Genomic DNA, 72,089 nt, shown 5'->3' with positions numbered 1-72,089 from the left:
AAATAAAGGGCGGTGCCGAACCGAGCCGTTCTGTGATTCTCCAGAACACACAGATGGCCAGTCCGCCCCTGTGTAGCATATTATTTTCGATGACAGATGAGCAGATCGCCACTGGGCATTCAACTAAAGACACAGCCATGCAGAAAATGCGGCATGTGTACACCTCCTTATGGGTAGCCTACTGCAATTTGTGAAGTTCTGGTGCGCTCCGGCAGCACTACACCCCTGATCGCTTCACCACGGAGGAAAGCAGCAGAAAGTCGACTGGAGTCAAAGAGAGCGGGGCCTAGAAGTTATCCTCCTGCGCTGCGTTGTGTGGATGGCTTCCTTCTGCAGGTAACGGGGAGACGTGCTCTGGTCTCGTTCAGGATCCGAAATTCTTTTTTTATATTTTGCACACTTATTCCACTTATTCCTAGTGTGCCACTGGTTACGGTACCGCATGCCAATGGTGGCAGGCGTGCTTAGGGTTGGAAAATAACAGCTGACCATTTACCAAACACGTTAAAAGCTGAATTTATGTAGCCTCACATGACCTGCCATTTATCTTAACAAGCTGAACTCTCTCTACAGCCTCCCTGCATATGGACAATAATCTCCTACACTGGATGGGACTTTTGGAAACATTTCTAAATTGGTTTGAATCCTACTTAAAAGGACTATAGGTAAATACACATCTGAGTTGACAAATATGACATGTGGGGTACCTCAAGGCTGCATCTTGCATCTGCATCTGCATCATCTACATGCTACCACTGGCTCAGATAATGAAAAACAACAAAATAAGTTACCATAGCTATGCGGATGACAGAAATGTACGTAACAATTTCACCAGGAGACTAATTTCCAATTCAAACACTGAGTAAGGGCATTGAACAAATCAATGACTGGACGTGTCAGAACTTTCTCCAATAAAACAAAGATAAAACTGAGGTAACGGTTTTTGGAGCCAAGGCGGAACGTATAAAAGTTAGCGCTGTGCTTCAGTCTGCAATGTTCAAAACAACAGATAAAGCCAGAAATCTAGGTGTAGTCATGGACTCTCACCTGAGTTTCAACAGTCACATTAAAACAGTTACTAAATCAGCCTACTATCACCTAAAGAATATATCTAGGATTTGGAAAAACGTGTCCATGCTTTTATCTTCAGTAGACTGGACTACTGCAATGGTGTCTTTACAGGTCTCACAAAAGATCTATTAGAAAGCTGCAGCTGATTCAGAAAGCCGCTGCTTGAGTCCTCACTAACACTAAGAAAGTGGATCACATCACTCCTGTTCTGAAGTCTTTACACTGGCTTCCTGTGTGTGTCAAAGAATATATTTCAAAATACTAATGCTGGTTTATAAAGCTTTGAATGGTTTAGGACCAAAATACATTTCTGACCTCCTGCTAAATGATGAACCATCCGGATCTCTCAGGTCTTCAGGGACTGGTCAGCTTTCTGTCCCCAGAGTCAGAACTAAACATGGTAAAACAGCGTTCAGTTATTATGCTCCAAATATCTGGAACAAACTCCCAGAAACCTGCAGGTCCACTGCAACTCTGACTACTTTTAAATCCAGACTAAAGACTTTTCTTTTTGCCGCTGCTTTTAATTGAACTATTCACATCTTAAACTGCACTGTAACTTTTATCCATGTATTTTTTTCTTTTAATGTTTATTTTATTATCTTTTCTTTTTAATTACTGATTTTAAATGCCATTTTCTTAATGTCTTTCATTTTTTGTAAAGCACTTTCAATTGGCTTGTATTGAAAGGTGCTATATAAATAAACTTGCCTTGCCTTGCCTTACCCTGGGAACACCGGGCAAAAGAGAAAAAGGCAAAGTGGTAATCCAGCCTGCAGGTGTGCCCCCCTTATCTCCCCTCTCTTTAGGGGGTTCAGACCGGTCCCGCCCTCTCCTGAACGCCCTAGCACCAACCCCAAAAATCCAATTAGACTCTTTCATTAACAAACCCTGCAGGGGGGGTACAAACAGTGCCCTGTGAACAGCCACATGCTCAAACGGACACAGCACTCTGCACCTGTGCGCTTTCCCACACTGGGAGGTGTAGACACGACCGAGGGCGCGACAAACGCTTTCGGGATACATGTTGACTCATTTCCGACAAGGCCGCTGAAAACTTCACGAAATGTCCAGCTCTGCACAGGCTGGGCTCTGTGCTCGGTTTTCCATGATGCCATGTCCCCAACGGACAGACACAACACTACGTCTCACTGTGACACCCTATTACAGCTTGTGCACTACCTCACTGCTCAGGAAGCCGCTGCTCAGACTCTCACCACCCCCTGACTGTCTGGACCAAGAGTACCCAGCAGAAGGTTAGTGAGATCTGTCAGTAGACAGAGACATTTTCTTACAAATGCAGTATATAATTGATAAAAAAATATATAGACTACTTTTTTAAACCATTTTATTCCTACTCAAGCATAATTATCCTGTATACACTTTGTTATGAGGTGGCTAGTGGACAATTACCCCTTAACGGGACAGTTCACCCCCAAATCAAAAATATATATTTTTCCTCTTACCTGTAGATAGTTTTGGTGTGAGTTGCCATGAGTTGGAGATTTTGTCAAGATATTGGCCTTCTCTCGAATAAAATGGAACTCAATGGCACTTGGCCTGTGCTGTTCAGGTATATTTTTGTTGCTCAAAGCAAAAAGAAAACTATCGAAATCCTCAATTGCCATGTCTTAGAAATAGAAGTGTGCATCTCCTTAAGGAAAATGGACGATGAAGGCTTGTGACAGTGTGAGTATTTTCGATTTAGTAGGAACTTGCTTGTTAAAAAGCTGAAGGGAGTTTGTCCGTTAAACATATTAACTGAAAAATAGATTGTTTTCTGTGGCTCTGCGTGTCAAAAAGCCCACCTGTAGCTGTACAATTTGAAAGAAGTGCCCGCTAACTAGGCGCTATCTGATACCTACCCTTGCTAGCAAGTCTGAACAAGGCTAACGGGACATTAGCTTAACTTACATTAAGAGCATTTTTTTGACAAAGATTGCTGCTTAATGTTCTATTTTTTTCCTGTTGCTTTTTTTATTTCATTCAATGTTTTTATTTCTAAAACGCTTGACAACCATGTTTTGTTTTTTCAGTGTACTAGAGAGCAATTGCAGGAAAAGGCAGAGGCGAGGAAAATCATGCCATTATTAAGTTCAACCAAAGCGTTTGCAACCTTCACTTTTAATTCCAGCCTCTACTCTCTGGTTCCTCTGGTCGGCACAAAAAATCACAAGCATAATTTATTCCAACACCACAAGGGGAAATTCTGTGTAATTATGAATTACTGTAACTGTCCTAATCACTTTCACCATGATGAACTGTATCTCTCAATTGGATTGTTTTTGATGTTTTATTTCTCCTTATGCTGAAAGGCAATCATTTCTCTTTTCTAGGGCAAATAAACCTGAACATTGAGGCCTGAATTCTCCTGATGTGGAGTACGCTTGGCCAGCATTTCCGCTGCTTGTCTGGTCCAAGTAATCCTGCAGACTACATCCAACTTTGGCTAAGGAAAGTGAGCAGGGTGGTGGAGGAACGTGGGGGTGGGAAGCTGCAGTTGGGTTGGCAGTCGGCTACAGGCAGGTATCCACAACTTGTGCTGGCCAGAGAAAACACTTCCTGGCAGCCCATCTCCGCACATACACCCTCCCCAGACACTCGCTCTCCCCTTGTGTGACACGTTTAGCTGACACTCCAAACAGAAATGGAAAACATGTGTCAAAGGGGAGAGAAGTGTACATAAGGCTCTGTTGTTCCCACATAATGCTTCTCGTCTTTTCTTTAGACTCAGCCCTGAAATCCAGACTGACGCATCCCTGCAAAAACATTGCGGAATATTTCTCTGACGTTCCCTGATTAATTGTGACATAACTGGTCAAGCTCGTGGAGTAACCTCTCTTCCCACGTATGGCTAAGAATACAGAACTGCTTTGTCTCAGGGGTTCTTTAAGGACACCCCAATTGTACTAATTAATTATTAAAATAATAATGCTTTACAAAAACAGTTGATACTTAAAATAACTGGATATTGAAATAAAAACAATTATTTTGAAGCTATTTAATTTCTTTCTGCACCTGTTATAACCACTTCTAACCAAAATAAGCCATTTAAGGGAATGATTAAGCCTTTTCCTCATGAAGAAGCATCAGCCTCTTATCCCTCTATCTCTCTGCGTCAGAGCACAGCGTTACGTTATTCCTCCGTCTGAGGAGCTCTCTCTCTCTCTGCTGCGAAACCCCTGCATTCCAGGAGAAATCGCAGAATCAACAGGCATGAAATTCATTTCTCACATGGCCGCATCTGCGCCTCCTAATCATAACCTGGACTGACAATTCAATCCTGCACTCCATCGCCTGCTCCCTCCTCCCATCCCGGCTTCCCCACTCACCGTCTGTCTCAACCAAAACTCCCTCGTCTCCCGCAGCCTCCTTCGGCCTCCCTAATTGCATTGCTCCAGCCCCCCTCCCCCCATCCCTGCCTCATTAGGCCCAACAAAAAACAATTAACAACGCCAACTATAATTACAGTAATGGCCATAAGGGAGCTAGTGACCTGGTTCCTCGCCACAGCTCCATCTAGCTAACCTCCCAGCAGCACACCCACCTTCTGGCCTGTGTGCTGGGAGCATGGTGTGGGGAGGCTGGGGGACCGGACATGGTGTTAGGGTGTCTGAACTGACTGACTAATGGCTGGTCGGAGCGAGTGATTAGGCTGAGGGGGGGGAGTTGCATTTGGTCCCCTGGCGAGACGTGTTTTCTGGGCTGTTACATCAGGGCGATCGAGGGGGGGGGGGGGGGGGGGGGTGGGGGGGTGGGGGGGATTGGACAAACAGTCCAATTCATCATCTGTGTGCCTAGAACTATATGAAAGTGATGGATGTGTAAAGTCAGCTAAATGAGTGAACTAGAGTAATGGCCGATTACAGCAATTTACCCTGAGCACTGCCAGGAATATACATTCCAGGCCGCAGCACACTGCTGGCTGATCCCAGATGCCTGGGCCTGCATATGAGGGGAATGGGAGTGGAGCAGGTTCTGGTCAATGTGAGTCCTTCACGGAGTATGAGTGCACAACAAACCATAAACCCTTGGATTGACGTGCCAGAATAGAGCTGTGGTGATTAAGAAAAGATGATCCATGAAAGGAAACGGCAAGTGCACCTGTAAAGAGAAGAGGTGTTGACTGAATAATGCCTAATTTTTTTAGAACTAAAGTGAACAAATTATACAGTAAGGATGAATAGTATATGTTCACAGGGGCATTCTTGGATTCAAAACGCCCCTGTTCAAGCCCATCATGTTTTCCAACAAGACCAACATAGCAGCCTATTTGGAAAAAAAATGTCCTTACATTTTAGATAAACAATGGCTAGTTCAAACAAACCTGCAAGTCGCGCTAGACACAAACGATTTTAATGAAGTAGCCAAAATGTAACTTTATGAAAATAAGTCACTCAACGGAAAACACACCATCTCTGAAAACACATCTGCAATTGCGAACAATGACAATAAATATCAAGCAGGTGGACGCATACCACCAGTTCGAATCATTACACTGAACTGCACAAAATGAGAGCAACCAGCAAAACCATTGGTCATTTACATCTTTGCATATCGACTTTTTTCCTCAATGGAGGTTTGTGATGGTGTATGATGGTCATGCTAAGACAAAGTCTGCTGTGCCATTCTTCACGCTACCGACTCTGATTAAAGGCTGCATGAGTCTATTATGTCTGTACAGCGAGTGTAGCGTGCGTCAGTATCGGCCAGGGTGAGGGTGCTCTGGCAGTCTGGCAGCGCAGTGCAATGGGCCCCTCGCTCTCTGGATTAATGCCGATTGTTTGGGAATGACTTGGCGTTCTGGACCACACAAGGAGAGCTGGGGGAACGCTGGCCTGCATGGGGCTGCAGGAGAGGGAAGCAGAGGGGAGTCCACACAGAGTTTCTAGGAAGGTCCCTACTACCTCTCGCCGTTTCCTTCCTTCTTCTTCCTCCACCGCACACACAAATACTCTTTCCTTCTTTGTAAATCTCAATCTTTCTACTTCCTTTTTCATTCACCCTTTGAAAACCAATGAGCTGCACTCGTGCCTCTGCTTTCCTGGGGTCAAGATGAAACGCCATTTCCCCGGCACAGCCCCTACCTGCACCGCTGAGTGTGTGAATTTGTGCATGTGGATGTATGTTTGTGGTGTTCTGTGGGAGGTCTAAAGCACAGTGTGAGAGGACGCTTATGGGAGGGATACGAAGAGGACAACAATTCATAAAAAAAAAAACTCTGGCTTCAATTAGCTGAACTTCGCTGGTTTTTGGTGTGAGTCATTAGAGATGGCCGGCGTTTCGAGACAATGTACTTTACTGGCGTGAATCGCTCTGTAAACACGAGGGAGTATATTGTTGAGTATATATTTCTTTGCTGAGTAATCAGTTCAGTCAGCAAGTAAGCAAAACTCTCCCGCTACAGAGAAAGATGCTGACAGGGAGCGCTCTGCCTGCTCAGCCCTAAAGCTCACATGATGTGGAAGAGGAGAGAATAAAACGCCAGAGCTGGTAATGACAGGAGACACGAGACTGACAGCTGTGTTTATAAAGCAGGGTGTGGGAGGCTGGAGCCCGGCGGATTCACTTCATCCAGAAAATGGCTCCCATGACCTGCACAGATGCTCTCTGAGACTCGATAGCGTTCATGTGGGAGCGCCTTATAAATCAAGCAGGAGCTTCATATCAAATGCTTTTTATTCACTGTCTGGAATGACTAAAACTCACCGGCTGGGATGCTCGGTTTTGGGTTCCCAAAGGATGGAGTACCCAGTGTGTGTGTGTGTGTGTGTGTGTGTGTGTGTGTGTGTGTGTGTGTGTGTGTGTGTGTGTGTGTGTGTGTGTGTGTGTGTGTGTGTGTGTGTGTGTGTGTGTGTGTGTGTGTGTGTGTGTGTGTGTGTGTGTGTGTGTGTGTGTGTGTGTGTGTGTGTGTGTGTGTGTGTGTGTGTGTGTGTGTGTGTGTGTGTGTGTGTGTGTGTTGGGGGGTTAATCTGGGGTTGAGCCATTGATCTGATTTGAACTGTCAACAGAGGAAACTTTTAAGGGTGAGAGACAGCAATGTTTGGGAAGTGCGGTGGGAGGGGGGGGGCTCCTGACAGCTACGCAACGTCCACACGGCAGCATGCGTTGAAGCTTGCCGACGGGCGTGTCTGAAGCTCGACCAACAACCAATTACATGAATCTCCCGCCCCGGACACACAAGCACGCGGTTTGATTGGCTAGAGCTTGTACTGGTATATGATTTGATTGGCTGACGCTTCTGTCGAAGCTTGAAAAGTTGAACATTTCTCAACTTTTGAAGCGAGCAACGGAGGCAAAGCGAAGCGACGAAACTACAATGCAGTTCCGCAAAGCGTGACGTCACCCCATTCAAACTGAATGGGAAGCTACGTTGAAGCTTCAACGCACGCCGCTCTGTGGAAGGACCACTGTAGTGTGTGTCTGTGCATGTGTGTGTGTACATTTACTAAAGTACTCAAGTACAATATTGACAGATTTGTACTGTACCTGAGTATTTCAATGTTTAGCTACTTTTTTAAATTGTACTCCCCTACACTTATTTAAGACCTTTAGTTACTTTGCAGATTTTGATTAATGATGTGAAATGTAATCAACACTTAAATCAGACTTTAGTTACACCTGGAGTAAAATTCATAATCTACCCTGCAGTATACAAAGTCATTACAATTAGCTACATCTTCATCAGCTGTGATTAACACATGAATACATCAATTATCATCTGAACAGGGCCAATTTGCATAATGAGTACTTTAAGTATATTTTTATGCTAAGAATGTTCAAACTTTTACTTGAGTAACATTTTGAATACAGTACTTTTTCTTCTAACAGAGTATTTGTACACTTCTCCTTTTACTTAAGTACAAGATACAAAAATAATCTCTCCGGGAAAATGACCCATGGCATAAAAAATTGAAAGACTTTTTATTCGTTTTTTATTTTATTTATTTATTTTTAGTAGCTTGAAAACGAAGTCTGCCTAAGTTTTAGGTTTTGCAGGTTAGAGCTTATTTACATCCATGATTTTTTCTTTATTTGTTCACCTCTTTTTTTGTGTTTTGATCTGTTTTTGTACTTATTTTTTATAACTATATCAGTCCAAGTGTTTGTCTTCACCTACAAAGTTAAATGTACTTGTAAGAGAAGAGCAATTCATTATTATACTTCTTTCACATTCAATTGGTTAAAAAAAATTTTTATAAGATAGATAGGTACTTTATTGATCCCTAATTGGGACATTTAAATAATTTCCCAATTTGGGATCAATAGATTACCTAAGAATTGAAGGCACAAATCTGCTCAGCATCTATTAATGTAATTATCAGACACATCCCAAAAATATGAAATATCTTCTCTACATCACATATGAGAAGCAATTCGAGATTATGTGTTCCTGGCAGGACGCTTTTTCATAGTTTGACTGACTGACACCGACACACTGCCGCACGTTCCCAGATACCAACAACTCTCCACAAAACCGCAAGAAAAATTAGCCAGCGACGACACACATGACACTACGATTTCTGCTGCTGCTGGTAATTTTCATCCTACAGCTGCGCGGCAACAAACACCAGCTCCCAGTTTTCTTTTACTCACATCCCCCTTTCTTCACTCAGTCCAGCTTTCCCTCCCATCCACCCCCAAACTCCCCACATCTTTAGGTGACTCCCCCTTCTACCCCGTACACACCCCATCCACCCCATAGGCTGCCTCTCTCCACTGCAGCTGCCAAGAATAAGACTGGCTGATGTGGGGGCCTCACGAGGGGGGGCGGGGGCTGAAGCAGTGCCTCTCCAGCCTCTGAGCACTGTCTCCACTGAAGTTGTCCACTTGGCTCTGTTTATTTAATATTCAGTCAGCTGTGGGGAGTTGGGTTAGCCACAGCTTATAAAACTCAGTCAGCATGACCAAGATATAACCCCCCCCCCCCCCCCCATTTCTCCTACATCCACACATCGCATACACAGATACATACATGAACACACAAACTGTAGCATGCTCTGTCCCATGGGCTTTACCTTTAAGAGCACAAAGCATGGTGATGATACAAGAACCAGGGTACTGTATCAGTAGCACATTAACGTTAAAAAACGGAGAAAAGTTGCTGGTAGTCTTATCATTTCTTCCTTATGTAAACTATCACACGTTTCCCCTCCAGGCACATCAAAGCTGAACTCTGGGATGTAATGAGCTTAACTGTTTGACTGGTATTAAGACGACTGAGCAGAAACAAAGCCGGAAGCGAACAGCACATGAGCTGCAGCGTAACTTCAGAGGGGCATGAAGCGGACCAATATGGATTTGTGTATGAGCGAGTACGGAGGGGGGGGTTGGGGGTCTTAATCATTCTCACAGCGGCCCAGCATGCTCCATCTTCGCTCTCGACTCGGAGGCTCCATGGCAACCTCCGGGGCCAGGGGTCACAGGGAAAGGTTGCTTTTATCTGCTAATGAGGTCGATACCTGGGGTCTGTGTGTCTCTGTCTCCCCGCGTCTCCTCTGCATGGTCATATGCGGGGGGGGGGGCATGAATGTCTGCCAATTGACACCAATGCCATCTTCACTCATCTCCACCCCTGGCCTCCAAGCTGCACTCTTTTGAGGGTGGGACAGGGGAGCGAGGTTGCCCAGAGGGAAGGGGTTACTCGTATTAGTTTCTTCCCTGTTGGGACGATAACAAACGGCCCCGAAATTGCTGTCCCCCAGTCTGGCTACTCATTGTCAAATAAGTGTTCACATGCAAATCGCCCCATGGACGTCGCTCCCCTCAAATTTCACTTTAGGGGTTGATGGATTGCATGTACGCAGCAACACGGTTTGTGTAGCGTTGTGCTTACTGTTTAAGTGGCCGGTGATTGATGTCATGTTGTTTTGCTTCTTACACGCGAATCAGCTGTGCAGAGAGAGTGGTGACAGAACAGTCAAACAAACCGCATGATTAACAGTCACCTTTTTTTTCTTTAAAATTTTAGAGAAAGCACCAAGCCATTAAATCCTGTGAATTATGGCCTGCTCAAAACAAATAAGTGTTGAATGGGACACGAGGCTTTCCGTTTGGCCGGGCTGTTTAATGCCCCCTGGAAAACACACTTCCCCTCGCCAATCTGCTCTCACTATATCACACAAGGCTCATTGGCCCATGTGCCCCCTTCAATGGGGCAAACAGGCACCCTCACCAGCCCCCGTCCCACTCCCACACCCCCTCGCTCTCACACACACGCCCCCTGTCATGTTCGCGGGACTGAGAAAGGAGTCCATTAACTCTGATTTAGTGGCAGTGTCATGCGGTCCCCTTTGTGAGGTGGTGACATTCAGTGAATGGGAATCAGAATTCGCTCCCCCTCCTCCTCCTCTATCTTTCCTTCTCTTGGCTCCATGCTCAGGGTATGTGTGGCTCTGGTAGCAGTGTGAGGGGTTCAGAGTTGTGGCTTGCAGGGGGGGGAGACGGGGACGTGGATTGAGAGGGTTTTGCTGCCACATGTCTCTGAGTGGCGGACTCTTTGTGCCTGGGCCAGCCTGTTTGTTTAGCCTTTCCTCAGAGAGCTGCTTCACACATCGGTGCCTCGTACGGAGGACTGAGGAAACATGCTCGGGCTTTGAGAGGAGAAAAATAAACTAACCTTGTAGAAAAGACATCTCCGCCAATTTGACAAACAATAAACAAACAATTGAAGTGACTCCGAACTCTTTTTAACCAGTATTTATTTCAACCACAGAGTGAGGATAAGTGCAGGCCCATTATCAAAACACTTTTTCAACAACTAAAAGAAAGAAATTAAGAGTTCAGAGCCACAGTATCTAGGGTCGAGATGCCTCAGAATATGTATAATACAAAATTATGTCTTAGAGAAGAATACTGACAAATCCAACTGAGAAAAAAAAGGAAGAATCAAAAGCAGTTGAGGAAGAATTTTAAGCAGTTCGAAACGCTTCGAAACAAACTGAGCTTGAATGATTTATCATGTTATATTTCAAAGTTGCAGACAGCCAGATCTGGAAATGCTTTGTGTGATTATTTCTTTCAAACTTGGTACAACTCTTTGAAATATATTTGCCAAGTAAATCTTATCAATCCATGGAATAATGGGAAATAAGTTAACGATCAAAATACATCTGACAATATGAGTTATGTGTTTTTGTCTTTGTGTGAAGTTTAAAAAGTTGGTCATGCTGGGTTTGAACTCGCCCCACAGCTGTTCTGCATTGGTATCAATGGCTGCTGCTCATGACCTTTGGAGAATCCATCCATTCCTGACTAACCTCTCCCACCAGCGAGAGACGGGTCACAACAGGCTGCTACCTCTGGGCTCAGACCCGTCCACGCAGAAGGTGACACGCGTGCACGTGACCGTCAGGAAACAGGAGGGCAGAGAGGTCAGACTTGATTATTCTACCCTGCTCTCTTGGAAAACAAAATAAGAAAAATATTTACACAAACAGGAAGCTTAGGATTTCCTAATGATTGGAAACACGCTGGGCGCTACATGTACCACACTCATACACTGATTTGGAATGAAATGTATCACAATAGAAAACTGGCATTAAAGGATTGTTGAGAAGCCTACTTTGACATTAAACGGTGGAATGTTTCAGCCCCAACTAAAAGCCCTTTAATGGTGCTGAGTTTAGACTTCCCTCCAGCAATGTTAGATCAACCATAATAACTTGCGAGTTTATGGACCTTTGCTCCCCAAATGTCTACCATGTTGCTAATTGCGTACATCTGTGGCTGGTGTTTTGATGTTTTGTCTCAATGTGCAGCTGTCCGTTCCGTTTCCAACATCCTCTGGTTAAAAGTGGCATGGCCCTCTGTTATCTGTGTCCAGCCCTGAAATAGAAGCAGCGGACGTGCTTTGTGATTCACCAGGAGGACCTTGCCTTTTGTACCAAGTCTTAAAGTTGGCTAATTTATTGGCTAAAATCAAACAAGGAAATATGCACATTAAGCCTCCAGCCATTCAATGGTTTTATGTAAACTTTAATAACAAGCGGACACTCGCCAGCAGTAATGCCTGTTCAGGTTGGACACAAACAGAGGGACATACCACTTTAAACGATGGAAAATGGAGACAAATAAATATCAAGCATTGAAACCAACATGAATCATTTTAAGTAAAGAATGTGGTCAACATATTGTATTTCTGTATCCAGAGTTTTGTTCTTCATGCTGATGTTACATCAGTGTGTTATTTATTTATTTATTGTCACGAGTCAAACTGGAACCGGCAATGGCCCCAACTTGTGGTTCGTGGCTGCTACAAAGTCTCCAACAAGTCCATTATTGAGCCCTTAAATCCAACAACAGCCAACAGGGAAATGTACAGTATTCCTGACAGTTCCAAGTAAAAAGCAACCTTTTTTGTTTATTTACTTCAAAATAATGTCTGTAATTCGACATATTGTAAAAAACTGCTTTGTTGATGACTTAGCCTGGGAAATGCCATTAAGTTAAAAGGGAAACATGACCACCATCATCCACACACTTTTGAGGGAATGGTGTCAAATATGGTAATTTGACTAACAACTAATACACTTTATGTGTAAGCTGTTTAAAATGTCAAACATTGATGCCGTAAAATCTCCACACAAACAATATAAATTAACATATAAACATTTGTTAAAGTTAAATATGTACATTTGAAAACTTGCCTTTTCTCACTTGTTCTGGTATCTGTCTACATTAAGGTTTCTTGCAATTCAGGTTGTTTTTTCTGTAAATTCTTAAAATATGAATACGCTCTTCAAAAGACAGCCAAATTATGCAAATAGTCTTAATTTACAGCATACATATGACACAGAGAAGAGAAGCTGTGTTAACTTTTAGATTAAATTCAGTTCATTTTATAAAAGAAAACCCTTTTTCATCGCCAAGGGACATTAAGTTGCTTTGCATTAACTACATTTGTCTACATACTAACTTCCTGCTAACCATTTTGATTAATCTAATAATGCACATTGACAATGTGCAAAACCCTTAATGGGAGTTTAAGGTTGTTGTTTACTGCATGAAAGTTTTTTGACAAGCTTTCAAGTGTGTTTATATCAGACAGCAGGCGTCCACACGACTGCAGGGTGTCTCTCAGTGCCATCAGAGCAGGGATCAGCACAAATGTGTGCAATGTGTACACCAGGGAAACCCGATCTTGAGTAATTGTCAGGATAAGGCGAGGGATTGACCTCTGCCATGAACCATATTTTCTGAAACAACACACACTTGAGCTAGCTTTGAAATAGCCTCTCCTCCAGGACTGGAGGAAGCTAGTCATCAACTTTTTAGTGTAACTAAACAAAGCCTATGGTAATTTCATTAGCTCACTCTTACATTCTCAGCGAGCAGATAGCCGGTGCCCTCTGCTCCCCGAGACGCCATCTCTCTGCTGGCCGTGACATCACACACCAGCAATGTGAGGCATGGGTCCATCTGCACAGGGCTTGTTTTGCATTTGAAGCACTGTTTTTCAATCACACAGAATAAACTCTTCTAGTCATTCATCAAAGCACTTACTAAATCAGTTCAAAATCTTCTGTTGACATTTGACTGTTGGACCTCAAAGTAAATGTGGTGATTGTTATTGTGTGCGAGCATTTAAGAGTGCTGTGTTTTCATGACTGATTCGTGGAAAGTGTTTAGTTTTCATGTGGCGTGTCATAAAATGTTCCCTTTTTGTATTTACTCAAGACTTTTTCACTTATTTAAAGATGACCAAAAACACAACATCTCTCCTCCCTCACGTCTACTCACCCCTCCGTCTGTCCAGACATGGTGTGTTTGGTGTTGTGACAGCTCGGATCCTGCCGCGTTCAGCTTGCATTCCTTTCATCCCAGATCCCCCAGGGGTCCGCCTCACCTCTCCCAATCACTGCCCCAGTGTGAGGGAATCAGACAGACGCAGGATCCAGCAGATCCATGCAAGTTCATGCAAGTTCATGGTCCAATGACATCCAGCTCAGGCATGCTGTACATTAAATTACATTACATTACATTACATTTAGCTGACGCTTTTATCCAAAGCGACTTACAATAAGTACATTCGACCAGGAAGATACAACCTTGAAGAAAACAGAATCATATAAGTACATCAGGTTTCATAGAGCCAACACATTTCAAGTGCTACTCAACTGGCTTGAGCTGATCAGATTTTGGCCACTTTATGATGTCACAACAATCTTTTGGCTTGTGTAACCATTAGCCAATAACAAACCAAGGTAACACCCGCCCACTTTATCACCTGAATCTCCTCCGAGAGCGCCATTAGCCACTTTCACACCAAGTACTTTTCCGCACTTAGAGCCAGTACTTAGTACCCCCATGGAACTAAGTACAGATCGCGTTCACACCGGAACACATTTCCTGAGGGAAGATTACGCAAATGAAGCCGCTGACGCCACTTCTTATTCTTCTGCTTTGGGTTCACAGCGTATACTGCCACCCGAAGTTCCCGGCCGGTGTTGCAGTATAAATTGAGTCATGACAACTGGCGAAATTCTATTATTTTCGTCATAGGAATCCGGGGCGTGTACATTGAGGACCCATTGTTGACTTACCAGGAAAGAAACATCGTTTGTCGTTTACGTTAATCTTTTGCTATATATGCCTTCCTAAGATCACTTTGCTGCACATTCAGTACTCGTATGTGAGGTTGTGGGTGAGAGGCCGATATCGTGACGCTTACAGGGAGGTATCGAACATTACAAAGTAGGTGACTGTGTGGATGCCTGTTCAAAACATTGCAAACTTCAATAAATCATTTAAATTATATATTTGTGTCCGACTTTCATTTGTTCATCGTTCTTAATGTGATGTATAGTAGCTTTGATAGCTGTCCATACCTTCAGACAGCCTAAAAGTAGAACACAAGTTGTTTATTCACAGCCCGAACGCTCATCGAGATGACTGGATCAGTCATGACAACTTGTGATCAGCTCCGATTAAATTGTGATATCAATTCTGTAGCTAAACTCCAGGGAGCACGTTTATTTTATGAAATACCTGTATCCCTCTCATCACAACAAGACTCTACACTGTGCAGGAAAAACAATTACATACATGAAAATAACCTTGATGCATGGGAATTAAACACACAAACTAACAGATAAATCATCAGAAGAAGGCAGAGAGGAAGTAAATAACAACAGGAACACGGAAGGCAGACAGAATTGCTTAGAGACGGGTGTCACATGAAATGTAAATGTTCTGGAAAGTTCCTTATACAGCTTTAGCCTTTTTTATCTCATGAAGTCCCTAAGTGACACACACTGAACAGTCTGGGGTCATGGTCCTTGTCATTTGCTTTTGTCTTCCCATAACAACATGTCCAAGATGTCCATGTGTCAGGCTAAAACATGTGACAGAACTAGCTAGATTTGGAAAGGTTTTTTGTTGCTAAAGTTAATATTCAAGCCATTTAAGAATAAAAATGCTTACATGACATGTCATTTGTTAAACATTAAGCTGTCTTCGGCTCTTTTCTGCTGTAACAAATGTAAATGTCCCCTCTGTGGGACGAATAAAGGTATTCTGATTCTGATTACATTTAACCTGTTGTGGAAACATTTCTTGATGAAATTGATATGAAACAAATGCCATAAATATTGCTGTGACACATGGTGTCACATCGGGACTTTAACCCTAAACATTCACAGTAAACCCGGAGTGACATATATATGCACAATTAGAAATATGATTATGGTCTGGTCAGTTAATTTAGCTGATTCAATTATATTTAGTTAACATATGCTTTATTCTTCAATTCATAGTATGTTCAAACAAATGCAAACCAAAACATCATCCTTGTTAATTAAGTTATAAATAAGAGTTACTTTACCATTAAAGCCCAGATATTTGACACTAGGGGGGTTACTTGTCAGAAATGTGTCTATTTAGTCTAAATGACGTTCCCCTTAATTTCCCCAAAAGTAGAAATGGGTCCGGGTTCTTATGGGTTAAACGTATAGGCTTAAAGGTATAATAGAACTACCGTATTATATGTATTCAACGTGTGCCCCGCTGGACTTACTTTTCTGTGGTTTTCCGTTACTGTGACATATCAGTATAGCCACGGAAGATAGTTTGTGTGTTTAATTCCCATGCATCAAGGTTATTTTCATGTATGTAATTGTTTTTCCAGCACAGTGTAGAGTCTTGTTGTGATGAGAGGGATACAGGTAGTTCATAAAATAAACGTGCTCCCTGGAGGTTAGCTACAGAATTGATATCACAATTTAATCGGAGCTGATCACAAGTTGTCATGACTGATCCAGTCATCTCGATGAGCGTTCGGGCTCTGAATAAACCACTTGTGTTTTACTTTTAGGCTGTCTGAAGGTATGGACAGCTATCAAAGCTACTATACATCACATTAAGAACGATGAACAAATGAAAGTCGGACACAAATATATAATTTAAATGATTTATTGAAGTTTGCAATGTTTTGAACAGGCATCCACGCAGTCGATACCTCCCTGTAAGCGTCACGATATCGGCCTCTCACCCACAACCTCACATACGAGTACTGAATGTGCAACAAAGTGATCTTAGGAAGGCAGATATAGCAAAAGATGAACGTAAACGACAAACGATGTTTCTTTCCTGGTAAGTCAACAATGGGTCCTCAATGTACCCGCCCCGGATTCCTATGACGAAAATAATAGAATGTCGCCAGTTGTCATGACTGTATACTGCAACACCGGAAGTCCCCGGAGTTGGGGACTGGCTTCAGTCGGGAGTCCCAGCAGCTCCTTCCGAGTAAATCGCCAGAACGCCGACACCTCCTAATCTCCACCGCTCCCATGGTTTTTTTTTGTGTTGCCATAAATTATTCTCTCTCCGTTGGTGCGCGGGGCTAATGCTAATGCTAATAATGCTAATGCCCGCAAATACAATGGCGGCTTCACAAAACTTTTCAGAGTTTTACGGGGCGTGGTTTGCAATTCGCCCAGCCAATCGAAATTGGTACTTTTTCTCCCCAGGCTAGTACCACCTCTCTAGAAGGGACTACAAATGGGGGTAAAAGTTCTCTGAACTAAGTTCTCTTTTTGGTGTGAACGCAAAATTCCAGGCACTATCGGAACTAAACGGGGAAAGTACGGGTAAAAGTACTCCGGTGTGAACGCGCCTATAGTGTTCTTTTTAACCAAATATCTCGCAGAGGGGCGTTGGGAGTGGCTCCTTATTTTCATCTCAAGTAAAAGAGAGAGAATCAGCGCTTTTGAAACAGGCCTGGAACAGAGGGGATTATGGGATGCTACAATGCATGATCAGTTTGGTATTTCGAGCCAAACACTTCAGAGACATGTTTTGTATATATCTGAGACCTATAATATATTGATGAAAAACAGTATAATAAAGCGACCTTTAATGGCAAACATTAATGAATTAATACTCATCAAAAATCTTCCTTGGCTCGGTCAGAAAAGTCTGGAATCTGGTGGGGAAAACTGTGTCGACTTCTCTGCCATCAGTGGCGGAGCTGCAGGGTAATTGAATTTGGATCAAAGACATTCATGTCTTTCAAAAAGGTCTAGAGGGCTGCTCAGTTTTTAGTAATAACAGAAACGCTTCCGGCGTTGACCTCCACTGCCCCCTTCCACCTTCCTCTCCCCCCCTCTGCCCTCACCCCGAAATCCCTGCTTTGAAGGGCTCAAGGCATCGCGGCCACTCAGTCTGATGGAGAGAGGCAGTACAAAAAGAAAAGCTGGGATTTCTTAACCTGTAACCTATTCCTCCTGGACATAGAATAACATCAAATCATAGGAAATTATACACAAAATAAGACTTCACAGCCACAATGATGAAAAAATAAATCACCCATTTTACATGATTCTGTTTAAGTACAAATGCGTAATGAACTCAGTACGTGCAAATAATTTACTGTAAAAAACATATGGCTGATTCTCATTCTTCACATTATAAAATTCTTCAGACGCAAGTTGTGGTTGACTGCTCTGATCTTACAGAAACTCATTTATGGGCCACATGTTGGAGGAACATGTCAAACGATTTCCTCCTAAAGAGTCGATTGAAATAAAACGTCTGGGAAACATTCCCTCAATGCAGAGCTGACATGGCTGTATGGTATATGATAGGTCTGACAGTATAATGGAATAGGTGATGTGAGATGTCCTTTATGCTTGTAACAACCAAAGGTCATATCTGGTGACAGTGCGCCCCCTTGTGTTTGAACTATTCTGTAAATGAAAAGGCTGCTGTTGCCTACCAAGAGTATTTGAAATGCAAAAAAACAAAAGCAACAGAAGTAGTAAAACTCTTAAAGCCAGAGAATGTAAACACAGGAAGCAATAAATACGATTGTTTAGGCTACTAGCAAATGATCAACATTTGAAGATATTCTCACGTGGTAATTAAAACCGTTCTTTTTATAAAAGCTCTAGTGAGTGTTCCAAATCCGATTAAAAAGTCACTTCCTCTTCCCAGATTTACGCAGCCGTCTGATGGTGGAGGAGAACTTCAGCGCTGACCTCTCAAAAAGTGTCAGAGGACAGTCCATTTCTTTTTCCGTGTCCACATCCATAGAGGAGACAGAGATGGAGGCAGAGGTGGAGTTCCTGCGCTCTGTATCACTGTGGAGCTGTAGGGAAGTCTGTGGAGACACTGAGCGTGAATGGGCCCCGTCAGCGAGGGGCCCCGCATGTCCCTCCTGGCTCTCCTTACTGAGTCCCTCCAGGTGGGCCTGGAACGTAGTAGTCTGTTGTTCCAGGGAGAGGAAACCCTCCTGCACCTTGTCAAACTGCGAAGAAAAAGAGAGTTTTCAGTCCTGGGTCGTTATTTGAAACATCTGAACAGTGTTTGAGTTTCAGTGTACCTGCTCAATGTTTGTCTGAAGCAGCAGCTCCGGCCAGACTGACTCGCTGTGGCTGCTCACGTTGTTTCTTATATGAGTGTGACTCCAGGCTAACTCCTGGAGGAAAGGGCAGAGGACATTTCTGAGTGAAGACAGGAGGAAAAATTCAGAGGATTTCTTTTTTTATACATGAGGAGAAATTCACCTGCAGTAGCTCTGTTTTGTCCTTCAGGTGAGCCTGGCAGCATTGCAGTCTGTTCCTGTAGTGCCCCAAGATTGCAAACAGATTCTTTGCCAGAGACACAAGAGTATTACAAACAACAACAAAAGGTGAGGACAATTCATGGCTCTTAAAAAAAAATGGAAAACAAAAGACAGCTGTTTTTGTTGTAGAGAACAATTAAAGGTCAAGTAGGGGCAGGAATGTGTGTTGATTGTAGGCTTGTCACTATGTCACTGTTGGTAAATGTGGGCGTGTGTGTGCCGTGTGAAGTTGTGTGCACGCCTCTATAGAGGTGTGTATGTGTACGTCTAATGAGAAACAACAAAATAAGTTACCATAGCTATGCAGATGACACACAAATGTACGCAACAATTTCACCAGGAGACTATACTCCAATTCAAACACTGAGTAAGTGCATTGCACAAATCAATGACTGGATGTGTCAGAACTTTCTCCAATTGAACAAAGACAAAACTGGTAATGGTTTTTGGATCCAAGGCAGAACGTATAAAAGTTAGCGCTGAGCTTCAGTCTGCAATGTTCAAAACAACAGAGCCAGATATAGGTGTAGTCATGGACTCTGACCTGAGTTTCAACAGTCACATTAAAACAGTTACTAAATCAGCCTACTATCACCTAAAGAACATATCTAGGATTAAAAGACTAATGTCACAGCAGGATTTGGAAAAACTTGTCCATGCTTTTATCTTCAGTAGACTGGTACTGGTAATGGTGTCTTTACAGGTCTCACTAAAAAAATCTATTAGAAAGCTGCAGCTAATTCAGAAAGCCGCTGCTCGAGTCCTCACTAACACTAAGAAAGTGGATCACATCACTCCTGTTCTGAAGTCTTTACACTGGCTTCCAGTGTGTCAAAGAATAGATTTCAAAACTACTGCTGCTGGTTTATAAAGCTTTATGAACCATCCAGATCTCTCAGGTCTTCTGGAACACACTCCCAGAAACCTGCAGGTCCGCTGCAACTCTGCCTACTTTTAAATCCAGACTAAAGACTTTTCTTTTTGTCCCTGCTTTTAATTGAACTATTCACATCTTAAACTACACTGTAACTTTTATCCATGCATTTTTTCTTTTAATGTTTATTTTATTACCTTTGCTTTTTAATGACTGATTTTAAATGCCATTTTCTTAATGTCTTTCATTTTTGTTAAGCACTTTGAATTGCCTTGTGTTGAAAGGTGCTATATAAATAAACTTGCCCTGCCTTGCCTTGCCTTACGTCACTGGCTATTTAAAGTCATCTGTGAACCTACTGATTATCAGATTCTTTTGACATATTTGTATTTTGGGTTTCTACTGTATATGTTTACATGCTTTAATCAAGCACAATTTTTTTTTAACACAATGTCTGTTGGAAAAAACCCTGTAAAAGTCCCCATTTTTTTAATTTTATGCTCATATGGTTATAAGAAATGTTAGGGTGCTTTTATTTCACACATAGTCGGTTAGTAGGCCTTCCATATACTCAAATGTGTGTGCAGTGAAAAGTGAGTTTTTTTATAATACTTCCCCTTTAACTTTGGAAAACTACACCTTCACACCTGCTCACCTCTGCGTCTGTCTGGGCCGAGGCCAGGTCTCCGGGGCTCCCCTCTTTGGTGAGTGTGACCCCGGTGTGCAGCTCCTCCAGCTGAGCCCAGAGACCTCCAAGACCCTCCAGCATGTCTTTCACACTGGCTTCAAAATCCCCCTGCACCTGCACGAGTCTACGCAGTGACCTCATCCTAACAGAAGGGAGAGGAGATGTTAATCCAACTGAGCAAAGTTTCCAAGGAAGCAGAAAGCATGTATACTATATGTTGAACTCACCTCTGCTGCAGGTAGGTGCGGATAATCTTCACTTTGTCTGCCAGAATAGAGTCCTGGTGCAACTCAGACCTGATATCAGCCTTCTCAAGTGTGTGAGACACTGACTAGAGCCAAAAGGAGGATTCAGAGGGTCAGGGTTTAGTTTGTGGGTTTGTCTGGTTTGGCACTTAAAATGTATCCATCATGTGGCTTTGCAGCGATCGGGATAAATACATCAAGCTAAAGTCACTTTCATTTGTTTGCACATAATGCTTTCACATAACATCTCTTGGGGATGTGATCAAGGAATCTACTTGCATTTTATATCCGTTCACATCTGCTGTACACATGAAACTGTCTCAAGAAATATTTTCAGACAAAAATAATGTTTAGTTGAGATTTAATAAAAAAAAAGGTTCACCCAGAGAATAACCATAATATAAGACAATTTTGAAATAAATGACCTCAGAAAAGAATCATTGGAGGGGGGATTATGATCATCTTTAGAGGATGTAATTCTCCTGGCAAATTCAATGAGTCTGATGCTGGTGCCACAATGAGGGACCAATTATCCCAGTATGTAAGCACATTGTTAGAATTAAGATTACAAAAAACCTGATTTCTATCATTAGTTGTTGAAATATTCATATGTCATAAACGACAGCTGTACCACTGGACTTCTTGGGGGTTAGTAAACTAGGATTATGGCCAAATAGGCTAACTGCTATCATAGGAACACATTCTTAGTATGTGCAAATGTGCAGACAGGAAATACAGAAGGAGACATAGCATTAATATTTTTCTCCTCTGCCAACGTGTTTGAGTTCACACGACAGCAGCAGAGAGTTTTGCCCCGGGCTAGAATATCTGTGAATGCCTGAGTGCAAGCTCTGATCTAATATCACCAACAAAGGCTGAGAACACAGGAGATGACAGGTATTGCTGGAGGCTGCTCTGTATGTGAGAGGGTTTTTTGATTCTTCAGGGAGGTTTTCTCCCTCTTACCTCCAGCCTGAAGAGCAGAGCCTGTATGTGTGGCACGCCGGGGTCTGGCAGCGTCTCCTGGAGCACACACAGCAGCAGACTGTCAACCAGGGCGAGGGCCAGGGTGAGGGCCAGAGCTGTGTCAGGGCCCGGGCTCCCCGGTGGGGGCATGCTGGAGAAATGATGAGAGCACAGTGAGCATGTGTGTTGATTTGTTTTAAAAGATTATGATTTTTTTTTAATTCTGTTGGAAATAGCTTTTTAAATTACAGTTGTTTGATCTGATGAATATACGGGTTAAATTAAGAAATCTGGCCATGCCTCATCATGACTACTACTTTTTTGAGAAACAGGTAAATAAAGCATTTGATAGCAAATGACAGAGAGGTTTAGGACAGGTTTCCCAAAAATATGGATAAGGCAGATTTTTGAAAGGGAAATATCATGTGAATTCACTTTTTAAGTGCTTTTGCACATGCTCGAGTGGTATCTGGAGTGCTTAGTCGACAACATTTGGAATAACACAACCCAGTCAGTGTTTGTAGATTGTCTTGATGAGGGATTCAACAAGCTGTTCAGATTAAGTTCCCCTTCCTATGCAGGCTCATTGGAATATTCCACCTAACAACGTGAGAACTACCTTAACAAAGGTGCACTCTATTTTTCTCAAAGCCAATCAGAGCAGACTGGGCTTAAAGAGACAGGTGCTAAAACAGAGTGTTTCAGATCAAGGGTGAATACAGGTGTATTCAGACAGACATTATGAGAAGAATAATGTCGTTTTTTTTAACAATGAACTATGTGTTCCAGTAGAATCCCAAAATACAAATATGACCAAAAAAAATAGCATTGTATGTATCCTTTAAATTGACATAAGCTATTTAAAGGTACCATCTCATGCTTTTCCGGTTATTACCCGTCCCCTTGTGTCTTATTTAGCTTTTTATGCCCTCCTCACCTCATACCTCAAAGACCGCACCTACGGGGTTACTTGGAGAGGGTCGGAATCCGACCCTTCTCAATTAACTACAGGGGTCCCTCAGGGCTCTGTTCTTGGTACCCTCCTCTTCTCCTTGTACACAAACTCGCTCGGATCAGTCATTAGCCCGCATGGTTTTTCATACCAGGGAGCGCTGACGACACCCAATTAATTCTGTCCTTTCCCCGCTCAGAGACCCAGGTCGTCGCACGCATCTCAGCTTGTCTATCTGACATCTCTCAGTGGATGTCTGCTCACCACCTCAAGCTCAACCTTGACAAGACTGAACTGCTTTTCCTTCCGGGAAAAGATTGTCCCACTCTTGATCTAACAATCAACATCGGCACCTCTATTGTTTCCCCGACTCAGACTGCAAGGAATCTAGGTGTGACCCTAGATGTCAAGGGGTGAACACTGAGGCATGAACTCAATTGCACGACTCAAAACTCAGACTCAGATAGCGTTTCAAAATAAAGACTTTACTGGAATTTTGCACAGTAATAAAATAAGGAAAACAAAACACTCTTTCGAGGAAAACTAGAATCGTGATCTATAGCATAGCTCCGTGAAAGGTCCGTGAAAGGTCCGTGAGGTAAGCCGATACGTAGGTCTTCGAGAGACAACGAACTGACAATTAACAGGAGGGAGCTAACACAATATATACACAGGTAAAGGGGACACAGTTGGAAACAATCAGGGCGGGGAAAATAATCAAGGACGCAGGAGACAGAAAGGGGCGGGGAGCGTGGAGGCCTGAAATGAGAGGAAGAAATAATTAAGGGCATAGACATAAAGCACAAGACAAAGGGACATGACAACTCTAACATAAAGAATAAACTTTCACTATACGTTTCTTGGACATGACAGTACCCCCCCTTCTAGGGATGGCTCCTGACGGCCCAGGCTCCTCTGAGTTGAGGCGGTCAAAATCCTCAATGAGGTTTTTGTCTACGATGAAGCGGGAAGGAATCCATTGCCGCTCCTCAGGACCATAACCCTTCCAGTCAACCAGTACCTGTCACCCTCTACCCTTTTTCCGAGTCAATAGTGACTTGACCGTGTAAACCGGACCTCCATCGATCATCCGGGGGGGCGGGGGGGGGGGGGGGGGTTTGACGGTGGGAACCATAGCGCTCTCCTTCAACGGTTTTAATTTCCCTACATGGAAGGTGGGATGTACCTTCATGGCCCTGGGAAGCCGTAGTCTCACTGAGACTGGGTTTATGACCTTGGTGATGGGAAAAGGACCCACAAACCGGGGAGCCAGTTTTCGGGAGAGTACGTGGAGGGGAAGGTCTCATGTAGAGGGCCAGACTTTTTGGCCTGGCTGGTATACAGGGGCTGGTCGGCGTTTTCGGTCTGCTGCTCTTTTAACCAGTTGCGCATTCCTGCAGAGTATCTTCCTAGCCGCAGCCCACACGCGCCGACAACGCCTGACCAGAGCGTGGGCAGACGGGACCGTGACCTCCCTCTCCGTGGCTGGGAACAGTGGCGGCTGGTAGCCATAAACACAGTGAAACGGGGACAGGCCCGTGGCAGAAGTAGGGAGGATGTTTTGTGCATACTCAACCCAGGTGAGGTGCTCGCTCCAGGAGGATGGATTCTGGGACACCAGGCAGCGCAGGCAGGTCTCCAGTTCTTGATTAAGACGCTCTGTCTGGCCGTTAGACTCCGGATGGTATCCAGACGAGAGACTGACCGTGGCACCGATGAGGCTGCAGAACTCCTTCCAGAAGCGTGACACAAACTGGGGGCCCCGGTCGGAGACAATATCCTTAGGGAAACCATGAAGCCGAAACACATTCTGCATCATGACCTCCGCCGTTTCCTTAGCTGAGGGCATCTTGGGCAGAGCAATGAAATGTGTCATCTTGGAAAATCTGTCCACTACCGTGAGAACTGTGGTTTTACCTCTAGAGAGGGGCAGGCCAGTGACGAAGTCCATGGAGATCTCTGACCAGGGCCTGTTGGGAATAGGGAGTGGTTGTAATAGTCCTATTCGCGACCTGGAAGAGGTTTTGTTTCGAGCGCAGATAGGGCACGCCTCCACATACTCCTTCACCTCCTTCTCCATGGATGTCCACCAGAAACGTTGTTTAATAATGAACATAGTTCTCTTGACTCCGGGGTGACAGGTGAGCAGCGAAGTGTGAGCCCAGTGGATCACCTGTGGTCGCTCGGCCTCCTGAACAAAAATCCGGTTAGGCGGGCAACCCCTTGGTGCAGGAGATCCAGCAGTGGCACGTATTACCTCCTTCTCTACTGGCCAAGTCAGCGCTCCTACCACCCGGTTCAATGGGATGATGGGTTCCGGCTCCTTGGCTGCAGGCACAGGGTCAAACAGACGGGACAGAGCGTCAGGCTTGACATTCTGAGACCCCGGCCTGTAGGAAAGAACAAAGTCAAAACGGTTGAAAAACAAGGTCCACCTAGCCTGGCGGGAGTTCAGTCTTTTTGCCTTTCTTATGTACTACAGGTTCTTGTGATCGGTCCAGACCACAAAAGGATGCTCGGCTCCCTCCAACCAATGCCTCCACTCTTCCAACGCTAACTTCACGGCCAGCAACTCACGGTTTCCCACGTCATAATTTCTCTCTGCCGGGGAGAGCTTCCTGGACAGGAAAGCGCAGGGGTGAAGTTTGTTGTCCTTCTGTTGTTGCTGGGAGAGGACCGCTCCCACCCCCTCGTTGGAGGCATCCACTTCCACCGCGAACTGGCGAGTGGGATCCGGCATGGTAAGTATGGGGGCAGTGGTGAACATCTTTTTCAGCCGAGAAAAAGCCTCCTCAGCCTGAGGAGACCACACAAAAGGCACCTGAGGGGACGTGAGGACATGAAGAGGGGCTGCAATAGCGCTGAAGCTCCGCACAAAACGTCTGTAAAAATTAGCAAAGCCTAAAAACTGCTGCACTTTCTTGCGAGAGTCAGGGGTAGGCCAACAGGCTACTGCGCTAACTTTTTCTGGGTCCATCCTAACCTGACCTGGGGAAATGATGAAGCCCAAAAAAGTGACTGTTTCTACATGAAACTCACACTTTTCAGCTTTGACAAACAACTTATTTTGGAGCAGTTTCTGTAGAACCAGGCGGACATGTTGTTTGTGGGTGTGAAGGTCAGGGGAGTAGATCAGAATGTCGTCCAGATAAACAAAAACGAAACGGTTCAGAAACTCCCTCAACACGTCGTTGATCATAGCCTGGAAGACTGCAGGAGCGTTTGACAATCCAAACGGCATGACCAGGTATTCATAATGTCCTGAAGGGGTGTTAAAACCCGTCTTCCATTCATCGCCCTCCCTGATCCTGACCAAATGATAGGCGTTACGCAGGTCTAACTTGGTGAAAACCTTGGCTTCCTGAAGCTGCTCGAAAGCGGACGAGATGAGAGGGAGGGGGTACCGGTTTTTAACCGTAATGTCATTGAGAGGTGAGTAGTCGATACAGGGCCTAAGAGACCCATCCTTTTTGCCCACGAAAAAAAAACCTGCACCTGCTGGGGATGAGGAATGACGAATAAGCCCTGTTTTGAGGGAGGCATCAATATAGTCCTTCATGGCCTCTTTCTCAGGTCCTAAAATTGCATAAAGTCGACCCTTAGGAATGGGAGACCCGGCAATCAAGTCAATAGCACAGTCATAGGAGCGGTGAGGAGGAAGAGCCAGAGCTTTGGACTTACTAAAGACTTCACTAAGGTCGTGGTAGCAGGAAGGAACTGAAAGTACATCCGGAAGATATATTTTTGGGACTGTATCCTACCTAACACTCCCAGTGTTACATCTCCTGTCAATCTCTGCTACCTGCTGAAAACAGTGATCAATGCAATTCTTTCCTCACCCCTCCACCCTCCCAGATTGCCAATCTATGTGAGGGTTATGAAGTTTCAACCAGGGAAACCCCAAAATGAGTGGATGTTGGGTTAAGTTGAGTTAAATAAGTGAAAAGACATTGTCTCGTGGTGGTTATCATTACATCTTACTTCCAAAGGCTCTGTTTGGTGAGTCACTTTAAACAACAGCCGCCCATCGAGAGCATTCGCTTCTAGAGGCTGGGGTAGAGGTTTAGTTTTGATGTCCCATTTTTTAACTAAACCCCAATCCATAAGACTGTCGTCCGCCCCTGAGTCAATGAGAACACCATGAGTAACTACATTGTCTCTGATTTTTACCTGGATCCGGGTCAGGGTGCGAGGAGGAAAGTCAGAGGAAGAGATCCGGCTCACCAACGTACTCCTCTTTATTGGTGAGCCTCCTCTTTTACCGTACAAGCCGCATGTGGGTGTCCGCGCTGCCCGCAGTAGAAACACAGACCCTCCTTGAATCGATGCTGACGTTCATTTTGATGGTCAGTTCGTACTGTCAAGTGGTGAACACTGAGGCATGAACTCAATTGCACGACTCAAAACTCAGACTCAGATAGCGTTTCAAAATAAAGACTTTACTGGAATTTTGCACAGTAATAAAATAAGGAAAACAAAACACTCTTTCGAGGAAAACTAGAATCGTGATCTATAGCATAGCTCCGTGAAAGGTCCGTGAAAGGTCCGTGAGGTAAGCCGATACGTAGGTCTTCGAGAGACAACGAACTGACAATTAACAGGAGGGAGCTAACACAATATATACACAGGTAAAGGGGACACAGTTGGAAACAATCAGGGCGGGGAAAATAATCAAGGACGCAGGAGACAGAAAGGGGCGGGGAGCGTGGAGGCCTGAAATGAGAGGAAGAAATAATTAAGGGCATAGACATAAAGCACAAGACAAAGGGACATGACAACTCTAACATAAAGAATAAACTTTCACTATAAGTTTCTTGGACATGACACTAGATAACAAACTGTCCTTCACTGCAAACATAGCTGCTACAACCCGCTGCTGCAGATACACTCTTTACAACATCAGGAGGATACGTCCCCAGCTGACCCAGAAAGCGACGCAGGTTCTGGTCCAGACTCTTGTCATCTCACGCCTAGACTACTGCAACTCCCTCCTGGCTGGTCTACCTGCATGTGCCATCCGACCTCTGCAGCTCATCCAGAATGCAGCTGCTCGCCTGGTCTTCAACCTTCCTACATTTTCCCACAGCACGCCGCTCCTCCGCTCCCTTCACTGGCTTCCGGTAACTGCTAGAATCCACTTCAAGACAATGGTACTTGCGTACCATGATGCGAATGGATCTGGCCCTTCCTACATCCAGGACATGGTTAAACCATACACCCCAGCACATGCACTCCGCTCTGCATCAGCCAAACAGCTCGCTGCACCCGCACTGCGAGGGGGACCCAAGTTCCCATCAGCAAAAACACGTGGGTTAGCTATCCTGTCTCCAAAATGGTGGAATGAGCTCCCCATTGACATCAGGACAGCAGAAAGCTTACACATCTTCCGGCACAGACTGAAAACTCATTTCTTTCGACTCCACTTTGAGCTATAGAACTATTAACAAAGCACTTATATACTAACAAAGGACTGACTTATCTAAAGCCAGTTGAGTAGCACTTGAAATGTTTTAGCTCTATGAAACCTGATGTACTTCAAGTTTGTATTTTGTTGGTCAAACGCACTTATTGTAAGTCGCTTTGGATAAAAGCATCAGATAAATGTAATGTAATGTAAAATGCAATATAATTATGCATGTAAACGGTCTGCAAAGTCACAAACCCTCAAAGTACACCCTGTAGCGAGTAAAACTCTAACACAGAAAATAACTGTCTATGCTGCCCCAGAACGCCTCGTTGGAGATTTGTTTTCTTTTCTTGCTGGGAACAGTGATGTGACCATACCCAAATGGACCCATTGGTCCAAATGGACACACACACACACACACACTCTCTCAGCGGCCAAACTGTGACGCTCTGGGGGGGTGCTAGTAGAGCCTCGCAGCGGCGAAACTGTGGCGCGCTTATGGCCCGTCCACACGGCGGCGTGCGTTGAAGCTTCAATGCCGCTTCCCATTCACTTTGAATGCGTTACACTGTAGGTGCGCCGCGTTTGGGGGGTGCGGGTGCTAGTGGAGCCTCGCAGATGGGGGTGCTGCCGCCCCCTCAGCACCCCCCCTTCCCGCGTCCATGGTGCTCAGGCTGAGTTCAGGCTGAGTTTTGCGCTGTCTCGCTGTCTCGCAGAACCCACGCAGCAACCAGGAAACAACACCAGTAATAGAACTCACACTGTCCCCTCCTCACAGCAGCGAGCGGCGCAACGTCCCGCCAACACGGCACCCAGACCCCACACAGCATTCTCATCGTCATTTTCTGGTTGCTAACAAACGCCATTGAAACACATAATCACTGATGTTCCGCTGTAACGGTGGTGGACTCATCAGAACAGAGTGGGCGAGCTGACCAATCAGAGCACAGTGGGCTCACAGGGAGGGGGGGGGGGGGGGTGCAGGAGCTCCAACAAGCCGTTTAGGACAGAGAGTGAATACAAATACTATACAGAGATGCTGTATGAGAAACCAATGTGAGTTTGGAAAATTGCACAATGTAAATCTATTCTAGTAGACCTCAACAATGGAATTATGATCAGTAGAAATGGCCATGACATGGGACCTTTAAAGCTGTGGGCAACTGTTTATGCACTTGGGGCATGGAATACCAGTGTTGAAATAGGCTCTAAGGTATTTTTTGTCCAAAATATCAAACCATAAAATTAATTCTCACCTTAAGTACTGGTCATTCCTGTGTTCCATAACAACCTCCTGCTGTATCCTCAGTCGAGGCTCCCCCTTGAATAAAAGCAAACACACTGAATAAGCATGACATGATTAAATCCAGCAGCACGGTCAGGAGAGATTCCCCTCAGGCCTCTGCGCTCACCCCTTGCCGCAGGCGGCCCTTCAGGGCATGGACACAGCCTCCCAGAAGCATCCACAGCAGAGACACCAGCAGGAGCCTGCCGCACACATCTAGCAGCAGCAGAGAGGGGTGCAGCGGCGCCTCCACCTGGCACACTGACCACACTACAACCACAGGAGCCACACTGGAGCAGCCTTTCCAGGGGCGCAGCGTCTTCAGAGTCTGTGACCAACCTGTGTGCTGGGGCTGATCAACAACTGGGGTTTGGTGTGAACTTCTGAATAAAGGGGAAACAGAACAGGTTTATTGATAATTAAATAATGGGCTTACTTGCTGTACCTATAGGCATCTTTGCTTTTTGTTGAGCTTACACACAGTTTCCCTCTTTCCCATGATGTGAACTATTCAAAATGATTATTCAGCAACCAACCAAGTCTTGTCAACATTAATTTGACCATGATTCAGCTGTTTTTTGTAATTGTTATGAGTTGTAATTTGAGAGTTGCCCTGGAGGATTTTTCTGGATTTATATGTTGGTATGTGCTTGTAGATTTGTCTCTATAATGTAGAGATAGTGACTATGTAATGGCATTGCATCTAAATGTATTGTTATAAGTGTCTGTTGATTGTTTTGTGTATCGAGGTACTGCAATGATGAGAATAATATGTTTTAACGGCTAGCCTCAAGTAAGTACTTTTCTTTTAGATTACTAAGACATAAGGTTCTGAACTTAAATATGAAATGACTAAAATCTTTAAGGTTTTCTTATTTTTATTTATGTTTCAATTACTTTTTATGTAAATGCACTTGATAAAAAATATTCTGACAATGCAACTGTGTGTACTTCAAACATAGCCTACTAAAAAAAAAATCTAATGATAAAACTCTATCAAGAATAAATATATAGAAGTCATATTGTTACTTAAAAAAAATCCTGAAATGTCCCCTTAATTTCTCACAAATCTATGAATATATTAGGGAACAACAGATGCCATGAGTAGGAAAGTTATAGATTTGTTTTGCACTCTTCACACCATTTGGTCAATCTTTTACAATGATGGATCAGCTGAGCAACAGATGGTTCTCCCTACAGTACACCATCACTGTATGATAGACACTTCAGGTCTTTTAGCTCATGTCTGGTAAACAGTAGGACCCTGAGGTGTAACGTTGAGAGACATCTTCCTAATAGAGTAGAAAAACACACACTGTCAACAGAGATGTTCTCTTCCCCGTAGCAGAAGGTAATCAGAGACCTGCCACTCAGACGCTGATTCAAAGGAAAGGCCAGAAACACACAGGAACCTACCTCTGCTGAGTTTTCCTCCTCTCCTCGTCCTCTTTGACCTCCATCCATTTACAGACCCGATCTGCTCTCCCTCCCTGTCCTGTACCACATTTACCTTCAGAGTGGACCACTGTCAGCAGAGGCATGGCACCACAGACACACACATGCTGACTGAAAGTGCACCAGAGCCATCAGATCAAACATACACACCTCCTGGTATGTTATTAGGTCTGGGACATGACAAGCTTGATAAACTGGTTCTACTAGACTCTAGAGGATTGTTTTTTAAGTAGGTAGTGGCTCTCTCCTTTTCCCACCTTCCTTCCATGAAGGAATGTTTAGACATACTGATGACAATTGTGTTCAGGACAAGCCCTGCTGCACCCAATCCCTCCAAAAAAAATCTAGTTTCTGTTCTGTGAATCACTGGCACACACTAACACTGAGCTATTTTTAGGTCAGGTTATCAAAAACCTGGGATCTGAAGAGTTACATTTACAATTGAAATTACATTTATTAAAAATACATGTTAACAAATGGAAGAGAGACAATTAAAATCATGTACACCCTAATTAATTTTGTCTGTTCAATTGTTATGTTCTAAATTAATTGTAAGATGCTGTAGAACTTGTTTCTGTGTTTTGAGGCCACACCACCATCTAGCAGTGAGAGCAGGAATAACATCCAGATAAATCAAGCCGGACCTAAAGAGGACATATTATGCTAATGTTCAGGTTCATATTTGTACTTACCTCTACTGTTACATGTTTCCATGCTGTGATGTTCAAAAAGCTGTTTGCCTGTGCTGCAGCACCTCTTTTCACCCTCTGTCTGAAACCAGAGCCCAGTCTGCTCTGATTGGTTAGCTGGCCGGCTCTGTTGTGATTGGTCAACAAATTAGAGAAGTCCAGCATCACGTACAATGTGTTGGAGCGCAAGTCAATATAAGCTTGAATGTAGTGATGTCACTTGTTACAGAAGTAAACAAAGGAGTCCAATGGAGGCGTTTTAAGCAGGTGGGGGGGAAGAAACTCCCTCTTGAGGAACTTTGGGATTTTAGCCTTAGCAGAACATTTACCATTTACATTCAAAAATGGATATAACACTTCAGGAAAGGGAAAACTCCAAAAAGCATAATAGTGACTCTTTAAACTGAGTTTGAACCTGAAAACACCTTGGAATAGTTTGGGTTATTGAGGCAAACACATTCATATTGAAGTCATCTGAAAACACATTGTACAGATATAAAATAATTTAATTTCTCAACACATGGTCAAAATCGTCGCTCTACCTGATCAAACCGATTACATTCCTGCAATATTTTTTTATTTATTTATTTTTAAATTGTACACAGCATGGCCTATTGTCATAGACGGATATAAATAACTTTTACAATGGCCGTTCATTTAGCCTGTGTTCTCCAATACTTATTCCCTCACATATTTGTGTGTGAACGGCTTACAATATTTTGTAGGTGAATAGATTAATAGAGTGGAATAGGCCTTTACTATCCTTAAATAATGCAACTTATTGAGTTGTCCCTATTTTTTTACAACTGCAACACAAATATTTTTCACTTGTCTGTCTAAAAGCTTCTACAAAAAGTTGTGTTCACCCGTTAGGACAGATGACCAAGTTCGCTGGCAGCTGTGTGGCTCTGATTATCCTCAATGCAAAGAAACGATGGAGAACTGTAAGGAAAAAGAAAGTAAACTAAATATCTGAAAATCTGTTTCTGTCCTCCAGTGTTCCAACTTTTCTTACTGCAGTGGTGTGTTTGTGTTCTCCAGGACGTACTTACATTATTTTTGCCATATTTCTGTGATGATTATCTTCTCTTTATCCTGTGAGCTTTGTAAAACTAAATGTACTTATTCTTGGAAAAGCAATAATAATATCTTCTTGAATATTTACTATAAGTAGTTGTGACCATGACCAATGAAAAGATATTTGGGGGAAAAGGACAATCCAGCATTTAAATAAAACAGATATCTGAGTCATTTACCAAAAACAAATTAATAGACAAATCACAGATAACAGCATTATGTTGTACACTCAATACAACAGATGGTGTGTTGGGCAAAATGACAATGACCTGTTATGTAAGGCCAAACGCAGGACTGTTTCAGTTCTGTATATCCTTCCATAATTGTCATCTACAAATACTTGACATTTTTTAAATGGTACAAATATGTTTAATGGGCACTCAAATCTGTGCAAGGACCGAACAACAAACCTATTTCACCACTTCATACTCCAGTAGGTCACACAGAAGGACTTCGTGTTGCGTTTATTATCCTCGCGCACAGGAACACTGAATTTTATTTAGGTTCCTGTTTTCAGCAGTTTCATTTTAAAATCTTCTCCAGGGCTGTGTATTTAAAACAAGTTCAGTTTCTGTCCTTTATATCATCTGTTCAAATCGAACCTTTTCATTTCTCAGTTTATTTCCTCCCAAAGTTCTGGCAGCTTGCATCTCCACAGCTCATTAAACACTTCACAGACACATAAAACTGTGCTGCTCATCAGTCCATCCTCCTCTGTATAAAAGTCTCCATCTGACTGTGTGTTCAGGTATGAGCATACAAGCTGCTGAGGTATACATGCAGGACTCATCAAGTTCGCAGAGTTTATCCCTGTGCAGCTCAAGGTTTTGTGATGTGAACTTCACTAGTACCGCTGCCGTTGGTTGTCGTGGTGATGATGTACTGTGTTGTGGCTTGCTGATGGGCCGGCTGCTGCTCCAGATGTTCAGCGTGGGCCTGGGTTGTGTTCTGAGGAACGTTCTGCTTTGTCTCCAGCTCTGTCTGACCCTCAGAGATGACGTAGTGTGTCTGAAGGACAGGGAGGACAAGTGATAATGTTCAATACAGATTTTGTGTTATTTCCTATTTATTTAGAAGTACTTGAAGAGCAAACACATTTCTTATACCTTCATCTGGCTAGCTCAAAAGGAGACCAATGCTACAGCTAAATCATGTGTTTAAAAGCTACACACATACCCTATTTTGACTTTAGTTACAGTAAGTATAGTTTTAAGATGAATCCAAAAAGCTGAAATAAATGTAAAGAAGATTCTAGGGTGCAGCAAAGTTGTTGTATTCAGTATACATTCTTCCATATGAGATATATGTGTTGTATCAAGGGTGTTTAAATATATGTCCTGTTTATATGTCAAGCTTCAAGAAGATTTTTGAACTATAACCAATGTGGCACAGAGCAATTTTCAGTATTAGTTGTAATAATATCCTTTCATAAAAAAATGTTTTAAAACCATGGAGAACCTTCAGGCAGACCCTGAGTTCTGTGGAAATACAGGGTTGACCAATTAAATCATTTTTTGCCACTGATCTCCAGGTCAAACCTAGCTTGCTGCCAAAATGGAGCAACACTCCATTCAACAAAAGAAAGGACAATATATGGATTAGAATCCCTCGGCAGCTGGGATACGATAAAGATGGAATTGTGTCTGATATGCACTAGTTTACGTTAAAGGTTGGTTACAGAACTGGACCATCACCAACAGCTACCATTAGCATCATATTCTGATTTGATGCTAATGGGAAAAAAAGGGTCTGATCGGTTGATGTATAGTCTAGTTAGCTTCGTTAGACGTTGTCTTTTTTAATGTTCACCAACCAACACAAATCATTATGTAAATTAGGTCAAATGAGTTTCCTCCTAGAGAGTGGCTGTGTGGAATGGACATGCATGGTAATTCTTGCAGGACTCAATGTGCACAGTTCTTTAAGTAAGAACAAGAGTGTACAAAAATGAAAGTGTAATAGTCATTACTTACATAACAGCAGGTTGTACTAGTCACTTTCAGGAATCAGGCACCATCACTCACCGTTTTCACCTGGTTGCTGTTGCCTCCGGATACAGGTGTGCTGGCCTCAGCTATCACATACTGGGCGTGAGGTAGAGCCATCATCTGGATCTCAGAGGCTGCCAGAGTAAGAAATGAATACATTAACAGGAGAGAAAATCACCGCAACTCTACACAGCTATCAAAAAGGTATAGGATTGATCATATGGGATCATGTGTGACTCACAGTAGCCTCTGTAGTTCCAGTTCCCGGGGATGTATGCGTGCTGCACCGCCCCCCCCTGCTGCTGCTGGCTGCTGCTGCTCTGCAGGGTGTGGCTCTGAGCCAAGGTCACAGGGGTCAGCTGGGTGGGGCTCAGCTCCTGACTGGGCTGCTGGGAGGTGGGGCTGAGAGGCTGACCGCTGACCTGAAGAGGAGGTTAGAGACAGAGGCCTTCTCTTATCTAGCCTGAAAGGACGGTTTTATACCAACATCTAGATACTTTTCTTTAAACTGTAAGTGCTATGTTTCAATCTAGATTTTTTCGAAATTGGGTTGCCATGTGGTGGTTGGTATCAGCCGTAGAGAAGCCTGCCTTTTGTTGGATGTAGTAGCACTAGATGGTACTCGATTTGTGGTTCTCAAAAAAAAAACGGTCTAGTGCACACTTCCTTCTGCACAGTGATACGTTCTAAAGAAAATAGTTCCTACTTGACAAAAATATCATAACATAGTCTGTGGATTATCTTGAGTAACACATTTTCCACCAAAAAAATGTGTTCCATATGTATATCCGATAGAGCTCTATATAGTCGATACTTCTTAAACTTCAAAACAGTGTAAATTGATCAATATCACTACACGTAAGTAGAAAAATCTTTGTTTTTATTAATATTTTTGGGGTGAACTGTTCCATGGGACATACCTTTGTATAAATGACTCATCAACTTTACTCGAGTAGTATTAATATTTACCTGTCCGGCCCCTTGTCCAGCGCCTGAGGGCTCGTTGACCTGGATGTGTTGAACCTGGATGGCGTGCTGGCTGTAGCCGTGAGGGTCGTGCAGCTGGCTCACATCCACTGTCGGGTGCTGGGAATGTGGGGAGGAAGCCTGTGAAACAAGAGAGAAATATCTATTTGTTACGGTTTATTCATCTCAATACACCACGCAAGAAGCTACATTCATTATTTCATCTGAACACTAAATGTTTAGAATACGGCATGAAGTAGAGGGTACTTTACCTGCTGAAACGTATATGTAACAAAGATGTCATTATCTTTATTTTTAAAAGCAGCTGGTGGTTATTTTAAATGATTATATATATATACACCAATAAAACCTGAAGAACAATTGGATTATATTATATGTCTATTTTGAGCATCTCAAGTTGTGTTTATACCAGGCAACTCCCAGACGTCAAGGTTTATAACTGTGATTGTAGGTTTCTTTGAGTAGCCCAGTCAGATTTACAGGGAAAAAAATAAGTTACAAAAACAGATCTCAATCCGAAAACTGATCCTGGATCTTACCGGAGCCACCTGCACCACCTGTAGCTGGATGTGTTGCGGCTGCGACAGGTTCCCCCCCGCCTGAGACACTGGGATGTACTGGATCCTCTGGTAGTCTCCCTGCGCTGTGCGGTAGTCTGTGGTCAGAGTCTGAGAGAGCTCCGTCATGGCCTGGGTCAGCAAATCTGTGGTCTGTGGAGAAAATAAGTATCGTACCGTTATGACATCTGGTGTATATTAGGTGACACTTTCTTCTTTCTTTCGTCGTTAACTTCTTCTTACCACTACGGCCTCTGCTGTGGTTCCGTCCGCACTGATGACTGCAGGAGTGCTGCTGATGACAGCTGTAGTGAGAGGAGCCTGGATAGAGTTGGCGATTTGGGCGAACTCTGGATGCTTCTTCCTGATGTGCTGAACCATCTTAGTCTGAGAAATGTGCACACACGATATATTAGATGGTACGGTTCAGGACACAGGATAAAGTCAATCTCCGTATTAAAGTAATAAGACCTCTGAAGGATCTTCACACTGACCTTGCTGCTGTACTGTTTGGCACAGTGTGGGCAACACACCGGTGCCGTGGCGATGGTGCCGGTCAGCTGTGTGTGTGTGCTCAGCATGGGGTCCGGCTCTCCAGGAGCGGCGGGACGAAGCTTCCGGATGCTGGGAGGCAGCTCTGCCCCGGGGTGGTTCTTCAGGATGTGTGCTTTCCTCTTACTGGCACTCTTATACACCTGCAGGAGATCAATGTGTTATCATACCGAAAGTTATGGTTCAGATTTTGACACTAAATTGAAATATGTCACAGTAGAGGGACAAAATACACATTTGAATATGAAAGTCAACACGATAGGGCCCCTTTAATGAAAAAAACACCAACATGGTTATCAGGATTCCAGAGCCAAGCATCACTGACTGATCATTTATGTTCACGTCCATACAGCCCATACATGTTCCTGTTAGTGTTTACTTCCTGTCGAATTATCATACATCCATAGTCTGTCTTTTAACATCTTTCTCTTCCAAAATGTTGTGCTCACCACATATATAAAAATTAATATTCAAAAAGTATTCCTTGGCGTTTTCTGATGAAAAAAATGTATGTTTGCTGTTCACAGCTGACGCTAAATCGGCCTGACTTCTTACTGCTGATTGATATGACTGAAAATAGTCTAACCAACGGTCCGTTGACCTTAACAGCGGTCGGAATCGAGTAATCAAGTAAGCCCTGTAATAAACCAAAAAGACATCTTCTCCTAAAGTCACACAACTGGATGGGGGAAACAAACCTTGTCACAGTACTGGCAGAAGTAGTCCCTGTTGGGCTTGATAATTGGCAGTGTGAGCTCCGGTACGTCATCAATACGCATCTCTGGGTGACGCTTGGACAAATGATTGACCTGTAACCAGAACAAAAGTGAGTAAGAATAATGGAATATAATCTTTAAAAAAATACATTTCTCTGTGAGTTGTTGCTCACCAGCATTCCTCTGCGTCTGAATCCCATCATGCACACTCTGCATTTGAACATGAAGCTCTCGAAGTCGGTGGTGGGGACCTTGAGCTTCAGGGTTTTGGAGCGATGGATGCGGTCCGACTTCTTGGCCTCTCTGTCGGGGTTGTGCATGCGATGCATGTGCTCACGCAGCTTATCTTTCCTCTGGATGTCACAGGAAAATCATTGTCACATAACAGCTCACAAATATATATATATGAACTAACACCAAAAACTGTCCTCTTCCAATGCTCACCTTGAACTGTTTGCCGCATGTTGAGCACAGGAAGTCCTTGCGGTCAGAGTGGCGTAACATGTGCAAGCGCAGCTTGTCCGGCCGGCAGAAGATCTTCTCACAGTCTTGACACTGAAAGACCCGATCTGAGTGGAAGCAGCGGATATGCTTCTTCACCTAGAAGGAAGACAAAGTGTGTCTATTCACTTTTTGGCTAAATCCGCGCAAGAAACATTTATAACAAGCAGTAATAAATCAATTGTACCTGTTGATTATGAAATCTTTTTTTTTTAAAGATAATTATAGGATAAAGTATTTTTTTATGCCTCTTTGCACACTGCATTGACACATTTCAAATGTTTTTTTGGGTCAGGCTAACAGTTTTTCTTTGGTTTTTGCCTCTCTGGCAATGACTCGTTTAGTTCTTACCATTGTTAATTAAGGTTGTCACAATACCAGAATCTTGAGGTTGGATAATGATTGTAGGAGCCATGATGTGTATAGTAATGCGTTTCCTTTTAATATAGATAATTGTTTTATGATCACTATTGATTGGTTAGCTTTGGTCACATGGATATGGGCGGCACTCATTATAATCCTGTTCACCTGCGTGAGGTGTGTGTGGAAGAGAGGGTGACACAGGGTCGTTGTACCTTTTGTTGACCGCAAGTTTAATGATTGCTTTGATTAATATAACAATGGACACGTCCAAGGAAAATAAGTTGATCATCCCAGATTTCATTAAACCACATTATTTTTCAACACAGTTTTGGATCTCAGCAAGTACTCTTTTGTAGCGTGTCACAAAATATCAAACAGGCCCGGCCTCAGCCTCTCAGCGTTTGTTTCCTGCTGCCGCTATAATGATACTAGTTCAAAAAAATCTTCATCATTCCTCCTCACCAAACACTTCCTATAAGAAGTCACTAAACACATAGATTACATGTTTATCGTGCGTTTTTCATTAAACATTGATCAAATAATATGAACTACACCATGTTAAAAAGGACATTCTCAAACCCAAACACATTTAAAAATCAAAGTGCTCCAGGTCTTTTTTTGGTATTTGGTACTTTGTAACCTTGTTTATTAGAGTGCTATACACAGGGGTGCACATAACTGGTACGCAGGTACGCATGCGCGGCAAAAATCTGAATTGCGTAACGTCACTTGTGTCACTACGCGCCTTTGCGTACCTCAAAACATCTAAACAAAACACATATTTCGTCTACACGAGTTTCTTGTCAACAGTCAATGGAGTAAACTACGAGACATGTTAAAAAAAAACAAAGACATTAAGCAGCTACGTTGCCGTTTCGCTCCCTGCAAAAAATCTTCGGACTTTCTGTGGCTGACTGAACTGGGTGCTGGCCGAGCCGCGCAGGACATAACCGACGGACCTGTGAAGCTTACAGGAGGCAGAGGCTTAGATCACCGGACTACAGAGTTGGTCGCCGTGTGACAGAAAGGGTTAACGTCGGTATGAACAACAGAATTGTGCCAAAACTCAGCCAACTGGCTGCAGTGGGAGACTCCTCTGTGCACATTCTGTGCCCCGCGCACACACTGGAGAACTGCGCAAAATCAGCTGATCACAACGTTCACGCTCTGTGGTCAAGCTGCTGCAATTTTATTTCCAACAAAGTGGAGTAAAACACACAGTTGCAAACTTACTCAGGGTGTTATGGAAGAGTTTTAAATCAGACAGAGGTGTAAGAAGTACTCAGATATTGTACTTGAGTAAAAGTAGAGTGTTACTCTGTTACAATAGAAGTCCTGCATTCAAAATGTTACTCAAGTAAAATTAGAAAAGTATTATCATCAAAATATAGTTCCCAAAGTACCAAAAGTAAAAGTAGTCAATGTGCAGATTGGTCGATTTCAGAATAATATATATGATATGTGTTGTAATGATTGATCATTAAAGTGTTCTCAAAGCTGGTTAAATTAGATCAAAGTCAAGTAAAGTACAAATATCTCAAAATTGTACTTAAGTAGAGTACTTGAAGAAGTGTACTTAGTAACCTCCCACATCTGAAATCAGATATGACTTCAAGTCATGTGATCATTTCTTAGTATTTGATCCTTCCACTTGGCCTCAGGAAATGCTAGGACTTCACAGTTTTGGCAAGAAGTTTTGGAGAAAGCAAATCGGAGGCTTAAAAAGAGACAGGGAGGTGCATCTTCATCATCTAGCATGCAATAAGTGTAAATAGAGGACAGTGAAGGAGACACTGAGGAGGACCATGCTTCGTATGGGGTGAGTACCAAACGCTGTCTCCTGGTACTCATCTGAGTAACTCACAAAAAAAGTTATGTGCACCCCTGGCTATACAAATAGTTATGATGACTAACCTGGATGAAGTCGGGGAAGGTTTTCTTGCAGGACGGACAGGTGAAGCAGCCGTTTACTGCGTGCTCTTTCACGTGCTCTTTGAGCATTTCCAGCCTATCAAAGATTTCGGGACACAAGAGACAGGAGTAGGAGCGCTGTTCCGTGTGCAGCAGCATGTGGTCGTCCAGCGCCGAGTCGCTGATGAAGCTCTTGTTGCAATAGTGGCAGGAGAAGGCGAAGGCGTCCCGGCCGTGGACCCGCAGGTGCTGGTCCAGCTTGTCTTTGTCCCGGAAGGCCTTGCCACAGTGTGTGCATTTAAAGGGACGGAAACTCTTCCTGATGAAAAGGTGCTGCAGCGCTGCATTCTGGGAGGGAAGAGAGAGAATAACTACTATCAGACCACAGCAACATTGTTTACAGACACTGAGGTGGGAAGAGGCTGATGGAGTCAATGGGGTTTGCAAAGGGTAATATCCCCAAATGTCACAAAAGCATTAAAGGTCCCCTATGATACTGTTTTTCATCAATATATTACAGGTCTCAGTTATATACAAAACATGTCTCTGGCATGTCTTTGGTTCAAAATACCGAACAGATCATTGTAGCATCCCATAAACCCCTCTGTTTTAGCCCTGTTTCAAAAGTGCTGATTCTGTGTCTGTAGCTTTAAATGCTAATGAACTGTTGCTGGCCACGCCCCTCTGAGAGATATTTGGTTAAAAAAAACACAAAGGTGCTCTAGGAGGAGATTCAGGTGATAAGGTGGGGGTGGTGTTAGCTTGGTTGGTTATTGGCTAAAGGTAGCACAACCCAAATAAACATTATGACATCACAAAGAGGCCAACATCTGATCAGCTCATTTTCAGACAGGTTTTTATATTAATGGAGCAGGACAAAAAGTGAGCGGATCTTTTTTCCTGAAACTTTCAGAATCTCTTTACGCAGAGGGGACACATGTTTATGTATAAAAGACATGAAAAAGTGGATTTTGCATAATAGGAGACCTTTAACATCATCTAAAATGACAATGGGAATCATTGAAGTGAATGTCTCGGTGCCGTCCTCCAGCTGCTACATACCTGCACATCCATCTTGGAGGTGAAGCAAACATTGAGGAAGAGAGACAAACTGTTGTAAAGCAAATTGTGGCTAATAAAATAGCTTTATTGCATTTCAGTGAATGCAGCAGTCTTACCCGTATCTTCTTGGCACGGCGCATGTCCTGAGAAGTGAGGTGGGTGTCTGATTGGCTGCTCTGCGCCGGGTCTTCCTTCAGTTGAGCTGGCAGGTCGGTGCCGCTGGGGGGGCTGCTGGCCTCTGGGACCGCCCCCCCCACAGCAGGTGTCATCTGGCCCTCTGCCTCAGTCCCAGCCTCCGCCTCAGACTCCATCTCCACCACCTTCAGCCCGTTCTGCGCTCCGTCCACTTGCTCCTCCAGAGGCTTCTCCGTTAATTCCAGAATCTCCTGATTCAAAATGTGGATAGCAAATTTCTCAGAGGCAATCGACTAACCCATTAATCAACATGCTGTGGATTAATGTGTCCCTTACTGTTGTCTTGTCGCCGTCTACTGGTGGATCCAAACGTATGAATTTAGGCGGGCGTCCCGGCCTTCTTCCTGTCCCAAATCTCCTCCTGCCTCTTCCTCGACCCCGGCCTCTGGATCTAACAGAGGAAAGAATCCGTTAGCGGGTCATTTATTTCATTGTCATTTATTCTTATTTTGTTTATTTTCATTTTTTATGTGGTATTAAGTGTTCTTTTTAATCACAAATGTGTTAAGATCAGTGAAGTAAAGTAACTAAGCCCATTTACTCAAGTACTGTACTTAAGAACAACTTTGAGGTACTAGTACTTTAAATTGAGTATTTACATTTTTTGCTACTTTTTACTTCTACCCCAATATCTTCTATTTTTACTCGACTACATGTATTTAGTACCTTTAGTTACTTTACAGATATGGATGAATGATGTGAAATATAATCAAGTGTTAAATCAGACTTTAGTTCCACCTGGAGTAAATCCACAAGCTACCCTGCAGTATACAAAGTCATTCAAACTAGCTGCACCTTTACCAGCTTTGAGAACACTTTAATGATTAATGATTATAAAACATATCATATCTGTAACTGCCTCTGTGTCAGTCAGCGCAGTATTTCTGAGTTATTTATTTTGGTAGGAACCAAAGTTCTCTAAGGCGGAACCTTTGTTTTTATATCGCCTGTTTCCGTCAGGACATACTTTAGCGTAACACTCATCCGAAAAGTCCGCTGATTTAGTACATGTTTTTCAGTGCTGATGCATCTGCAAAATAGCTCTTAGCATCAAGATAAACAATCGTACAGAGTAATACCAAGCTACACAATTTTCCTCATGCAATGCAGCTACTAAGGTATATTTTGCTGACGTTTTTTGTGTGTGTTTTCTGTTCTTGTTTGTATTAAATTGTTTTTATACAGCTAAGGGCTAACACATGTTGGGCTTAGTTAGATTGGTCTTTGTGTTTTGTTGAATTATATGTAACCAAAGTGTATTGTGTATACAGTAGCCTAATTGAAAGTGACGACATTACCAGGACAATGTTGGGATATTACTGTATGTTTTGTTATTATTTTGACTAGTGATTATTGTATTTGTGTATTATGTTTTTTGATTACAGTTTTCACGGTCTGGATGAACCAAATAAATCCTGCCAGTAAATTAAAAACTTGTTGCTGTCGTCTGTACTGAGGGAATTACAGTGAAAACTTAACTGCTCACGAAGACAGCACCAAAGAGCAGTGAATGACAACAGTAAGGCAAGTAAGATGTCCCGAAATGGCGAAGAGCACACAATTGCAGATGTACATTTCCCAGACATGGAGTCACACGCACCTGACAAGACAGAGTGTGTGCACGAGCACAGCTCAACCGTGCAGCCACAAGCGACTGAAGGCATCATAGTGGACAACCCCGCTTCCTCAGAAGAGCCACCATTAGGCCAAAGAGTCCGCAGAATGACGGAAAAGGGTCAAGAACAGCATGATGAGCAAGTAATAAAGGTTGCACATCGGTTCAGTGTGTGCTATGAGAAGTGGAAGGATGCCACTAAAGAAGCTAACCAAGCGCTGAGTGGAAAGTGCTCAGACGACCTGCTAGATGGACAAATTACTAAAGTACGCAATACCTCTAGGAGTCTAAATGACGTTTATGACGATTGGAAATGCCTTGAGGTTCCTGACCTTAACACACGTCGCAAAATTGACACCTGTGAAACAGTAACAAAGAAGATGGTTAAGGATGCAATGGACCTTATAGATGCAAGGGAGGAAGCTACAGCCCATAGGCATACTACAAGTCAAAGACATGAAGAACATCGAGTCATTGAAGAGGTAATGTCTGTAGCCTCAGGAAGGACAGGCATTAGCTCTCGCCACACTAAGTGCTCCTCTGCAAGCAGGAATAGTGCAGCTGCTGAGGTTGCTGCCAACAAAGCCACCTTAGAAGTACAGCTGGAGCAAGAGCATTATATTAAAGAGCTTCAGAGACTGGAAGTTGAAGCCGCTCAGCTAAAAGCCAAACAAGAGGCTGAAAATGCAGAGAGACAAAGAGTGCTAGAAGCCAAGCGCAGAGAACTAGATCGATTGGAGACTATTAAGAAGCTAAAGGCTGCCGAGGCACGACAGCAAGTATATGACCAGAGTATACATTCATGTCCGGCAACTAAGGGCGACGGCTCAGATGAAGAAATAAATTATCTTCTCCATCGTGGCTCTGTGAAGAAAGAAGAGGAAGTCAAGCCTCAAACTATAAATGATCTTCTCCATCGTGTCTCTGTGAAGAAAGAAGAAGAAGTCAAGCCTCAAACTAGCCCGCTGCGGCACCATTTTACACCACCAGCTGGAGCACAAGCAAGGCAAGAAAACAAATATGAAGATGGCACAACAGCTCTCGTCAAAGCGCTCGCAGAAGCCATCAGTGCGAGTCGCATTCCTCTACCTGAACCTACAGTGTTCAGTGGTGACCCACTCCGATTCAACGACTGGAAAGTGTCCTTTCAGACGCTCGTTGACAGGAAGAACATACCAGCTGAAGAGAAGATATATTATCTACGCAAGTATGTGGGTGGATCTGCTAAAAGGGCCATAGAGAGCTACTTTTTACTTGGCACAGAGCCAGCGTATTATGCAGCATGGGACATCCTAGAAGAGCGATACAGCAATCCATTCCTCATCGCCAAGGCCTTCAGAGAGAAGCTCGACGCGTGGCCCAAGATAAGCTCCAAAGGCAGTATGGAACTTCAAGAACTCGCCGACTTCCTGCGCTGCTGTGAGGCAGCCATGTCTCAGATCAGAGGTCTTGAAATACTTAATGATTGCAACGAGAACCAGAAAATTCTCTCTAAACTCCCAGACTGGTTGACTTCAAGGTGGAATAGGAAACTCATAAAAGCAGAAGAAGACACTCACATGTTCCCGAGCTTCAGCCAGTTTGTCAAGTTTCTCACACGTGAAGCTAAAATCGCTTGCAGCCCAATAACATCTCTTCATGCTCTTAAGCCAAGTGAAAGGATTCCAGACAAGAGTGTAAAGAGCGGAGGTCCTGGAGCAAAGGTGTTAGCAACCACCTCAGATGAGAAAGCCGTCGTCACAAGCTGTGTCTTCTGTGAGAAGGCAGGACACAGTCTACAAAGGTGTTACAAGTTTATGCAAGGGACAATCTTGGAGCGAATCAAGTTTGTTCAAGAAAATAAATTGTGTTTTGGCTGTCTCAATTTTGGCCACCGATCTAAAGATTGTAGAGAAAGAGACAGCTGCGACACCTGTGAGAGAAGACACCCAACTTGTCTTCATGATGATCGCACCAAGGAAGAAAGGATGTCTACAAGATCTGACAGAGCAAGGTACAGTGACAAAGACAAAGAAGAGTACAAAGAAAGGAAGAATGAACAGTCACAAGACCAGTCAGAGAGACCATCACGTGAGGCGACGGCACTTAGAGTCATCCAGAATGTTGGAGACACTCATACCTCCACAATAATTCCAGTGTGGGTGTCATCTACAAGTGTGCCAAGTCGTGAAGTTCTGGTGTACGCACTCCTTGATACACAAAGTGACACAACCTTTATCCTTGACGAGACAGCGAAGGCTCTCAATGCTAAGAGTGAACCAGTTCAGCTAAACCTCTCCACGTTGGCTTCAAGAAACACAATCGTGTCCTGTCGGAAGCTAGCTGGTCTACAAGTTAGAGGTTTTTATTCAGACAAGATAATCACTCTTCCAGTGACTTACTCAAGAGAGTTTATCCCTGCAAACAGAGACCATATTCCCACACCAGATACGGCGAAAGCATGGCCTCATCTTGAACACATTGCAGATGAGATCGCTCCTCAGCAAAGCTGTGATGTCGGCCTGTTAATTGGCTACAACTGTGCCCAAGCCCTCGTTCCAAGACAAGTGGTGCCTGGTGAGGAACACCAGCCGTTTGCACAGAAGACAGACTTGGGCTGGAGTGTAGTGGGATATGGCAACCCGTGTCTCAACTATGGAGATGCAATTGGAATAAGTCACCAAGTCATGGTGAAGCAAGTGATGCCAGGTCTACCGTCCTCTTCAGACCTCACAAAGGAAGTGCACTATGTCTGTAGGACACAGATCAAAGAAGTTCTCTTACCTGCAGATGTCATCAAGATGCTGGAGTCTGACTTCGTTGAAAGAGCGTCGGAGACCAGCCCCATCTCTCAAGAAGATCTAAGGTTCCTGTCAAAAATGGAAAAGAGCATCAAGTTAAAGAGCGACGGTCATTACGAAATGCCGCTGCCATTCAAGAAAGAAAGACCTAACTTACCTGATAATAAGATCTGTGCTATCCATCGTCTCAGGTGCCTAGAAAGAAAGCTGAGAAGAAACGACCAGTACTACAAAGACTACAAGACCTTCATGGATGAGACCATAAGACGCGGAGATGCAGAAAAGGTCCCGGAGGAAGACATCCACAAAGCTCCAGCTTGGTACATTCCGCATCATGGGGTGTATCATCCACAAAAGCCTGGGAAGATACGCGTTGTCTTCGATTGCTCCGCCAAGTACCAAGGAACGTCCTTGAACGACCACCTCCTGACGGGTCCTGAGTTGACAAACACCTTGGTGGGAGTTCTGTATCGCTTCCGAAGAGGTCCTGTGGCAATCATGTGTGACATCGAACGCATGTTTCACCAGTTCCATGTTAAGGCAGAAGACCAAGATTACCTGCGGTTCCTTTGGTGGGACAATGGAGATCTCGAAAGCCAACCTTCCATCTATCGGATGAAGATCCACTTGTTTGGTGCAGCATCGTCACCTGGCTGTGCCAACTATGGGCTGAAGCATGTCGCTGCTGAAGGACAAGGAAACTTTAGTGACGACACCATAAAGTTCATTCAACGGAACTTCTACGTTGATGATGGATTGTCAAGTGTAGCATCTGAAGACCAAGCGATCCAACTGGTGAAAGAAGCAAGAGAGCTTTGCAGCACAGGCAAACTCCGGCTGCATAAGTTTATCTCTAACAGCAAGAAGGTCCTAGACACAATCCCAAAAGAAGAATGTGCTGCAGCTGCCAAAGACAAGGACATGGCACTGGGTGAACTGCACATGGAAAGAGCACTCGGTGTGCAGTGGTGCGTGGCTTCTGATTCATCCAGTTCAGAGCCCCTGACACCAAACCACATTTTGACCATGAAGTCCACGATACTCGCTCCACCTCCTGGGAAGTTCGTCAAGGAAGATCTATACCTACGCAAGAGATGGCGTCGAGTTCAATTCTTATCCAACCACTTCTGGACAAGATGGAAGAAGGAGTACCTCCTGAGCCTCCAACAGAGACAGAAGTGGACCAAAGATCGCAGGAATGCAAAGGTCGGCGATGTTGTACTCCTGCAAGATGATACTACACGACTTAACCAGTGGAGGATGGCAAAGGTTATCGAAGTGTACCCAGGAAAGGATGGGAAGGTGCGAAGACTCAAGTTGCTCATCAGCGACTCAACCCTTGATGAGAAAGGAAAGCGTATCTCCAAACCTGTCCACCTGGAAAGGCCCATCCATAAGACGGTGACGCTGATGGAAGCAGACTGAAGACTCCGGCCTCTCTCTTTCTTTTCCTCCCCTCTCTCTCTCTATCTGTCTCACTACAGGTGCAGTCATGGTGATCGTTCTCTGGGAAGCCAAGGACTGAAGTTTAGTTTTTTGTTTATCTTTTCTACGCAGTATGTTGTCTCTCAATAGTTGAAGAAAATCATATACATGTGATATGTTTTGGTGGGAGTGTAACTGCCTCTGTGTCAGTCAGCGCAGTATTTCTGAGTTATTTATTTTGGTAGGAACCAAAGTTCTCTAAGGCGGAACCTTTGTTTTTATATCGCCTGTTTCCGTCAGGACATACTTTAGCGTAACACTCATCCGAAAAGTCCGCTGATTTAGTACATGTTTTTCAGTGCTGATGCATCTGCAAAATAGCTCTTAGCATCAAGATAAACAATCGTACAGAGTAATACCAAGCTACACAATTTTCCTCATGCAATGCAGCTACTAAGGTATATTTTGCTGACGTTTTTTGTGTGTGTTTTCTGTTCTTGTTTGTATTAAATTGTTTTTATACAGCTAAGGGCTAACACATGTTGGGCTTAGTTAGATTGGTCTTTGTGTTTTGTTGAATTATATGTAACCAAAGTGTATTGTGTATACAGTAGCCTAATTGAAAGTGACGACATTACCAGGACAATGTTGGGATATTACTGTATGTTTTGTTATTATTTTGACTAGTGATTATTGTATTTGTGTATTATGTTTTTTGATTACAGTTTTCACGGTCTGGATGAACCAAATAAATCCTGCCAGTAAATTAAAAACTCGTTGCTGTCGTCTGTACTGAGGGAATTACAATATCTATTATTCTGAAATGGACCAATCTGCACAATGACTACTTTTACTTTTGGTACTTTTAGTATCATTTGATGCTAACACTTGTGCTTGTACTTTTATTTGAGTAACATTTTTGATTGCAGGACTTTTACTTGTACTCCTACACTCTGGTACTTCTACTTTTACTTAAGTACAAGATCTGAATACTTCTAACACCTCTGGTTATCACCTAGTAAGGGAAAGATATTACTGTTCTTATTTGAAAATTGTTTACAGTGTGTGTTTGGTTTGTGAAGCACTTTGAGTTACCTTTTTATATGAAAAGCACTATATAAATAAAGTAAAATAAAATAGATTTGATCTCCATAGAAATTAAAGAGAATGTATAAAAGAAGGAGATATAAAACAAGTGTTTACCTGGTCACAGAGTTTGACTTGTCGTCGTGCATGTCGAGGTGCTGCTGCAGCTGTTCAGAGCTCACAAAGCGCCGGTTGCACTCGTAACAGGGCCAGTTCTTCTCCTGCTCCCTCAGCACTGACGGAACAGCAGACAGTGAGAACAGCAACAACCCTGACAGTGTTGTACTAGTTTGTGTTGATCCGAGTTCATATAAAGTAGAATGTGCAGGGACTCACCTTTTCTCTCTTCTTCTGTAACATTGTGGATCTTCTGATTGACAAACTCTGCATATGACGCCGCATACCACACCTGCAGAGGGAAGTATTATTAAAAAAACAAATAACAGTTGCCTATTTAGAAAACAGAAAATATTGGCATCTTCTCAATATTTTATCTGTTTGTTATTATCATCATCATTATGTTATGTTAGATTAGATATACTTTTATTGGTCCTAGTTTGATAAATTATTTTCTCACAGCAGCATGTAGGGCAGGGGTATTCAACTAAAATTCAACGAGGTCCAGTTAGAGAAAATCTCCCCATGCAAAGGTCCGGAACATCAAAATGTCTGACTTGCTTTATGAATTAGCGTGATATATATTGAAGTAGCTGTAGCTTTATCAACGTCTGCATGTAATCAACAACTGACTGCCAATCAAATAAAGAAAGTACAATTTAAAAACAACAATATTTATTGTCAATTAACATTGAACTATACAGATATACAGTAAATACTGTGGATATGTGTAATGTTCCTCTCGGGCTGCATTTAAAAATAAAATAGAGCAAATAAATAAAATTGCTTTTGAAAATGTGTGCATCCTAAAAGTGCTTAATTTTAGATAAATAAAATAAAGTGTAGCAGCAGCTTGAGTTTCTCTTTTTCTTTGTTAACCGTTTCACATCATGACTTAACAGTTTCAGACGATTATAGAACAATATCGGTCTAGGGATGGGTATCGTTAGGATTTTATCGATACCGGTACCGGTACCGGTACTGCTTATCGGTATCGGTATTTTTCGATACTCTTATAGATACTTTTCAATAATTTGGTGTTAATAAACTAAAAAAAGACAAGGCGATGTGCCTGCAAGACTGCACCCAGGTAAACAAAACATATTACCCGTGCGCAGCAGCTAACCTGCCTGCGAGCCTTCGCTCAGGTCACATTTACACACGGCGCGGCTGAAGCCCGCTAGCACTAATAGAGAACCGCAGTGACGCGTCGTAAAACCCGGAAGTAAGTTAGCATTTTTGGCACTTCCGGTTCCTTCCTCAAAAAGCAATGCATTTTTTCCATAGGGTTTTGGAAAATAGCTCGAAATAAGGTCTGTGGTTGACACAAATTTAAGAGGTAATTGACGTTTTGTTCTACGACATTAAATACATCAGCAGTGACCCCACTGGGGATTTTTGAAGAGTTTACGTGTCTGAAAAACGATGGTTGTTACCGAATGGCTGAATAGGACTACAGAAATTGTCGAGGCCGTTGTACGTCATTACGCCGAACACGTAAACACTCCCGCTAAGTTTGTTTCCCCCTGTGTTCTGCTTAAAAGCAAGTACCTGCCTATCTTTAGTATCTGTATATCTATATCTGACCATTAGAATCTGTATTTTTGAAATTGTCGTTTTTAACACCGTAGTTTTACAAATTATAGAATAATTAATTACCAGTGTTTTCCAATTTTACTCGGCAGTTCGTTTCGTTGGCTAACGTTAGCTAAAGCTAGCGCTACTAGTTAGCTACGCAATGGTTTGTTGCTTTGCTCCGGGTTGCAGCCACAGGTCTTCGCATGAAACGTGCTTGTTCTATCGTTTCCCGGCCAATGTTTTCCAAAGGAGATTCTGGATTCGTGCCATGAGGTAAGCTGACGTTACATTTTTGTCCATGTCACGGTGAAATGTAAATAATGGGTAGTGACTGTATCGCCGTTATAGAGATGGCGCTGCTGAAAAGACCGCAACACAAGTAAAGATAATGAATACATCCTATTAAAACCTGTGTGGCTTATATGATAAGTCTTATTAGTACAAGCAGCATAACGTTTCACCATGTAACTAAAGATTATAGACAGGGAAATCAGTTTGACATATTGAACTAATAACAAATCACCTCTGGCTGGCAGAGAACTCTCTGCTCCATAGCTTCTCTTGGACGTAAAATCACATGTACATTTTACATTTATATTCAATTTAATATTCCATCCCTCACATACTTTTTTATATATAATAACTTATATTTTGTTTTTCTTGTTATGCTGCTGCAACACAAACATTTCCCAAATTGGGATCAATACAGTAATATCTTATCTTAATTAATTAAGAAATATAACTATTATAATTAGTGTAGCAGCTGACACCTATTTTCAATATGGATTAATCTACCATTTATTTCTTTAGTTCAATTTTCATCTATAAAAATGTCAAAATAGTGAAAATGTTCACGAGACTTATCAAAGTGCAAGGTTATATCTTTAGATGTTTTGTTTTAGCCTATGTACTGTATGTCTTAATGCTCTTACAGTATATGTGACAGTGTGACTTCCATGAAACTATATTTTATATCTTCCCAACAGACGAGCTGACAGAAAACCTAACACTCTAACAACCACAACATTGCAAAGGCGAGTAAATGTAAATTAAAAACAATTCACAATTTTATTATTTCTTCTTCTTTCTTGCAGTGAGGTGAAGCTGACCTTGCACTTGGTGCCAGTAAGGTTGTTCCTCACGCAGGCTGAATGTTTCTCCTTCCTTACTGACACAGAAGCCCTTGATTTGCAATGCTTCACTAATTGTCATTTCCCTGGCTCCGTAGGGACACTTTACCTCAAGCACAGCGGAAGACCCTACCAGACCATCTGGAGATGCCCCCAACATTCCTGATTGGGAGAGCCACAAATCTGACTCATGGACCTGCATCTGAGTTGCAGTGGTGAATGCCCTGACGCCCTCACATTCATTCATAGTCCCCCACTGTACAGACAAAACATCATCAAGGGCCTGTTGTTGCCCTAGCACCCTGGCAATAAAGGAAGCAGTCACACGCTTTGACCTCAGGACAGCTCCAAAGTTGCTGGCAGTCAACCTTCCTTTCCTGAACAAATGCCAGTTTGGGCTGGTTCGCTGACCAGTGGTAGCCACCTGAATTGCCCTCTGTTGCTCTTCAGACAATGCCATGCTTGCCACAATTTCCTCAGGTCCCTGATGCCCAACAGATTTGATAATTTCAGGAACAGTAAGTGTTTCCAAGCTGTAGTGTTCCTCTTCTGGCTCGGGGGAGAGAAGCCAAGAAATTCCTGAAAACCTGCCCCCGAGTCTGTCCCTCAGCCAGTCACGATCTTCGGAGGTAGGCTCTCTTGTCAGCGGGTTAAATTAGTTATTGGTTTCAAAAGTCACATTAAAACAGTTACTAAATCAGCTTACTATCACCTAAAGAACATATCTAGGATTAAAAGACTAAAGTCACAGCAGGATTTGGAAAAACGTGTCCATGCTTTTATCTTCAGTAGACTGGACTACTGCAATGGTGTCTTCACAGGTCTCACTAAAAAATCTATTAGAAAGCTGCAGCTGATTCAGAACACCGCTGCTCGAGTCCTCACTAACACTAAGAAAGTGGATCACATCACTCATGTTCTGAAGTCTTTACACTGGCTTCCTGTGTGTCAAAGAATAGATTTCAAAATACTGCTGCTGTTTATAAAGCTTTGAATGGTTTAGGACCAAAATGCATTTCTGACCTCCTGCTAAATGATGAACCATCCAGATCTCTCAGGTCTTCAGGGACTGGTCAGCTTTCTGTCCCCAGAGTCAGAACTAAACATGGTAAAGCAGCGTACAGTTATTATGCTCCAAATATCTGGAACAAACTCCCAGAAACCTGCAGGTCCGCTGCAACTTACTACTTTTAAATCCAGGCTGAAGACTTTTCTTTTTGTCGCTGCTCTTAATTGAACTATTAATATCTTAGACTGCACTGTAACTTTTATCCATGTATTTTTTCTTTCAATGTTTATTTTATTAGCTTTTCTTTTTAATGACTGATTTTAAATGCCATTTTCTTAATGTCTTTCATTTTTTGTAAAGCACTTTGAATTGCCTTGTGTTGAAAAGTGCTATATAAATAAACTTGCCTTGCCTAATAAAGATTTCGTGTGACACATAAAATTGATTTGTTGATGGGAATTAATGTGAATAAATTAACTCGGTCTTAAAAGGTTAACGGTACTCTTGCTATCACTACTCACCGACACTATAAACCTTGTCCCTCATGCTAGCCCTGACAACACCGGTGAGCACACCTTCATCTAGGCTGCACTGTAACGTGTCCTGACTTGTAGTGGTTCTCTCCTATCTACACTCTTCTTGTCATCTTTGTAAAACGATATCAGACTGGTAATTGACACAGCCATGACTTCTAGTTAAATTCAGTGTGGCTAAAATGAAAAGCTTTGTTAAAATATGCAAGCACGCGAAAGTCAAATTCAGCTTTATTATCAAAAATTCTACATGTGTTATACATCCAGAAATATCGTTTCCCACAGTGTGACATGTATACATAAAACAAAAAGGGCCTAGATAAACGTTGTATACATTAAACAAAACGGGCCTAGATAACCAGGGTTTACAGTTTAAAATGTTAATATATTTAAAGTTTTCAAAGTGCAGTTTCAGTGCAAGTCAGTTGAAACGATCTTAAGTTGGCGTGACGTTGAAGTCGTGCGACCCTGCTGCTGTACTGGCTTGTAGTTCGTTTATAGCATAACGTTAGCATTTTGCTTCTGCCAACTAGATTTATTATTCAAAAATTATAAAAGTAGGGTTGACATGTGGATATTATCCGGCTGAACAAAACGTGATCCATCTCTTAAATATGTGTCAACCACAGACCTTATATCGAGCTATTTTCCAAAATCCTATGGAGAAATTGCATTGCGTTTTAGACGAAGGAACCGGAAGAAGTTTACTTCCGGGTTTAAGGACGCGTCACTGCGGCTCTCTATAGCACTAGCAGTATCGCTGCACCGTTTTAGATTCAATGAGTGTCTCGGTTGCAAATGCTTCATTAAGTTGCTTGTGTCACCCCCTTTACAAGCAACTAATTGAGTACATAGATTGCATCTTGCACTATCGCCAATACATTTTTTAAAAGTGCACCCAGACCTTGGATCGCTTCGCTCTGTCAATCAGAGGGGTCTCAAACCGGATACATCACACGGGATGAGGGTTCCCAACCAACCAGAATGGTTTAAAGTTAAACTAAGGAAGTAGACGTAACAGATATATCGATAGCAGCAACGTTTGTCCAGCGGCTTAACGGTATACCGATACCGTCCAATCAGGTACCGGTAATGACTTAGTACCGGTTCTCGGTACCCATCTCACTCTTTACACATCATAACAATTGGACAGTTTTAAAGTTTCTCTTTCTTTCCCTCTTATATTGCAGTCCCTCACTCACTTTTTTTTAAAATTCAGTGTGAGAATTGAGCTGGAGCTTGTCCTGCCAGGAGTTTAGATCTGGGCTGAAATGGTGTCAGGGCCATTCTCATACACACATGCAGGTGCTCATTGGTTAGCCTGCGCTGGAACGATATTTATTTTTTGTGACCTCAGTTCTGACTTGAGAGGGAATGTTTGGTCAAACACTTTGTGTTTTGTCTCAGAGTGGCGTTTTGGCACTTTTAATGAGCACCACAGTCTCTGAACAAATGACACTGGTTCTGTGCTCCCAGTGGGCAGGATGAACATGAATGAGTTTGTCCACTCAGGGTTAAAAGCTCTGTTCTCACTCTCCACTTTCCTCTTCTTGGAGAGCGCCAGGTGTAATTATTTGTCTCTCCTTGTCTGCTGCTAACACGCCTGTTCACGCCTGTTCACTCTCCTCTCCGCTTCTCTCCCTGTATCGCTAATTATTCTCTTTAAAATGCAGCAAAATAGCTCTTTTGGTCAAAAAGGTTGCAGACCCCTGTCCTAGGGGAATGATCGGAAAAATTCCATTCCAACACAAGTTCAGCACCTATCCAATATGATGCTAAATTGAGAAGAACATTTTTGATAACTCAATCGTGGAGGTCGTAAGGTAACAGCGAATACACCATTTTTGACGATTTACATGGCGCAAATTGCTCCAAACTGCTCGCATATAGTTTTTCCGATATTCACGAAACGCTGTATACACATTGCTATTATGATTGCACACATATTTCAAATTGCTTTTCATTAGCCCCGCCCCCCGGAAAGCTGGCCATTTTGAAAAATGTGCTTTTTTCATGCATTTTAAGCACATTCTTGCGAACTCCTCCTAGGGGAATGATCGGAAAAATTCCAATCTTGGGCAGCTTAAGCGCATATCCAATGTGATGCTACGTTGCGAAGGAATATTTGATCGCTTGAACATGGAGCTCGTAAGCTAATAGAGAATGTACCATTTATGTCACATACTACCTTAAGCTACTGAGACCACACACACACACACACACACACACACACACACACACACACACACACACACACACACACACACACACACACACACACACACACACACACACACACACACACACACACACACACACACACACACACACACACACACACACACACACACACACACACACACACACACACACACACACACACACACACACACACACACACACACACACACACACACACACACACACACACACACACACACACCCACCCTAAAGCATAACTAAATATCAGGATTCAGCCCTTGTATATTTTATTATGTGAAGCACTATATGGTTTCATGAAAAATATCTACTGTTTATTTGTAGATATCTCTTAAAGCTACAAATAAAGTGTGAAATGTAGGCCTGTTACATATATTATTGAGCGAAATATATTATACACACTGTTCTGCTTTCTGCACTGACCTTAGCAGCTGTTCTCACTGTAAACATCGCCTCACAATGAAAGCATAACCTAACATCCAGGGGAGATGTGATTAGTGAGTAAACAAACAAACGGTAAAGGGCAGAAAGTCTGATGCACATTTGATCATCTTGAATAACTTATAATCACAACGGAAACAGTTTGCAGAGCTGTGCTTCGTTGACATCCAGCCATGCGTCACGCCTCTTTTAAAACATCACTGTTGGCTGAAATCGTCTCCGGAGAATACTTCAGTGTACCCTCGGTTATAGCTCCTATAGAGACACTCCTCTCTCCTCTAAATCAGTGTATCCTCGGTCACGGCTCCTCCAGACAGCCTCTTCGATAATCGATCCTCAACGAGCCTTTAGAGAAATTTGTTTTCCTTCCAGACTGCGCGCCGACATCCGTTTCCGGGTTGCTGCCGGAGGACCTGGGAGTCTGGGACGCGAAATTAGAGAAATGATAAACGGCTCATTTCCGAGGACTTGCTTGACGCCGGGACGACCGGCCGCCCTCCCCGAAAGGCGCACGGACGCGAGGGCCCGCTCAACACTGCGCGCACAAGTGCGACCGCAGTTTTAATTTTTTTTATTTAATATGAATATTTGTGGGTTGAGGTTGGGCGTTTACATGTTTGCTGTTATGAAAGACTGATAAATAAAGTTCTTGTTTTTTGTATTGTTTATTTACTCTGACTGAATTACTCTTGTTTAAACTCTGGCTAGTCTCCACAACCTCCTGAGAAAAATAACTTACAAGCAAGTTTGACTGAATTGGATTTCCTCCCCAGCTAGTCACTAACTTAGCCTGTCTGATATTTGGTTCTGGACAGATAGCATAAAAGTGTTGAACCATAGTTGTATTACTTTGTGCACACAGTGTCAAAGTAAGGAGGAAAATGAGTGCACTACACATGTGACACAACACACAAACCACGGGCTGACCTTGAGCTCTTGCTTGGGTTGGATGTTCTTGATGGACGTGTAGAATATCTCCGAGCCGTACTGGTAGGCCACCAGGTTCTGCTCCAGGTGGTTCTGAGCCGGTCTCACAAACATCATCCAGTTACAGGTGTCCTCATCAGACAGGTCCAACCACAGGTCATCTAACTTCTCTCCATCCTTCTCTGCGTCCAGCGAGCACAGCTAAGCAAAACAGAAAGAATATCAGAGATCAGATTCTGAACATGCTTATACATGATTAAATGTGAGCGGAATTTGTTTTCGCCACATTTCTTACCTACCCAACACTTTCCTATAAAACCTTCTTATTGCAAAAATATATTTCCTTTTTTGTTTTATTGTAAGGATAGTATAATTATAAGTATTGCTCTCTTTGGTTATAGCTCTTTGTGAAGACTTTATTCAAACAACTAAGGTTGCCAACTGTTAATTGATTAGTCGACTTATTGAAGTTTTGGTGATAGAAGACTGAGATTTATTGAGTTGATAAGTACGTTTAATGCTAAATGACTTATTTCCAAATACTTAACGATCACATCATATCATTACTTTTTAGTTGACTGAAACATCCCTACAAACAACACAAAAATTAGAAGTGAGACAAGAACTCATAGAGCTAAATGCAGCTAAATGCTCAAATAAAACCTCCACAAGTAAAGGGAGCTCAATAACCGTCAAACAGAAATGGTGCTGACATACTTTCAGATGAAGGTAGTGTTCCTGCAGCTCGCTCTGAGGAAGCAGGGGCGCCTCCACAGGGCCAAACTGGGTGCGCTTTGGGATGCGTCTCTTGGAGAACACGCCACCCAGGAAGCGGTCGATGTAGAGGACCAGAGGCAGGCTGGCCCGGGCCTTGGACATCACGGGCCGGTTAGGGATGGGGTGCAGGGGCCCGTGCTTCCCACACACAGAGGGGTTGGCGTTATTACACTCGTCACACCCTGAGAGAAAAAAAGGGAACAATAAGACACAAATCAGCACAGCAACAGATGAATACGTATTTAAAAAAGGGATATAATTGTTCATTTGTTTGCCCTGCTTTGTGTTGCTCTAGTAAAAAAGTGTCCACTGCCACAGGAAGTGACTTCAGGGAAGATTATAACACATCAGATTAAATTGCATATCAAGAAATACAATTTTGTGGAGCATTTTTGTTTTCTTGTATTTTCTAAATTACATCTCATCGAGTTGTTTTTTGGTTTGTGTTTTTTTAAAATGCCACCAAAAAACTACTAGTAGTAGGTCATGGCCAAGTCAGCGATCTGAATGTATTTGTTGATCATTATTTCATGCTGTCAATACGCAGAAAAAGACCCTCTGCTGTGGGCTCTACATGGTGACTGCTGACAGACGGTGTGAGAGTGGAGGTCACTCACAGAGGCTGTGAGGGTTGAAGGACTGAGGCTGACGAGGTTCCCAGTCATCCATGTCAGACTCGTCATCCTCCTCTTCATCTGAGTCCTCTGTGGAGTCTTCGGCCCCGAGAGGGCTGGAGGGGGGGTCCGCCATGTCGGTCATGGAGGGAAGCGAATTGGCCACAGACAGCTGCTCCTGTTTGGGTTGGAGAATTGAGAAGTGTAAGATTGCTCTGTTTATTGTTATGTGAGAAACAATGGCAAGTCCATGTAACAATGTGATAGTGTATAATGTATATAAAAGGAAAATTATTTACTTATGATATTCCGTGCATGTAGAAAATAATTTGTGGTTGTTAAGTTGAGAAGCAATTAAAAAAAAGAAACTTCTGAGGGACTAATCAGCATTTCAAAATAATAACCTGTGATATTTAGGATAGATTATTTGTGTGTGTCATATATCTGATGCTATTAAACTGTATACATCTGCACTGCAAATATCTAAAAATTACATATGAACTTCAGAGTAGGGCTAAACGATATATCATGTCGTGACGATAATCGCGTTATGCGCATGCGCGATATTCACATCGCAGGACGTACGATTTCTTTATTTATTTCATTAATTTTTTAGGACATGTGATATTGAGTAGGCAAATTAACTCAAACGCGTCATGGTACAATTATTTTGCTGCTTGCTACAAAGGAAAACTTGCGCGGCTCTCATGTCAGGGGTACTTGAGTCAGTGACATGCAGGCTCTGCATGCACAGCAAACCACCAATCACAATCACTCTTGATCAGATCACAGCAGGATAACCGAGCTAGCTCAGCTTGTTGCTCTGATAACCTAAGATCCAGAAGTCCGTGACTAAAATCCTCCATCCGGTTAAATATTGTTAAAAAAATACCAATTGTATAGCATTAAAGTTCAAGAAAGGATGGTTTGCGGACAAAAAAAAAGGTATTTTCTTCAATTCCTGTATTTTTTCATATCGCAGGGGAAAAAAATATATCGCAATGTCAGGTTTTTCCAATATCGTGCAGCCCTACTTCAGAGTAGAACCACTTACTTGGAATACAAACAAATAATGTCTCCCTTTCTATATGCCATAATGTGTGTTCAAATGAATATAGATAAAGTATTTGCACTTGTGACAAAGTCTCCTCACCTGGGAAACCTGCTCCAGCATTGCTTGTGGAGCCTCTGCTACATTACTGAGAACATGCAGGTTGGCAGCATTCATGTTCTGTCCACTCGGCAGCAAAACTGTGACCTAGGATTGAGATGAAATCGCTTTAAAGTCAATATAAACCAGACAGTAAACAGCTGAGCAATGACATCACAGTTCCTGGTAAACGTACCTGTTGTGTGGTGCCATCCTGCTGAATGTAAGCCACCTGTGGCTGATCAGCGAATACATTCTGAAAGAAAAGTTTAATACAGAAGTGTGAGTTAATCTTGCAGGGCCTCGACCTGCCCATGAATGCATGTAGCTATTGTGAGTATCATTCCTACCTGAGTGCCATCTGCAGGGTGTATGTAAACCAGTGTGTGCTCTGCAGACTCTACAGAGGTATAGGAGTTCCCGTCCGCTGTATAGACCACCTGCTGCTGTCCGTTGTCCCCCTGATCGCCACTGTACACTATCTGGGCCACCGTGCCACCTTCAAAATGCACCTGTCACACACATGCACCAGACAAAATGTTTTACACCAATTGCAACATCATTACATTCTCTCTACCCTCCTTTATAATTGTTTATGTTTGTCCTAAAGTCATTTTGGAGGGTAATAAACCACTGCTTGAACAATCACCTGCTAGGATTTGGCATAAACTACTTAAAAGACATGGTTGTAATGTGCCCATCAGATAGTTTGAAGTAGGGTTGTATGAGGTACTTATCCATAGTCAGCATATTACTTACAATAGATGGCAGCACTCCAGGAGCTTGGATAAGAAGACAGGAGCTACTTCACTGAAGCTAAGCAATGTACTGCTTCTCACAGGGGCTGTTGCAAAATGGCCCTAAAAAAAGCCCTAACTACAAAAATCAAGTGTACGTAATTAAAATAAAGTTGGGATAAGACAGCCCCTTTTCTAACGGGGAACTGACTCTGTTTAAAACAGACTACAATTAGAATTTCCTTGCTGCCTTGATTGGTTAGTGTGTGTTATTGTATGAAGTTGGTAGTTTGGGTTCACCAAAGTCACTCAATAACACAAACAGACCATTATGCGAGGTAAAATGACTGCCTCTGTCAATGAAGTCTGGTAGATTTGGCGAGAGTAAAGCTGAATATGACAATAACTCCCTCATACCGCCTCACTTTGAACAATTCAAACTCTCCCTTTTGGTTCTCTGATGCATCAAGTGTTCTGCATCCTTATCTTTGCTTATGACTGACTGAATAGAGCACTTTCGAGACAGTTCAGACCTGTGTGCCATTTTCTGAATCACTGTTCGATGTCTGACTCCACACAGCAGAGGATTCCTCCTGTTTGGTCTCCATGGCAGCACGGTGCCAGGCCTGTCACCAATCACGTCACCTAACACTTCGCTCCTAAGACGCCTGAAATGAACAAAGGCAAAAGGATCGGGGATGATTGTTAATGTAATAATAAAAAATGCAACATGGTGATGACAACCAAAGTGAATGGATGGATTTCATCGTGTATTACAGACGTTCAGGTGAAACATTATCTAAAATAATCTTGGCACATTAGGATATTTCAAACAAAGGTGGGTTTTCTGTAGAAATGTGTATATGGTCAGGTGTCATTTTATGAATGGATGATGGAGCATTTATTATAGCATCTTTATCAGTCATATAAGTGCACTAGACACATTGAAGCGGTTTGTAACAGTGAGGCACTGCAGCAGCGATATCTGGGCAAAGTGGCTGTGAATGCGACCCCATTCTCAATCTGCAACACAGATCTTCGGGTTTCCAGACACAAGTCATGCTCGTCTGACAGGACATGCAAGCCAAAATAAAGCAGCATGTCGCTCCGTGTCCAGAGCGCCCACACGGGAGCTCTCAGCGGGGGGACCAGGGAAAACGCGGTTAACGTTTGCTCACGAGGCCGCCGGTGAAACGGTGTCTAAATACAACCGTATGTCTGCACAAATGCCCCGGTGAAAAATCACAACTGTGTAAAGTCACTCAGAAATCTACTTGGTATAATCAATAATAAGTTACATTCCCCCCTATTTTAACCCCGCAGGTTCTCAGTCCCAACTGGACTATACCACACAAACCAGCGCCATAGAAACCCGGGCAATACTGCACCGCAACATTAGCATTACGGTCATATAGTCGCAATGTAAGGCCGACCTTGGAGCTAAACATAACTTGTTAGGCCCCAGGACACAGATCGCATTATGCGATTCATAACACTAGTGTTTTTGAAGCGTTTAAAAGCCGGCATTATTTGACTAGAACCACCCGTCCCCCCATTCTAGTTGAGCCCAGCCCTTCAAGTCTGCTGTGAACAAGGAAGAACGGGCTCCATTTTGGGTGGGACTAACGACAACAACCACATCCGAAGAGACCGACAGAAAAATCGTGTATCTTCTACCGGTTCAAATGCGCTAAAACAGCCCGCACATTTAATGTTTATAAACTGAAAGACTACCAAGCAATCGAGCTAAAGAAGTAGTCGTGAAGCAAACTCTAGTTTCTTACATTTAGTGTAAAGCGTACAAGTTGTTCTTACCTCAGAATGGTAGCTGCAGAGATGGCTGCATTGCATATATTAACATAATCTGCCTAGCAACACTCTGGAGCGTGGATTCTGATTGGTGGTTGTGTACTCGGCAGTGAAAGAAATGTATTATATTTTTAAACCATTATCCTCACGATACAGCCTATATATTTGTGGACATTTAAAGATTATATTTGAAGCAATTAGGGATGGTACTGCCAACGTTTTTAAAATCATGGTTAAAAGCTAGTGATCACTTGCAGTTAAGCCAATCAGAAAAATAGAAACAGCAAGTGTCCAATTGAAAAAAGCTTTGATCATAAAGGGTTATTTGATCTACTTATATGTTATCCTACTTGAATTTATCTAATGCTATTTAAGCGTAACGGTTACTGCTGCTGCATTTATTTGTCCTTTTATATCTTACTTTGATCTAAAGTGATTATTTTTCCGTAAAGGTGGAAATAAAAGTCAATGACAGCTGACCAAAATGTAAATCATGCTTGTTTACTGCCCTCTGGTGGTCACAGAGAGGAATTGTAACTTTAGTATGGTCAAGCCAGCGTCAATGCAGACCTTTATATATACAGTCTATGATGCAGACCTGTAACCAAGACTTCCGTTGAATACTTTCAAAATAAACTTACCTAACTGAAACAAGCAGACCAAACCACACCTCTCTCCTGAAAGACTGAGAGGCTCTGATAACCTCAGCTTAGTGAGGTAAAGGCACACCTTTATATGATCATTATAGTTATAAAAAAACAAGAGAATAGATTTTCATCTATTCTCTTATAGTATAAAATACTATATGACAGTAAAAAAAAGTTGTTATTAATAAACAAGAATACAGTTTAAAAGGGGAGTGATTTGTAAAATATCCATAAATAAAAAGAAAATCTGCTTACAGTTCTGTTTCATATGGGTGTTGAGAGATGTATCCATAGATTTCTTAGTGTTGCTCTAAAAGTGCACCAGATTGATGCTTTTAACTTCAATATTGAAAAAAAAAATCTTACCGGGGGAACATGCCCCCGGACCCCCCGAGCGGAGGTTAGGTCCACCCCCCACTTAAATCATGTTCAAATGGATAGGATACTAAATACATTTGCACACATCTTGTGTCCATATCTTTCTGTTTTGGTGGTCATGCAACAACCTTGCATACATGTGCGACTCATCGTGAGTGTCTGCATTTTTGGGGGGGGGGGGGGGGGGGCGCCAGCTAAACTCTTGCCTATAGGGCAGCAAATTGGTCAGGGCCGGCCCTGGCAGGGAATTATTGTGTACATTATTAAAACTTGCTTTTTATTTGTTATTCATGTTGAGAGGACCTTGAGGACAAATAGCTATGTTGGAAGTAATAGCCAAAATAGTATGCAGTCAAGCTAACATTTCTGGTGAAAAATTCAGCGACTAGAATATCATTTGTTCATTGTGCTTTTTGGTGAGAGCTAACAAAGAAAATATTGCTAAGTCGTGATAAATGATAATACATGTGCAGTTGTTTTAATCTATATCAGTGCTTCTCAAAGTGTGGTCCGCGGACCACTGGTGGTCCGTGAGTGCCACCTAGTGGTCCCTGAGTATATTGGTAACATTTCACATTTGAAATAAATAAATACATTTCAGTTTTCCGCACTCTCGCGGGAATATCTCCGCAATGGAGTGAGGTTAAGTTTCACTTTCGATTGCATGATATAGCCCAGCGCAACACCTTCATCACACATATTGCCACTTGTTTGCAACATCTTCAGGCGATTTGTAATCTGTTTTAGAAAAACGATGTGTTTTTTTATATTTGTGGATTTAGGTGGTCCGCGAGTGTTTTTTTCATTGGTTAAGTGATCCTTGGTATGAAAAAGTTTGAGAAACACTGATCTATATGTATGAAGCGGCATCAATGCAGACATGAATTGTACCACTTCCGGTAGACCTAAACTACGAATATATAATTGGAACTGTTCTCAAATGCAAATTTCAATGAACAGTTAGTTACCCACCAGCATCAAGCTAGAACTATTATTAGTTCTGGTTCGAGAACAATTAAACAGTGTAGTTACTTTTTGCACCACTGGAAGGGTATGTGATGGTACTGATAGCCTGTCACTCAGATCTTCATTATGGTTCAGTCAATTTGCTAAAAAAAACATTTCCTTGATTGTTTAGGGGAGCCATAGAGTGGCGAAGTCACGCCCATCTACTTCCGGTCCATGGGACCTTATTTCGGAAAAATTATGTATTGAAGTCAATGGAGAGAGAAAACTTATCTTTCGATCCAGTTTGAATTGTGCCATGAATTACACATATGATGGTTGTCAATCTTAACAAATAATTTCCATGTAAAAAAAGTCACAGTTTGTCGTAAAACTGTTTAAATATAAGACTATGAAAAATATGCAACTAGAAAGACTACAAATCCCAGAGTCGCGTAAAATCAAGTTAGCTACCTAGCTAGTAGCAAGCACGTTAGTTAGCATTAGTCTTAGCCTTGTGATTTTTGATTAGCCTTAACATGAAGGAACATCAAGTAACCCAAAATGTTAAACAGTAAGAGTAGTCAAATTTCGTGAACCCTTTGAAGAGTACTGTCACAACGGTGTGATCATTCTATAATACACCATTTAAGCCCGGGGGAGAAATGCTAACGCTAACGCTACATTAGCATCGGCGATCTGTTCTACTTCATGCTATCTGCACAAATGGTTGACATTAAACATTAAAAAGATCAGGCAGTTCAGAGAGAATCAAAGGAAGGCAGGCAGCTTTGCATGACGTTCTTCTGGACGTGTTTCATTGTGGTGATAGTGAGGGTAGTCAATCCCTTGTTTGGCAAGACAGTAGTGACGGCCATCTTGGTGACGTGTGTTGTTGCGCTAGTATGCTGTGAGACCAGAGATGTAGTTCATTGAGCGGTTTCACACAACAAATGTGTTACTTCACAGTTTTACGACAAATTTTTATTTTTTTGAATTGCAAAATTATCTTTTAAATTGACAAACATCTATGTGTAATTCGTGGCACAATTCAAATGGGACCGAAAGATAATCTTTCTCTCTCCATTGACTTCAATCATAGACTGTAGGCTATATATAAGACTTCAATTAAATATATTTGCCTGTCCCACTGTTTTGGCCAAACTTGACCCACTCTACCATGCTGCACTGCATTATATATCAAATGCACCCTATAGGACTCATCATTGCAAACTGTTGGCTATAGCCTAACTGGATGGTCCTCACTTACTATGCGTAGGATGCATCATTGGTTTTTATTAATGTATAAAGCCATTTTAAGTAAGCTTCCACTCTACATATGTGCCAGATTTGCTCCAGTTATTGACTCTTACAACCTCAGATCCAGTGTCTGGATACGGTTCCAGGTACCTGCTGTGCGGACTGAGGCTTGGAAAAGGAGTCTTTTTTATTATGGTCCTTGGTCTAGGAATGACCTTCAATCACGCCTCAAACTGACGGCGCTTGTCTCAATAGCATGTTTTAAATTGAAGTTGTCTGAAGTCCTTACCACTAGCTGCTCTTGCAGTAATAAGTAGTGCATCTTTCTTACTGTCCTAATGTGCACAATGTAGTGACTGCTTTTTCGTATTTTGTTTTATATTCTCTGTATTTTATATGTTTGTGTTATGTTTAACGTTGCTGCCTTCTTGGCCAGATCAGCATTGCAAATGAGATTCTATCTGAATGCTTTCATATGGTTAAATAAAGGTTAAATACATTTATTTATTTTTTAAACATAATTTTTACGAAATAAGGTCCCATGAAGCTCCCCCGGAAGGGGAGGGACTTCGCCACTCTATGGATACTTTATCCTTATGCTGTCCTAACTGAATTGAGTTTTCCAAGGCCTGGCCCTGCACCACTCACATGATACCAATCTATGAAATAGTTTTTATGGAAAATTAAGCAGAACAAAAAATAAAAATGTGACTACACTGATGAATAAATAACTGAGACACGTTTTATTTTACACAACAGATAAGGTGAAAACCATCATATTAATGTATACTTCACTAATCACATAATGTGTGTGTTATACTTTTGAGGATGTGTTGAGTATTTGAGGAAATGTTCCATAGCCAAATAAAAGATGAGGTAAGACTAAAATAGTTTAATCTGTTTTCACTGGACCTTTATTACCTGGGGAGCTTAAACAGAACATTTTTGTTCTGCATTGTTGATTTCTTTCCCGAGGCGTTTTTACAGAGGTATCTTGGGATCAAATCAACGCGTCCGATAAGACTTTACATGTGCAAATTCAACTCGTTGAAACACGTCTACCGGCTCATGTTTCAAAATTAATAACCACTCTGAGTGCCTTGCCTGAAGCAAATATCAAATTTGCTTGATGCTGTTTTTCAATAAGCCATCAGAGAGAAATACAGCTGACAATCGGCAAAACCAAAATGAGTTGGCGACAACATAATCAAATCATAAAAGGCTGATGATGTGTGAATGTAGGTGTACGTGTGCTTGTGTGTGTTTGTGTGGGTGTATAATGTCCCTATCACAACCAATTGAACAAAGAAAATTAAATCTTTGTCCATCACATTACCCTCAGAACAAACTAAATGTTCCCTCTGGTTGGGTAATTTGCTCAATCTTTCTACTCATGACATCCAGAATGTGTTTGTGTTTATCCAACCTACAGTAATAGGAGCAGATTAGATATCGAATTACTTTCTTTTGAAGGAAGCTGTTTGAATCTGCTATAGCTTATTTCTTAAATACCATCAAAACAAGCAGACTGCTTTAACATTAAACTTGGACTCACAGATTTTTAAAGATTAACATTTAATTAAAATTATTTTTTAAATACTTAAAATTCTGAATTGATGTCAGTTCACAATGCTTCATATTATATTCTGGCATCTGATGGTATTACGTTTTTTAAGTTTCAGGAAACCACATAGCTGTCAGATAAATGAAGTAAAATTAGAGTTTCAATATTGTTGGGGAATAATTTGCTTAGGTATTCAACCTTTGACACAGTTCATCATTTTCTTCTCTCACTGTCTCCTTTCCCATGGCATAATTCTACGGCCTTGGGTATTGCTGCTATCTCTCTTAAGGAGGAGCAGCTTGGGCGCATTGTTGTTGCCAGTCTATGACAGATCACAAGCCGCCATGAGGTAGTTTACTGTTCAGGAACGTAGGTTTAGTCTCGCTGATGAAGAATGTTGATTAGTACACTCCAAACTAGTTAAAACCTCGAGCTACAGAAGGAGTTCTTCAGAATTGATTGTGGCATCTAAACCGTGTGGTCAACTCGTGGCCCGTGACATGTCTTGTGATTTCTCCGGCCGAAGCTCCAAATAAACCATCAGTTTGCCATCAAAGCTCCAGCTCTCCTCGTGTCTCTCTGAGTACTGACTCCAATTGTTCAGAAGTTTCCCCCACAAATTGGCGTTGTCGGCAGGATACCAACACATCTTCAGAACTGGTAAGTGTAATTTTACCCCACAAATATGTCCCCTTAAATAAAGTATAAATACCTCATAACTGTACTTGTGTTCGCTATTTGAATCGATGTCTTGGATTGTTACTTTCTTGACGTGCAAATTATCTATTAGCTATAGCTCTAAATGTAAATGGGCGTACACATTTAAAAGCATGATATTGGCCTGCACCCATTGTAAGTTATCCTTTTATTTCTACTTTATCTCGCTATAGCACCACAAACATTTTGATGTTTGATACGTTTTTCCATTTATGACAAGCTCATGTGACAAATAAAACTTGAACATTAAAATATATGCCTTGTAAATAAAGATAGCAAATATTTGAGAAAGTGCCACCTTGTGGTGCCGAAGAAAGGGAGTCGGAGGCGGTGTATTAAGAATGGAGTTCCAATCTTTATTATCCATTCATCTCCATTAGGTTAGTACATGAACTGCTCTGTATCACAAGCTAGCAGGAATGGCAGCTAAAGCTACAGGTGTTCCCACTAAAGGGTCCGTGTGGCAACACAATAAACAAGGTGAATTATGATCCCACATGGTGTCACCACAACCTTTTTTATTAAAGTTGGGGTAGTTAATTCACTTCAGAAACACTTTTTGTTATATTCCATGGAATGCTCGATAGCGATGAATATATTAAATGCTTTGACAGTAAATCAATACAAAAATGTCATCTGTGGAGGCCGTGGTACTGTAAAAAGCACGACCAATCATTTTAGCCGGCCCGGCTAAAATTACTGGATGGCCTACCTGTCTGTCAGCCTTCCATCCGTGCACAAATTTATCTCGTGCCCTGATTGGTCATGTGCGCGTTCGTGTGTGTTGGAGGAAAGGCTCTAGGAAGTCTGAAGGAAGAGGCAGATTTGTTCTGGTTGCGCGTTCACACCTGGCTTGTATGGTCCGGTTGAATCGAACCCTGGTGCGTTTAGCCGCTTGGTGCGGTTGACTTGGGTCGGTGTGAACACAGTCCGAGACCTCTTAAGTGAACTAAAAAACCGGACTCTGGTCCGCTAAAATAGGTGGTCTCGGAGCGCTTGCTTGCGAACTCTGGAACGGTTCATTGCTGGTGTGAACGCAGTCCGCCCCAAAACATATGAAGCGCAGTTTTTACGTGTCACAAGAACGCAAATATCTTCAACGAAGCGGAGGGATCTAGATCTGCATGAAGGTGTTATTTTCCCCATAATGACCAAGTCGCTGCACATTATCCCGCTTATTACATGGCCACATTCTCAACAAAGTAACAACATGATTCCCAATATTAATTGAAATACTTTTGTGGATTTAGAAAATGATTTTATTGATTTAAAAAATAGTTGTATTGATTTAAATTGACATTCATCCGCAAAGAAAAATAGTCCGTTGTTACCGTTTGAACTAACGTAGCAACGGCAGGAACTGCTTCGATAGCGCTTTGGAGGAGCTTTTTGATTACAGATTTGAAAACATAGTTGCTTGCTTTAAAAGTAGCACAATTCATTATGTCAAACCTTGGAAAGTATCTAGATATCCCTGCCCTAATGCCAAAGTAACTGGCAACTGAATATGTGTCGCCGTCTGATGTCAATAGCCGCTTTCACACCGCAGGACTTGCCGTACTATAGTGCTGGCACTAAAGTACCACGGCATTGAATCCGCCAGGGGGCTAGTGCATATCGCATTCACACCGCAGTACTCTCCCTGAGGCAAGATTACGATGACGTCACTTCGTCTTCTTCTTCTCTGGGTTTACTGGCAGGCCGCAAAACCACTTCACAGCGAGTACAACAAAAAACGAGAGAAGAAGAACTACACGGGGGAGGGGGTATAAAGCCCACCCGCTGTACATGAGGCGTTTGTTTACTTTCCGACCTCAGACATGATGGAGTTCACTGAGCTTGTTGTCTTTGTGCTCATGTTATACAGCTTTGTAACTGGGTTATTGCAGCCAACTAGGGATTTGACCCACTCGTTGGATGCTGTAAGTGCAATGCTGGTTCGGAATCGATGGCGGTTAAAAAGCTGCTGCATCCCGTCCTCAGAGTAAATTGCCAGAAGCGCCGACACTTCCTCATCATTCCACCGCTCCGGTGTTGTAGTACGTGTGGTCATAACTGCTTTAAAATACAAAAAAACTACTCGCTCAGGTGTGGATGTGGTTTTGTAGCGAGGAAAAAAATGGCTGCCTAACAAAAAAAAATCAGAGTCTAACGGGGCGTGGTTTGCAATTCGTCCAGCCAATAGAAATAGAATAGAAATTGGCACTCTTTCATCACCAGGTTCGTACCACCTCTCTAGCAGGGACTGAAAATGACCAAAAGAGTTCCCGGCACTGAGTAGTCCCGGCGGTGTGAACGCGACATTATTGGTACTAACGGAACTAAAGAACCAAAGTACCAGGGAAAGTCCTGCGGTGTGAATGCGGCTTATGTCTGGACTGCTGCAAGGAGGATTTCTGCCCGTTACCTCTCCGCTAGAAAAGCAAACTGCATGCAGTTTGCTTTTCAACCAAACTGTATACAGTTAAATCGAACGGACTTCTTTGTGCAGATGTGAGCATCCTTAACAACGGTCAATAAATGCTTGACGTGTCACGTGTTCTGAATTGACCAATCAGAATCGAGTATTCAACAAAGCCATGTAATAATTAAGCAATCATACACGAGAGGCCGTTCTTGAACGTCATTATTGTACTGTACTGGAGTACCAATAATGACGTTAAAGAACGGCCTCAAGTTTATGATTGCGATTCTATTACACAAACTATCATTGTAATCAACAATATCGTAAAATAATTTCATAATGTGGGCTAATTTGCTCCCAAACCTACGCTTTCTGCTTGAGTTAATCTCCCTCAGAAAGTAGTTCCTAGAAAGTAGTTCCCATGGTAACGATAGCCGATCAAACACTCCTGCTACCCCGCTTACAGTTATTGATATAATTATAGTAAATAATATATTATTAACAGATTTATTGAAAACAATTTATTGAAAACAATTCCTGAATTAGGCTATTTAAATATCTGAGTAATCACTGTGTGGGATTATCGGAACAAATCAAATCAGGCTGTCCATGGTGCTGAAACATTTTGGGTTCAGAATGAAGGTGGATGTTCATGCTGCCATTAAAAGTGCAATTCTTGAAACAGCTCTCCATGAACTCCATGCCAGACTTTTTTGTAGGTGGTGCTGTGGTGTTCACGGGTAGTACTACGTTATAGGAAGAGCTTTAGTGGCCGTTTCATGGCGTGTCCCGGACCGGCAAAAAGCGCGTTGCTCCACATCTTTCTGTTGTCTAGAGATGGAGCCCAGTAGCTGCGAAGCGATGACTCGTTAATCAAAATTAACTTTAAAATCTGACATTTTGTAGCTACCGATTTCCAACGAGAGACAATGTATAACAGTGTAACGGCTGTGTGTCGCTAAACGTCGCTATGGAAACCACACGATGTAGGCTCATGGAAGTAGTTTCGGTAGGCTAGTGGCGTGTGTAGGCCACTGGATACTTTGTGATTAGGCACGTTCTATTTGATCGTTGTTTGATCGTGGAATCAAACATGCCTATTGACCAATCAGAGAGCTTGCTCAAACCTATGTGTTATAGAATTGAGCAATAGCTCATGACAGGGGGCCCTTAGCTGTGATATAATGAGCATATATCACGGCCTGAAGTTCTTCTTCTTATCGTCTCCACAAGGCAGTCAGTTACAGGGCTTGGTTAGATGTGGTTCAGCCACAGCTGAACACATTGCTGTCCCTTCTCATTAAACTCTGCCAAGTCCGATGTTGTGCAGGGTTGCTCCAGCAGGGGGCATATCAGGAGGTGTTGCATGGTTTGTGGTTCAATGCCGCAGTCAGCCTGAAGTGAGCTATTTCTTTTATAAAACGGTTACCAAGAGTGGCTATATGAAAGAAAAATACACACTCTAATTTAAATAGTTTTTATTAGTAAATAATGATGTTCAAAATAAAATAGTCCCTCCGTTGCATTCTGCACAAAACATAGTGCAAGGTGGTTGCTATGCAACAACACTAACAGCGAGCGAACATATTAGACAGACAGCGTTGATCCACTATTTGGCTGTTTATTTATATTAATGTGTATGTTGCTGTTTATTGTGCATCCACTGAAAAACTGTCCAGCATCAGTAGCATGGCTTACGTGGTCACTTCACTTGTATAGGTTGAGGTTGTTCGAGGCTGTTGCTTGGCGTGGCGAGAATATTGCTCCACTTTCTACGGTCCCCGAGATTGGGCTTCCAGTAGCTCTGGAGAGAGCTTTCGCACCTGTGGCCACTAACGGTCATAATTTCTCTACTTTGTTTCAAGACCCGCATCAGAAAGCTTTTGAATGGTGGTACTTTTCCAGTTGGTCTACCTGCTCTTCACGTAACTCTGCATGTCGTAGTTTAGGTGCTTTTTTTTCTGGAGATAGGCACTGCTCAATCCACTCCTCCATACTATAGTAAGACCCCCCTGGAGGTCGAAGTTAATCTTAAATGTTTCCATTTTATGCTTTGTAAATTTGTTTCGTAACGGAAGAAATTTAAATATATTTATAAAACTGACAAGTCAAATCAAGCAATCTGATTGGTCGATAGCGTTTTTGCGGACCTCTTTGATTACAGATTTGAAAACATCGTTGCTTGCTTTAAAAGTAGCACAATTCATTATGTTAAACCTTCGAAAGTATCTAGATATCCAGTGCTTGAATTGGGCCGGTACTCACCGGTACGCAGTACCGGCACTTCTGATTTTTACCCATGTGGTACCGGCACTTCTTACTGAGTACCGGCAAGGTGCCGGTACTCAGTAAAATGCCGGTACTCAGCCGCCGGCAATATACGTATATATAGTAAACGCAACGCAGCGCAAATGTGGGTCTGACTCTGCCTCACAGAGGGTGACTGGCTGTCTACATGACGTGGCCTGCCGACATTGCCACTTTCATACAGATCATACTAATGCCCTCGATTGGTCTCTGTGTGTCATTCAAGCTCGGGAGGGTGTGTGTTGGTGTATGTGTGGCGCGAGCGAGCGAGAAAGCGCGCGCACCGGTTACGTGTATTGTTGTTAGCATCTGGT

The 72,089-nt window shown here is 42.7% G+C and overlaps 2 protein-coding genes across 5 annotated transcripts; both read right to left on the bottom strand.

The window, feature by feature from the left end:
• Positions 1-17,858: 17,858 nt before the first annotated feature.
• On the bottom strand, positions 17,859-32,748 carry LOC307035402 (uncharacterized protein). Of its 3 annotated transcripts, XM_079674642.1 has the most exons (10): positions 31,700-32,748; positions 30,969-31,062; positions 29,680-29,935; positions 29,524-29,588; positions 21,909-22,059; positions 20,925-21,028; positions 20,665-20,839; positions 19,077-19,160; positions 18,893-18,988; positions 17,859-18,817 (listed from the first exon to the last, which is right to left on the bottom strand). In XM_079674642.1, the coding sequence occupies exons 1-10, from the start codon at positions 31,719-31,721 to the stop codon at positions 18,488-18,490; spliced, it is 1,377 nt and encodes a 458-aa protein (XP_079530768.1). In that variant the 5' UTR covers positions 31,722-32,748; the 3' UTR covers positions 17,859-18,487. The 3 variants fall into 3 exon arrangements, with proteins under 3 accessions (XP_079530768.1, XP_079530766.1, XP_079530767.1); XM_079674640.1 differs by lacking the exon at positions 31,700-32,748 and having other exon boundaries at positions 30,969-31,181; XM_079674641.1 differs by lacking the exon at positions 31,700-32,748 and having other exon boundaries at positions 29,680-29,932; positions 30,969-31,181.
• Positions 32,749-32,944: 196 nt separating this feature from the next.
• Positions 32,945-61,864, bottom strand: prdm10 (PR domain containing 10). 2 transcript variants are annotated; one of them, XM_079674638.1, is made up of 23 exons: positions 61,560-61,864; positions 60,278-60,412; positions 59,358-59,519; positions 59,204-59,263; positions 59,011-59,115; positions 57,861-58,035; positions 57,184-57,425; positions 56,467-56,667; positions 48,848-48,920; positions 48,629-48,746; positions 41,882-41,996; positions 41,527-41,796; positions 40,352-40,696; positions 38,018-38,173; positions 37,747-37,926; positions 37,556-37,666; positions 36,800-37,000; positions 36,549-36,692; positions 36,288-36,458; positions 35,731-35,868; positions 35,003-35,183; positions 34,798-34,895; positions 32,945-33,781 (listed from the first exon to the last, which is right to left on the bottom strand). In XM_079674638.1, the coding sequence occupies exons 2-23, from the start codon at positions 60,350-60,352 to the stop codon at positions 33,593-33,595; spliced, it is 3,510 nt and encodes a 1,169-aa protein (XP_079530764.1). In that variant the 5' UTR covers positions 60,353-60,412; positions 61,560-61,864; the 3' UTR covers positions 32,945-33,592. The 2 variants fall into 2 exon arrangements, with proteins under 2 accessions (XP_079530764.1, XP_079530765.1); XM_079674639.1 differs by lacking the exon at positions 61,560-61,864 and adding an exon at positions 61,529-61,547.
• Positions 61,865-72,089: the final 10,225 nt, after the last annotated feature.

This window comes from Notothenia rossii (genome assembly GCF_949606895.1).
Source record: "Notothenia rossii genome assembly, chromosome: 4".
In the NCBI taxonomy this organism is placed as follows: Eukaryota; Metazoa; Chordata; class Actinopteri; order Perciformes; family Nototheniidae; genus Notothenia; species Notothenia rossii.
This window is presented reverse-complemented; position numbering and strand designations above follow the sequence as displayed.

Bases quoted from the DNA above. Each gene is read 5' to 3' on its own strand.
- LOC307035402 (XM_079674640.1), bottom strand. From the start codon at position 31,093: ATGCCTCTGCTGACAGTGGTCCACTCTGAAGGTAAATGTGGTACAGGA. The intron at 22,060-29,523 runs GTGAGAATTAAT...TCATTTCTCCAG, and splicing joins AGGAATGACCAGTACTTAAG to CATGCCCCCACCGGGGAGCC. The intron at 18,818-18,892 runs GTACACTGAAAC...TTTTCTTCGCAG, and splicing joins TTCAGACAAACATTGAGCAG to TTTGACAAGGTGCAGGAGGG.
- prdm10 (XM_079674638.1), bottom strand. From the start codon at position 60,352: ATGGAGACCAAACAGGAGGAATCCTCTGCTGTGTGGAGTCAGACATCG. The intron at 59,116-59,203 runs GTACGTTTACCA...TCTCAATCCTAG, and splicing joins AGGATGGCACCACACAACAG to GTCACAGTTTTGCTGCCGAG. The intron at 37,927-38,017 runs GTGAGCATTGGA...TGTGACATCCAG, and splicing joins CATGCGGCAAACAGTTCAAG to AGGAAAGATAAGCTGCGTGA.